The sequence below is a fragment of the Aquarana catesbeiana genome, linkage group LG03 (genome assembly GCF_042186555.1).
Source record: "Aquarana catesbeiana isolate 2022-GZ linkage group LG03, ASM4218655v1, whole genome shotgun sequence".
Taxonomy (NCBI): Eukaryota; Metazoa; Chordata; class Amphibia; order Anura; family Ranidae; genus Aquarana; species Aquarana catesbeiana.
This window is the reverse complement of record NC_133326.1, coordinates 516,804,433-516,876,521: the sequence shown is the minus strand read 5'-3', so window position 1 is coordinate 516,876,521 and position 72,089 is coordinate 516,804,433.

Here is a 72,089-nt window from a genome sequence, read left to right as displayed (position 1 = left end):
CATGGACTGGACTTGGGCTGAAGAATAAACTACAGCACCAAGCACATACAATGCACGAGCTCTACGACGAGTACGTACAGGTAACATGGCTTCAAAACGGTCGGCTGGTCAGAACGCACTAAACAGAACGCACTGAAGAACAGCAAGGCCTGTGAAGAACGACCTGAAAATCAGGAACGAGCGGGCAATAAAACAAAGATTTCTCAATGCCAACTGACCAAACGCACTGAAAAGCAGATACAAACCTCACAAGCACAGACTGAACAACAGTTAAAACGAACTGAAAAATACGAGTCTCACAAGCGCGAATCGTCTCTCACCAAACTTCTACTAACACGAGATAAACACGAGATTAGCAGAAGGAGCCCAAAGGGTGTCGTACGGGCTATTGAACTTCCGTTTTATAGTCTCGTCGGACTTGGTGTACGTCACCGCGTACTAGGCTGTCGTACTTTTGTGTGGTCGTGTGTGTGTAAGTCCGTTCGTAAGAAAGTCTGCCGCAAGTCCGCCGAAGGTACGTCGGAAGTATGTCGGACAGGCTGTCGGACTTTTGTAGACGAAAAGTCCGACCGTGTGTACGCGGCATAACACTTGGTGACGTGGCGAGTCCCATAAGTGCAGTTCAAGCTGGTGAGGTGGCAAGCACAAGTAGTGTCCCGCTGCCACCAAAAAGACAAACACAGGCCCGTCGTGCCCATAATGCTCTTTTTTACTGTATTCTATTCTGCAATGTTTTATTGTTATTGTTATTGTTATTATGTTTTATCATGTTTGTTTTTCAGGTGTGTAATTATTTATACTTTACTGTTTACTGTGCTTTATTGTTAACCATTGTTAACCATTTTTTTGTCTTCAGGTACGCCATTCACGACTTTGAGTGGTTATACCAGAATGATGCTTGCAGGTTTAGGTATCATCTTGGTATCATTCTTTTCAGCCAGCGGTCGGCTTTCATGTAAAAGCAATCCTAGCGGCTAATTAGCCTCTAGACTGCCTTTACAATGCCCCCCCCACCCCCACCGTCTTCCGTGTTTTTCTCTGGCTCTCCTGTCTCAACAGGGAACCTGAGAATGCAGCCGGTGATTCAGCCAGCTGACCATAGAGCTGATCAGAGACCAGAGTGGCTCCAAACATCTCTATGGCCTAAGAAACCGGAAGCTACGAGTATTTCATGACTTAGATTTCGCCGGATGTAAATAGCGCCATTGGGAAATTGGGGAAGCATTTTATCACACCGATCTTGGTGTGGTCAGATGCTTTGAGGGCAGAGGAGAGATCTAGGGTCTAATAGACCACAATTTTTTCAAAAAAGAGTACCTGTCACTACCTATTGCTATCATAGGGGATATTTACATTCCCCGAGATAACAATAAAAATGATTAAAAAAAAAAATATGAAAGGAACAGTTTAAAAGTAAGATTAAAAAAGCAAAAAAATCATAAAGAAAAAAAAAAAAAAAAAAAAAAAAAGCACCCCTGTCGCCCCCTGCTCTCGCGCTAAGGCGAACGCAAGCGGCGGTCTGGCGTCATATGTAAACAGCAATTGCACCATGCATGTGAGGTATCACCGCGAAGGCCAGATCGAGTGCAGTAATTTTTCCAGTAGACCTCCTCTGTAAATCTAAAGTGGTAACCTGTAAAGGCTTTTGAAGGCTTTTAAACATGTATTTATTTTGTTGCCACTGCACGTTTGTGCGCAATTTTAAAGCATGTCATGTTTGGTATCCATGTACTCGGCCTAAGATCATCTTTTTTATTTCATCAAACATTTGGGCAATATAGTGTGTTTTAGTGCATTAAAATTTAAAAAAGTGTGTTTTTTCCCCAAAAAATGCGTTTGAAAAATCGCTGCGCAATTACTGTGTGAAAAAAAAAATGAAACACCCACCATTTTAATCTGTAGGGCATTTGCTTTAAAAAAATATATAATGTTTGGGGGTTCAAAGTAATTTTTTTGCAAAAAAAAAAAACTTTTTCATGTAAACAATAAGTGTCAGAAAGGGCTTTGTATTCAAGTGGTTAGAAGAGTGGGTGATGTGTGACATAAGCTTCTAAATGTTGTGCATAAAATGCCAGGACAGTTCAAAACCCCCCCAAATGACCCCATTTTGGAAAGTAGACACCCCAAGCTATTTGCTGAGAGGCATGTCGAGTCCATGGAATATTTTATATTGCGACACAAGTTGCGGGAAAGAGACAAATTTTTTTTTTTTTTTTTGCACAAAGTTGTCACTAAATGATATATTGCTCAAACATGCCATGGGAATATGTGAAATTACACCCCAAAATACATTCTGCTGCTTCTCCTGAGTACGGGGATACCACATGTGTGAGACTTTTTGGGAGCCTAGCCGCGTACGGGACCCCGAAAACCAAGCACCGCCTTCAGGCTTTCTAAGGGCGTGAATTTTTGATTTCACTCTTCACTGCCTATCACAGTTTCGGAGGCCATGGAATGCCCAGGTGGCACAAAACCCCCCCAAATGACCCCATTTTGGAAAGTAGACACCCCAAGCTATTTGCTGAGAGGTATAGTGAGTATTTTGCAGACCTCACTTTTTGTCACAAAGTTTTGAAAATTGAAAAAAGAAAAAAAAAAATGTTTTTTCTTGTCTTTCTTCATTTTCAAAAACAAATGAGAGCTGCAAAATACTCACCATGCCTCTCAGCAAATAGCTTGGGGTGTCTACTTTCCAAAATGGGGTCATTTGGGGGGGTTTTATGCCACCTGGGCATTCCATGGCCTCCGAAACTGTGATAGGCAGTAAAGAGTGAAATCAAAAATTTTCACCCTTAGAAATCCTGAAGGCAGTGATTGGTTTTCGGGGTCCCGTACGCGGCTAGGCTCCCAAAAAGTCCCACACATGTGGTATCCCCATACTCAGGAGAAGCAGCTAAATGTATTTTGGGGTGCAATTCCACATAGGCCCATGGCCTGTGTGAGCAATATATCATTTAGTGACAACTTTATGAAAAAAAAAAAAAAAGTGTCACTTTCCCGCAACTTGTGTCAAAATATAAAATATTCCATGGACTCAATATGCCTCTCAGCAAATAGCTTGGGGTGTCTACTTTCCAAAATGGGGATATTTAAACCATGGGGGGTATAACACCGGACACGATGGATCCAGGTCATTTCCAATCTGGACAATTCCCTGACCAAGGATCCACCTCTCCAGTGGGCACTATACCTATCTATCCCCAAAAATAAGGTGTTAGCAGGATTCCTGTTATGATGTAACGCATAATGTTTTGATACCGAATGGTATTGGTATCCATTCTTGATGTTTGTAATATGCTCTCCCAACCGGACCTGCATGGGGCGTTTAGTTCGACCTATATATTGCAGCCCACAGGGGCATTGCAATAAATATACCACCCCTTTAGTACTACACGTAACAAAAGGTTCAATTTTATGGACCCTAGATGTACTGAAGGATGTAAAAGACTCAGTTTTCCTCTTTTTACATCTATTCAAAGAGCATATCTGGCACCTTCGACATTGATGGTAGCCAGATAAATTCTGGAAAAAAGAAATCTTTTTAGTGGGCGGGTCCACTACATTAGGGGCAATTTTGTCCCGTAGTGAGGGGACCCCCCTAAATACTATTTGTGGTTTATCAGGTAAAATCGTTTTAATAACCCTATCATTCTCTAGGAGGTGCCAGTGTTTACGCAAGATCCTTGTGATCTGATAATGTTGTGTGGAAAAGCTCGTGATGAACGGTAATGATGGTCCCCCCGAGTTGCTTCTGGGGGCGTCATTTAATAAAGAAACTCTATCTATGGATTCCACCTGTTGTTTAGTTTTAATTAGGAGTTCTTTGTTGTAATTGTTGTCATTGTTGTCATTGTTGTCATTGCTGGGGGGAGCACATTGCAGGGGCTTCTATCGTTAAGGCTTCTTTCTCTAAGTGATTCTTTCTACAAGTAATATGCTCTTCAATCTCTGCACTAAGTTCTGCCTCACCTGATCATTCCTTCTGTCTCTTTACAGGTATGTGTCAGCTCATCCACATCTTCCACCGTTAACTGAAATTGGGATCTGCCTGCTGTCTCTGTGTGTGTGTGTCTCTGGTATGTGTCAGCTCATCCACATCTTCCACCGTTAACTGAAATTGGGATCTGCCTGCTGTCTCTGTGTGTGTGTGTCTCTGGTATGTGTCAGCTCATCCACATCTTCCACCGTTAACTGAAATTGGGATCTGCCTGCTGTCTGTGTGTGTGTGTGTCTCTGGTATGTGTCAGCTCATCCACATCTTCCACCGTTAACTGAAATTGGGATCTGCCTGCTGTCTCTGTGTGTGTGTGTCTCTGGTATGTGTCAGCTCATCCACATCTTCCACCGTTAACTGAAATTGGGATCTGCCTGCTGTCTCTGTGTGTGTGTGTCTCTGGTATGTGTCAGCTCATCCACATCTTCCACCGTTAACTGAAATTGGGATCTGCCTGCTGTCTCTGTGTGTGTGTGTGTCTCTGGTATGTGTCAGCTCATCCACATCTTCCACCGTTAACTGAAATTGGGATCTGCCTGCTGTCTCTGTGTGTGTGTGTGTGTGTCTCTGGTATGTGTCAGCTCATCCACATCTTCCACCGTTAACTGAAATTGGGATCTGCCTGCTGTCTCTGTGTGTGTGTCTCTGGTATGTGGCCTTCTCTATCTGTTGCCCTGTGCGAACAACCATGACATTATTTGTTTTTCTGAACTGTCTTACCTAAGTTTTATGTGTTGATCTTGTCTTGGCCTCTTGCTATTCTGACTTTTGAAGCAAAAAGTTCACTTTGATTGCTAGGCACTCTTATAGTCACTCATGATTAATTAACGAACTTCAACCCCACCCTTATAACAGTATATATTTGAGCATCCTTAAGGGGTCAGCACATTGCTGGGGGGAGCACATTGCAGGGGCTTCTATCGTTAAGGCTTCTTTCTCTAAGTGATTCTTTCTACAAGTAATATGCTCTTCAATCTCTGCACTTCAGCGATTGCACGAAGCAAACAAATACAGCAATCTGCACTGGAAAGCACCTAACAGACTGCAGGTGACCCAGTCTCTCTATTAAGCTCTCCTTCCACTCTGTAACATGCACTCTCTACCACTGCTTCTGACACTCCTGTCCTCTCTCCTCAAACTCTCTTACCTTCACCCCCCCTCTCCACCCACCTGCTTATACATATCACCCTGCCTTCTGTCTTCCCCCTACTACTGCTCTTACCAACTCTCGCTCATTCTACATCCATACACTGATAAAACCTCCAGTACTCTGAGACATGCCCCTTCACATAAATCACAGTCCCACTTTACCTCCCTCACCCTCCTGCTTCTCCTAATCTCTGGTGACATATCCCCAAACCCTGGGCCACCATCATCTGTCTTTGCCCAACGCTCCCACCCCCCTACACCCTCTGGCAGGAGCCGCAACCCACAGAACTTGGTCTATATTCCTCTTTCCAAAACCAGCCCCCCCTTTTCCTGTGCCCTGTGGAATGCACGTTCTGTCTGCAACAAACTCACCGCCCTCCACGACCTCTTCATCACAAATTCCTTTAACCTACTTGCCATTACTGAAACCTGGCTTCATGAATCGGATACTATTTCTCCTGCTTCCCTCTCCCGTGGGGGCCTTCTCTGGACTCACTCCCCCAGACCAAGTGGACGGAAGGGAGGTGGAGTGGGAATCCTTCTAGCCCCATGCAGCACCTATCAGGTTCTTCACCCACCTCCCTCTCTGACACTCTCCTCTTTTGAGGCACACTGCATTCGTCTTTTCTCTCCCATTTCTCTAAGAATTGCTGTCATCTACCGGCCCCCTGGACCGGTATCAGCCTTTCTTGATGACTTCTCTGCCTGGTTACCCTACTTTCTCTCTTCTGAAATCCCCACAATTATTCTTGGGGACTTCAACATCCCTGTCAACACTAACACTACTATTACTTCTAAACTTCTCAGTCTAACCTCATCGCTTGACCTGAAGCAATGGATACAGGCTCCTACCCACTCCAATGGCAACACCCTTGACCTTGCCTTCTCCTATCTGTGCACTCCGTGCAACCTTTCCAACAATCCACTCCCACTCTCTGATCACCACCTTATTAGTTTTGCTCTCTCCTTGTCTTCCACCTCTTCTCCCTCCAACCGCCTAACAGTTACACGCAGAAACCTTCGCCACCTCAACCCTTCTCTTCTCTACTCTGCTACTGATCACCTCTATGACAAAATCTCCCCCCTGTCCTGCCCCAACCTAGCTACTTTCATTTACAACAGCTCACTGTCTTCCTCCCTAGACAAGCTGGCCCCCCTCACTACACGCAGAATTAGGCCCCGACTGCTACAACCCTGGCAAACAGATGACACCAGAAGTCTCAGAAAACGTAGCCGCGCTCTTGAGCGCCTGTGGCACAAGACTAAGACCCAGGAAGACTTCACACAATATAAATCTGCCCTCCTAAAATACTACTCCTGCCTTCACACTGCCAAACAGACCTACTTTATCACACTCATCAACACCTTCTCATCCAGTCCACGTCAACTCTTCTCTACCTTCAACACTCTACTCTGTCCTCCACTGCCTCCACCCACCAACTCACTCACTGCCCAGGAGATTGCCAATCACTTCAAAACTAAGATTGATACAATTCATGAGGAGATCGCCAATGTGCAAAAACCTCCCCCATGCAACACCCCATGTCCACAGATACAATCATTACTTCCCTCATTCAACCCTGCTACTACTACTGAGGTTGCTAAACTTTTATCTAGCACTCATCTAACCACTTGCCCCCTGGATCCTGTTCCCTCGCAAATGCTACGCTCACCCTCTGACTCGATTCTACGCTCTCTAACTCACATTTTCAACCTCTCCCTCTCTTGTGGCATCTTCCCAAACTCTCTAAAACATGCGCTAGTCACCCCCATACTAAAAAAGCCCTCACTGGATCCCACCAATCTCAACAACTTACGTCCCATCTCCTTACTCTCCTTCTCCTCCAAACTTCTTGAAAGACTGGTCTACAACCGATTAAGCGACCATCTGACCATGAATAAACTTCTTGATCCCCTTCAGTCCGGTTTTCGCCCTCAACACTCCACGGAAACTGCTCTCCTTAAACTCTCAAATGACCTACTAATGGCTAAAGCCAATGGACACTATTCTGTACTACTTCTCCTGGATCTCTCTGCTGCCTTTGACACAGTGGACCACCCCCTCCTCCTCAAAAAACTCCACTCCTTTGGTCTCCGTGACCGTACTCTTCGCTGGTTCTCATCCTACCTATCCCACCGCTCCTTCAGTGTCACTTACAACTCTACTTCCTCCTCTCCTCTTCCTTTTTCCGTTGGGGTCCCCCAAGGTTCTGTTCTCGGACCTCTCCTTTTCTCAATCTACACCACCTCCTTGGGTCAGTTGATTGCCTCCCACGGCTTTAAATATCATCTCTACGCTGATGACACCCAAATCTATCTCTCCACCCCCCAGCTCTCTCCATCTGTCTCCTCACGCATTACCAACTTATTAGCAGACATATCAGCCTGGATGTCACATCACTTTCTCAAACTCAACCTATCCAAAACCGAGCTCATGATATTTCCTCCCTCAGGTGCCACTTCCCCTGATCTCCCTGTCAAGATCAACGGCTCAACTATCAACCCATCTCCCCACGCCAAGGTCCTAGGTGTAATCCTGGACTCTGAACTAACCTTTCGACCCCACATTCTATCACTATCCAAAGCTTGCCGCCTCTGTCTTCGCAACATCTCCAAGATACGCCCCTTCCTAACCAATGACACCACAAAGCTTCTAATCCACTCCCTGGTCATCTCCCGCCTTGACTACTGCAACTCCCTCCTCATTGGTTTACCTCTAAATAGGCTATCCCCACTTCAGTCCATCATGAACGCTGCGGCCAGGCTCATCCACCACACAAACCGCTCAGCGTCTGCTACACCCCTCTGCCAATCCCTCCATTGGCTGCCACTCAGTCACCAAATTAAATTCAAGATACTAACTATAACCTACAAAGCCATCCACAACCTGGCCCCTAGCTACATCTCTAACCTAGTCACAAAATACCAACCTAATCGTTCTCTTCGCTCCTCCCAAGATCTCCTGCTCTCAAACTCCCTTGTCACCTCATCCCATGCTCGCCTTCAGGACTTCTCCAGAGCCTCCCCCATCCTCTGGAATGCTCTACCCCAATCCGTCCGATTTTCTCCTACTTTATCCACTTTCAGACGGTCCCTGAAAACTCATCTCTTCAGAGAAGCCTATCTGGCCCCCACCTAACAACTGTACATTTATCTTCTCAATCAGCACATCACCCACAGTTATTACCTCTTGTATCTCTTGACCTTCCCTCTTAGATTGTAAGCTCTAAGGAGCAGGGCCCTCTGATTCCTACTGTATCAAATTGTATTGTATTTGTACTGTCTACCCTCAAGTTGTAAAGCGCTATGTAAACTGTTGGCGCTATATAAATACTGTATAATAATAATAATAATAATAGTAACCTGTTTGTTACAACAAAGAACTCTTAATTAAAACTAAACAACAGGTGGAATCCATAGATAGAGTTTCTTTATTAAATGACGCCCCCAGAAGCAACTCGGGGGGACCATCATTACCGTTCATCACGAGCTTTTCCACACAACATTATCAGATCACAAGGATCTTGCGTAAACACTGGCACCTCCTAGAGAATGATAGGGTTATTAAAACGATTTTACCTGATAAACCACAAATAGTATTTAGGGGGGTCCCCTCACTACGGGACAAAATTGCCCCTAATGTAGTGAACACTGGCACCTCCTAGAGAATGATAGGGTTATTAAAACGATTTTACCTGATAAACCACAAATAGTATTTAGGGGGGTCCCCTCACTACGGGACAAAATTGCCCCTAATGTAGTGGACCCGCCCACTAAAAAGATTTCTTTTTTCCAGAATTTATCTGGCTACCATCAATGTCGAAGGTGCCAGATATGCTCTTTGAATAGATGTAAAAAGAGGAAAACTGAGTCTTTTACATCCTTCAGTACATCTAGGGTCCATAAAATTGAACCTTTTGTTACGTGTAGTACTAAAGGGGTGGTATATTTATTGCAATGCCCCTGTGGGCTGCAATATATAGGTCGAACTAAACGCCCCATGCAGGTCCGGTTGGGAGAGCATATTACAAACATCAAGAATGGATACCAATACCATTCGGTATCAAAACATTATGCGTTACATCATAACAGGAATCCTGCTAACACCTTATTTTTGGGGATAGATAGGTATAGTGCCCACTGGAGAGGTGGATCCTTGGTCAGGGAATTGTCCAGATTGGAAATGACCTGGATCCATCGTGTCCGGTGTTATACCCCCCATGGTTTAAATATTGATACCGATGTGAACGCTTTCATTGACAATGGTTAGACAGTTTACTCTATGGCCTTTACCTGAGATCATGGTGTCCGAAGGTGTTTGGACAATGTAAGGGTGATATTTCCCCCTCCCCATATTTTCTTCCCTGGAGGGTCATCAAACTTCAATCTTTTTTAAGGTTTTTCAAGTTTTTATAGTTTGGGGTCTTTTTGGGGTGCATAGGTAACTAACACACTGATCAGATAGTCTTAAATATCCCCAAGGGTGTATCTGTCCATTAGTAAATTAGATGCATGGACTGTATTCCATTAATCATTTTTTGGACCTTCCTAGCAATTTATTAATATATGCTTTGGTCAACATGAGTTAATTCCCTGTGTGTCATTTATAACTGAAGGAGTGAAGTTGTTTTTTATTCCCCCTTTTTTTTAAGGGTACTCCTTGTTTGTGTAAATCATTTTTTTACCATACTTTATTATCCATAGGTGGAACAGACAGCCACACATTGTCCAATACTCTCAGGGATGATGTGACTCCTATGTGTGCATTACCCTACACCTTAAACTAATGGATTACTCGATGTGAATATTTTCACAGGGATGGTGTGAACCTTATGTTGACATTATCTTACACTGGAAACTATTAGGTTACTGGATGGGAAGATTCTGTTTCTTATTTGTCAAACCACCAGTTCTCTATGTTTACAGGATGGAATATTGGCTTACTAGGCTGATATTTTTCTTTTGTCCCACAAGTAACTACATTTTAACTAGCAACACATGGGTCCCGATTGCCCCTATTAGAAATGGCGGCGGTGGCCTCGGACGCCCTGATCTCAGGAGGGGGCGTTCCCTTGTCTGTGTCTGTTTCCTTTATAGGTGGTGTGTCAGCACGCCGCCCGTACCCCAGGAAGACGACAGCTTTGTCGAAACGGCGTAGGGAGGAGTGGCGTGCTGACGTCACCACCACACCTCACTGAACCCGGAAGGAACGGGCAGCAGCTGAAGCCGGCCGGCACAATTTTAAGCGATCTTTTACTGCATACACTGTAAGTGTTATTCTTTTACATCATTAAAGAGTTTTTTACTGTATTACGCTATGGAGCATTTTCTTTTCTCACATATTTGTGGATTGGGAGCGGATACATCTACACTAGGTTGATCCCCTGGATTGGTGGCCTGTGACATATACCGCAACAGAGACCCAGTGGCTGGGGGACACAGCCACTTGTACGTAAGATCTCTGTGACAGGAGATCTTTGGATCTGGTAAGGGGCCCATTTACTTGAGGTGGAGGATCTCCCAGCATCATCACGCTCCTTAGGGAGACAGTCTTTTTTTTTTTTGCATGCTTTTATCACTGGAAGAACGGGTGTTTTTTTTCTTCTCTCTATTAAATTTTTGCATCTTCAAGGATTTCATTTTTCTATTATATGGACTCACTATAATTGCATTCGATTGTTGAACTCTTGTATCATCACTATTTTATCAGGGTGATCTCCACTTTGCTGATATTGATTTTTTTAAATATTATATTTGGTTTATGCTGAATGTCACTCAGTTGGTTTATCAATTATGACCACGTTTAATTCTTGGAAGCGCAGCCTATCATTTGCATAGTTATTTAGGTGTGGGTTGTCTCACATTAGAGGTTGCAGCTGTCTTTTTGAGTTCTTAGGTTCATTCTGGTTTTTTTATATATATTTCTTTCACATATTTGTATGTTAATTTAACTATAGGGATAGCGCAGTATTTTCCTTTTCGGGTTTACACTATAGTGAAGATAATAGAATCAAGTTAAACAAAATGAACATAGAGTTTAAACATTACTTAGAAATAGTATCAATATAAGTAGCTTAAAATAAATTACAATATGAGAACCTCAATGCATTGTTAATATTTGAAGGTGTAGATGCGGGAGACCCTCCCACCCCCAGGGGCGACAGCCACAAGACCATCCACCCCAGAGGGCGGGTCGGGACCCCACATCAAAGTCATAGCGCCAGCCCTATCACTCCACTGAACAGGAGTGAAGGGCCTCGGTGTGTAATCAAAAGCAGCCAACCTATATAACAGTCAGTGGAGGTGTGTCCCCAGCCTAAAACCACCCATCCCTCTCCCCCCACCCCAAGAGATCTTAAAAGTAATGTCTTACGCCTGGTGAACCCTCCAGTCCATGAGAGCCACCAGGGGGGCAGACCAGTGCCGGAGACCCAACAGGGGACCCCGTATGGGGTGTTCCACGCCCGAGACCGCCATCACACAAGCGGGGCAGTCAACATTCGGGCAACGTTCACCCCTGCCAAGCAGTAATCGACTCAATAGGGCAAAGGTACGGCTGGTGGATGTCCTCCAAGACAAGCTGTTGGGCTCCTCAAGTTGGGTTGGAATTTAAAACAAGAACGGTGAGTAACACACCGGGTAAGCGGCCAAAAAAAAGAAGAAAAACAAGTGAAATGCACATCAAGGGAAGATGGGGATTTTCATCCGTTGTTGGCTTGTTGGAAACGTTGGGCCTGCAAGTCCCGCAGCGCCTGGGATCCAGATTGTGATCTTTGTGATGCTTGAGAAGGTTGACGAGGAGGTCTGGCGGGGCCTGGTCGGGAGTTTGAAGCCTGGGCATCAGGTTGGGATAGAGGGATGTCTAGTTGCAGATCCTGGAGATGTTGCTTTAGGCCTGATGGGGAGGTGGCATGAAACTGGCGACCCTGATGGGAGAAAGAAAGTTTGAAAGGGAACCCCCATCTGTACTTGATCTGATGGGATTGTAGAACTTGGAGGTATGGTTTAAGACCTCGGCGCCTGGCAATGGTGACCGGCGAGAGGTCCGCGAATATTTGGAGGGGGTTGCCTTGGAAAGAGATGTCCCGCTGCTCTCTTGCAAACTGTAAGAGCTTCTCCTTGGTCCTATAATAATGGAATTTGATGATAACATCCCTCGGGGGACCTTCGGAGGGTTTAGGAGCCAGTGACCGGTGGATGCGGTCAAATTCCAGCCTGTCCACCGGAATCTCAGGGGCCAGTTCTTGGAATGTGTCATTTTTTTAGTTTGGCAAGCAAGTTCCTTTACTTTTTTACACTGCACCCCCAGATCAGACAGGCTAGTTTAAGCCCTGCAACACAGAAAGTAAGTAGACACTTCCTAAACAGGAGAAGGATATGATGTGCAAGGAGGGAGGGGGCTATGCTCAGTAATTTACTCTTCCTGGATTAGACAACTTTTCTAGCCAGTTCAGAGGCACATTGCACGTAAGCATTTAAAATACCGTATTTATCGGCGTATAACACGAGTCGGTGTATAACATGAGCCGGTGTATAACACGTACCCTAATTTTAAGAGGGAAGTTTCAGGAAAAAAACATATTTTTAAAATAAACAACTTTGAAGCAAATTAAGGGCCAGTGCCCATCAATGTCCATCCAATGCCTGATTAATAGAATAAAATAGAATAAAAAATGATTTCGCGCTTAAAATCTATCTCCTCCAAGTAAAGTGCATAAGATGATACCAAATATATAAACGTGCAATATCTAAAGGTGCTCCATAGTGCAACAATACATCAAAGTGCTATGTGCATAAAATTAATAAACATTAATCATAATTGATGCAAAGTTCATATTGTGAATCAATATTAAAAGTCTATGTAGTGCTGTTCCACTGGGGTCATATGATAAGGGTGAAAAAGTGAAAGATGGTCTTAGATTTTGCGATCCGGTGACACCGGGCTCTCTGGACTCTCACCTTAAATAAAATTGATAAGGGCATCAAAACCAGATTCTCTGTTCTTGGTAATACAATGATGTAAAAATGGGACTTCTCTGGTGTTGTAGCGGTCTCTCTGCTTAGCAATACCTGTGAGATGTAGGGATAGAAGGGGGGTTGTCCACCTGGGCTCCACCAGTCCGGTGGTGTGAACAGGAAGGGGAGAGAGAAAAGATGCCTCCAATGGTGTAGTAGGTTTAAACAAGTGACTATTTATTAAAAGATAAAGTGGTCTCTTACATATAAACAAGTTAAAAATAGCTTAGAAGTAAAAGAATTGAGGAACGGCGTTTGGGATGCCTCCTTACTGGTTTCCGGTTTCGTCTGTGCTCGGCCACGCCCTGATTAATGTCCTCAATGCAGCCTAAATAAAGTCCTCGATGCAGCCTGATCAATGCATCAATGCAGCCTGATTATTGTCCTCAATGCAGCCCAAATAAAGTCCTCAATGCAGCCTGATTAATGCATCAATGAAACCTGATTATTGTCCTCAATGCAGCCCAAATAAAGTCCTCAATGCAGCCTGATTATTGTCCTCAATGCAGCCTGATTAATACCTTTTTTTAAACTACCGTCATTTGCAGCCTCACCAGCAGCCTGGATAAGGAAATCACCGAGCCGTCATCTCCTCTCCACTCGGCTCTCATGTTACACACACACAGTCCCGCCTCCGCCACCGGCATTGGACCAGCTCCTGTGATAGGCAGAACACTGGTCTAATGCCGGTGGCGGAGGAGGGACTGTGTGTGTGACGTGAAAGCCGAGGAGCCAAGTGGAGAGGAGATGACGGCTCAGTGAGGTACGCTGTCGGCGTATAACACGTACCCCTGCTTTGCCCACGATTTTCAGGGGAAAAAGGTGCGTGTTATATGCCGATAAATGATTTTCTGGGTTTTTTTCTGTAATGTTTTACGGTTGTGACAGGGTCTCTTTAATGATACATGTTCATTCCTCCCAGCAAATTCCCCATCCCCTCCCAACCGTTTAAATTTTTAGCAAAATCCCTTTCAAATCCTTTTTTTTAATTCACTTGAGCCTACCATCCATATTCCCCCCTGCTGGCATATCTTCCAGGAGTAGGGACTCCATTTGGGAGATTTCCTTTACTTCCTGTCCATGTGGCAGAAAGGCATGGGCGGTAATAAAACTATTTTCAGAGGTTCTAAGCCCTCCCTCCTCTACTAAAAATATGTTTTTTGTGCTCCCTTTGGAGAGATCTCCCATCACTTCCTGTCTTTACAGGAAAACAAAAGAAATCTATTCCATAGGCAGATTTTCATTGAGCCTTGAGAAAGTGGCCCTCTGTCAAGGTATGGTGGTGGAAAACATTATATGTGCAGTGTATACGGGCAGCTTTTAGAAATCATGGGGCCCCATACAACCTACCTGACAGACCCCCCCCCCTTCCCAGTTGAAAGTGATTGAGGATATAGATGTATCAGTCCCTTTCTTTGCAGCCTCTGAAGCACAGATTAATGAATAGGAAAACGCTCTGGGGCTTCCTGGTTATTCACAAACTGAAGCATAGTAAACACAGTTTAATACGCTTCAGTGATGAATTGACACAGGAGTGATTGGTACAGATCACTCACTGTGTTCATTCAGGAAAGGAAGTGGCCAATAAAGGACATATTTACAGGCCCCTTCCCCCACTCTCTATCCTGACACATCTCCCTTTGTGCCCGCAGTAGCTGCTGGCAGGAGAGGAGAGGAGGGAAGTGGAAGTGCTGCAGGAGAAAGGGGCAAGCAGGGGGCCCAGAAAGCAGATATAAGGGGCGCATGTCCTAAGAACAATAAACCTGCAGTGCAGTCGGGGGAGAAAGAGAAGCTGGCAGCGCTGCAGGGGGAGGCACAAGAGGAACAGTGGCTGCAATAATACAGTACAGAAAAACAGCGTGGGGTCCCCCCCAAACTCCATACCAGGCCCTTTGGGTCTGGCATAGATTTTAAGGGGAACTCCACACCAAAATGTAAAAAATTTGCGTGGGGTCCCCCCAAAATCCATACCAGACCCTTATCCGAGCAAGCAGCCTGGCAGGCCAGGAAAGGGGGGGGACGAGCAAGCGCCCCCCAAACCATTCCAGGTCGCTTGCCCTCAACATGGGGAGGGTGCTTTGGGGTCCCCCCCAAAGCACCTTGTCCCCATGTTGATGGGGACAAGGGCCTCGTCCCCACAACCCTGGCCCGGTGGTTGTGGGGTCTGCGGGTGGGGGGCTTATCGGAATCTGGATCCCCAGATCCGGGACCCCCCTATGTGAATGAATATGGGGTACATTGTAAAGTGTCAAAAAGCAAAAACCACAATAGACAGTTTTTGACAATTCCCTTATTAAAATTTAAAAAATAAAAATAAAAAGTGTCCCGCAATGTACATCCATCATCTATCACGCCGCCCAATGGACCCGAAAAATAGAAAAAAAAAAAAAAAAACCCACCTCCATGGGAGGCCTCCTGGCGACTGCTGTGTTTTGGCTGTGACAGCTGTTATATAGGCAAACAGTGGTGGTTGATCCAGGCTAACTCCATTCTTTTGTTAAACAGTGAAGTCCATTTACTCCCAGCCACCCATAGGGCAGAGCCTACCACCTTCACAATACAATGGACACAAGTTTTGGGAACATTGTTAGAACCAGAAGACTGGGACCAAATTTGACTACTCACAAAGTCATGTTCTAATAACGTGTATGTGCTGGAGACAAAGTAAAAGCTACTTTCAAACTGGCACTCTATCTTAACTCACCTACCTAAATATAATCCTGAGGCCTCTCCTAAATGTTTTAGAGAATGTGAGGACTTTGATACTTTCCTCCAACACATCTGGAATACATGTCCAATTGTACATATTCTATAGTCCATCACATATCAAATTATATCTACAACTTAACAATAACCTTTATGAGGAAACCCCAGGGAACCACTTCTTAAAAAAAAGCCAAATGGGGGGTCATTTACTATAGCGCTGCAGCACTAATTACAGCGAATTAGCGCTAATTAGCACTAAAACAGTATTCACTATAGCGCTGGTAAAAAAATACTCCCAAAATCGAATTTAGAATGAGCACTGTGTTAAAGAGCATTTTTTGGGGAGTGAAAATTGACGCTATTATAGTCCAATGCAAGTTTTAACCATTGATTCTAATAGTGCAATTGTAACTTCCCCAAATAAATTCTTTTAATGTTGAGATGAAATGTATTTTTCTCTGAAATAAATTTTCATGTGCAACATATTACTTCTACTTCAACTATTTTGTTTTTAAGAATGCTAGAATGTGGAATGTTTTTATGTTTTGGTAAAATATATTTTTCTCTGTCACTTTCACTTGTTACTTTCCATCTCACAACAATCTTTACCTAAACTCGCACAGGTGTCTTTACAAAACACAAACAATAACATTGCTGATGCAAATTTAACATGAGTCACAATTTTTTGTGTTTTTTTATTATTTCCAAATAATCATAATTTGAGCCCAAAAAATGTGATATGTGTACCAACATCAGAAATCAAAATGTAATTCCCAAAAATGTGAGGGTAACATCACTATTCTACACTGACCCACAAAGAACCACCAACTATCACAGAATACATCAAGAAGAATAACTATTGAGTAATGTAATTCCATCACCTGTATGTCCATAGAAATGCAGTATTTATGTGTATGTATGTGTAGGAGATTTTCACATGTGGTGGCTCTGTGGCTTGGAGGTTAGAACTTCTGCTTAGCATCCCTGAGTGTTTGGGTTCAAATCCCAAACATGCTGCTTCATGTAGAGAAGCTGTCTCATCTCCCAGGTCCTAAAACTATGTCTAAATGTAGTATTTATGTTTAGGAGGGTTCCACCACCATTGTAAATCTTGCCTTTGCAGCTAGAACAGCTTCTCGGAAGACTAAGGCTGGCCATACACTATTCAATTTTCCTGTTCAACTTTCCTTTAGATTTACCAAAACCATATAATAGGAGGTCAAACCTAAACACTTTCAATTTGGATGCAATCAGGCAGGCCCTTGTACTACATAGTTGAAGGTAAATCTAAAGAAAATTGAACAGGAAAATTGTATGGTGTATGGCCAGCTTAAGAAGGCTGTCTACAAGGTTTAGTGTGTCTATGGGAATGTTTGACCATTCTTCCATAAGTGCATTTGTGAGGCCAGGCACTGACGTTGGAAGAGAAGGCCTGGCTCGCAGTCTCTGCTCTAATTCAGCCAAAAGGTGTTCTATCGAGTTGGGGTCAGGACTCTGTGCAGGCCAGTCAAGTTCCTCCACCCCAAACTCACTCATCCATGTCTTTATGGATCTTGCTTTGTGCACTGGTGTGCAGTCATGTTGGACCAGGAAGGGGCCATTCCCAAACTGTTCCCACAAAGTTTGGAGCATGAAATGGTCCAAAATGTCTTGGTATGATGCCTTAAGAGTTCCCTTAACCTGGAACTAAGAAGCCAAGCCCAACCCCTGAAAAACAACCCCATATCATAATCCCCCTCCACCAAATGATTTGGACCACTGCACAAAGCAAGGTCCATAAAGACATGGATGAGTGAGTTTGGGGTGGAGGAACTTGACTGGCCTGCACAGAGTCCTGACCTAAACACAACAGAACACCTTGGGGATGAATTAGAGAGAGACTGTAAGCCAGGCCTTCTCGTCCAACATCAATGCTTGACTATACAAATGCACTTTTGGAAGAATGGTCAAACATTCCCATAGACACACTCCTAAACCTTGTGGACAGCATTCCCAGAAGAGTTAAAGCTGTTATAGCTGCAATGGGTGGGCCAAATAAATTTTGAACCCTACGGACTAATGCTGGCCATACACTATACGAAAAATCGGCCGAACACATTTTCGAAAAACGAACATTCGACCGTGACCGCAAACGATCGTGCCATCATGTAATGACCGATAAATTGTTCAGTGGACATGAATAAATCATTTTTTGTTGGTTTTTTTACATATACCTAGTGCAGACAGTTTGGACGGGAAACACATTAACCTTGCAATTTATCGTACGTTCGGCAGAAATTTTCCAAACTTCCCGTTCGTTTTCCACAAAAACGTCACAAACGATTATCGATTTGTGTCCATTAACTTGCCGAAAAACGAACGAAGTGTCTATATGAACGATTTTTCGGCCGATTTTTCGTATAGTGTATGGCCAGCATAAGACTGGGATGCCATTACAGTTCATGTGCGTATAAAGGCAGGAGTCCCAATACTTGGACAATAAATTGTATATTGCTTGTGACACAGCATGGCTTTAGTCTTAGGACTGGTTCACACCATAGAGATGCAGACTACATGTGGGAGGCTGCTTGCTGGCTAAATGGGTAGCAATTCTGTCTAGCAGCAGTAGGGTTGCTGATTCAATTCCCCAACAAGGTAATGCTTGTGTTGAAGTTAATATGGTCTGCCTGTGTGGATCTCTCACCACAATCCAAAGACATGCTGGTATTTTATTTGTCTCTAATGTAAGAAAGTTAGTTTTGGACTTTAGATTAGCAGCTAATTGCAGCCAGGGACTGATGTTAATGTTTGTTAGCACTAATCATGCCCAGGGACTTGGACATTTAAAATTGTAGGGTTTACACTGCACAGGTACATATGCTTAGAAAACTGTTGCTTTGTTTATGTGGATGCAAATGGACTTCGACCTTTGGCCTGTAGTTGGAGATTTGATGCACATAGCCAAGAGCTAACACAGTTGCAAATAGTATTATGTGTTCCTGCTCATCAGGTGCAATCACTTTAGACATACATGAAGAGACAGATTGAAAGATACTGCTGGGCGTGTACTTCTATTGGTCGTCTGTCAGTCTGCTAACAATACAACCTATCTTATATAAAGGGCTGCAGTAGGTGGGTGGTTTGTTTGGCCTGAGAAGGCCAGGTTTTTTGCTGTGATTTTTGGGGGGGGGAGAGAAGGAATGATATTGTGTATATTGACAAACGCCCAACTAGGGCTGTTTGTTTGCTGAAATTCTTGTGCATTTTTTCCATCAAAAGTGGATCTATGTGGCCATGCTATCAACGTTGTGTGTGTATTGTTCCTGTCTGACCATGCAAACATGGTTTGGGAGCATGTGCTGACTTTGTACTCTTTGATCTCATTTCTTAATCATGTACACAGAAATACAGCTTCCAGCAGAACATACTCCCCAATGTATATGTGTGGATTGTGGGCTGGTGGTAGGTATTACATTTTGAATATGTGCTTTTTTTAATATTACAGATTGTATGGTTGAATTTGCATCGTATTCGGACCAAACTCGCACAGGACCCTTTTTTTGGTCCATAGCAGAATCGGATCGCGTGGGTGTTGTCTGAATTTGCAGTTCGCTCTGCGATATGCAAACTGATTTGGGGGGTGTCATTAGCTTTCTAAACTCCCAGCAGTTTGCATATGACAGTGTGAACTGCCTGCGAGTTGTATGCGATGCTGGAACCCGCACTGGATTCGCAGGGTTCCCGCATCGCTCCAGTGTGAACTGGCCCTGACCCTAGGTTCACACCTATGCATTTTTTAGTGCGTTTTGCAGTTTGCAGAAACACTCTACAGTCCATTTAACATGGTTTCCTATGGTACTAGTTCACATTTATGCATTTTGCGGCCAGTGTGTTTTTGGAAATGGTCGGGGACTTTTTTTCACGTGATTTGCGGGCAATAGATTTCAATGGAACCGCACCAGAAACGCAACTGTTGCCTTTGTGATGTGATTTTTTAATGTGTTTTGCAGTTCTTATTTTAACACTGTATATAACTGGTTGCTAACCGGGGGGCCGGGAAGCCAGCCGCCACGTCCTTAACAACCAATTAGTTATCAGCTGTCAGCGGCTTCCCCACTGAAAGTTTAAAAAAAAATAGCCAGCCAAAACAATCGCAAAAAAACTGCACGGGGTCCCCCCCAGGTCTATACTAGTCTCTTCGGGTCTAGTATAGACTGGGAGGGGACCCCCCTCTAGTATGGACCGGGAGGGGACTCCCCCCTCCTGAACCGTACCAGGCCACATGCCCTCAACATGGGGAGAATGCTTTGGGGTCCCCCCCAAAACACCTTGTCCCCATGGTGATGTCTGGAACACTTAAAGGATAAGTTCACTTTTTTGGAAAAAAATAATAAATGCACATTTTTTTTGCAGGTAAAAAGATGTGCATTTATTTGGAGCCTGTAAAGCATTGCACCAGAGATCAGCAAATCGCTGATGCCGTGCAGGTTTCCTGTAGATATGTCAGTGTATCTGGTATCTGTGTGCCCATACATCTTGGAGGAATCAATGAACTACCATAGCACTCCACAGTGAATGAATGATGCAGCGGAGCCCCGCATGGCTGTGCTGATTTAAAAAAATTACAGCTAGTATGGGGAACTTCTCCCTGTACTGCTTTCACGGGGAGGGGGTACCGGCAGCGGCTGCAGCATCGGCAACATGTTACATGTTCCACCCTAAAAACGGGTGGAACATGTAACCTATTGCCATAGGTGAACTTATCTTTTTTTTTTTTTTTTTTTTACTTTAAAATAGTCTTTTTAGTGAAACAAATAAAGAACAAATGTACATATAAAATATATGCAAGGTGAATGTCAAATGCGGTTGACAATTTTGCAAACAGTCATCTCAAAAAGATATCCCATTTTTTAACATTCAATAACATGAGACACACGTAGGTCATTACAGATAAAATAGTTTATATGGTACTTTATACACAATTGATTTTCCCTCCCACAAATCCCCCCGTTAGTGGTGGCCTTAGGGGGCTAATTACATGTAACAGAGGGTCTGCTGATTAACTACTGGTATCTGGGGCCTGTAGCCACCTGTCCCAAATGTTATATTTTGTTGGACAGCCTCTGTGCGTATACATGATTTTTTTTCTAAGGTAGGCTGCCGTTAACTTCCACCAGCCATTGATGAAAGCCAGGTGCGTCGGATCTCATCCATTTCCTGGCAATAACGTTCCGTGCAGAAAACAGTGTTTCGTTTAGGAAGCTTTTAGTGAATTTATCTAGTTCTGGCTCTGGAAAAATACCCAGAATGCACAGTTTGGGGTGCAGTGTAATGCCCCGTACACACGGTCGGACTTTGTTCGGACGTTCCGACAACAAAATCCTAGGATTTTTTTCGATAGATGTTGGCTCAAACTTGTCTTGCATACACACGGTCATACAAAGTTGTCGGAAAATCCGATCGTTCTAAACGCGGTGACGTAAAACACGTACGTCGGGACTATAAACTGGGCAGTGGCCAATAGCTTTCATCTCTTTATTTATTCTGAGCATGCGTGGCACTTTGTCCATCGGATTTGTGTACACACGATCGGAATTTTGTTGTCAGAAAATTTTATATCCTGCTCTCAAACTTTGTGTGTCGGAAAATCCGATGGAAAATGTGTGATGGAGCCCACACACAGTCGGAATTTCCGACAACAAGGTCCTATCACACATTTTCCGTCGGAAAATCCGACCGTGTGTACGGGGCATTAGAGGGGAACCTATTGTATCATACAAAAATCATACCACTTGGTTTCAGAAATCCTGCATTCTGGGACAGCTCCAGATCATATGGTAGAATATTCCTGTTTCTTGGTTGCACATAGGGCAGCTGGCAGATTGGTCTTGTTTGTACCTGGACATTCTAAGTGGTGTGAGGTATGTGCGATGTAATATATATATGGGTCAGGCGGTCAGATAGTTTGAGGGATACCAGTTTACAGTTGTCTAAGGCATCACTTCACTCCCCGTCCTCCGTGTATCCCACGTCTCCCTCCCATCTAGCCTTCAGTGCATTTGCTGATGTAGAGGACAGTGGGAGTAACAGCATATTGTAGAAGATAGATATTAGTTGTTTGGGGTCAGAGCTTTTAATCACTTCCATGAGGAGATTATTGGTCAGCTTGAGATTGCCAGAGGGGAATTGTGCTCTAAAAGCGTGACGAGTTTGTAGGTACCTGAAGAACATTCGATTTGGTAACTCAAACTCGGATTTCAGTCTGTCAAAAGTTCTTAGTTTCACATTATTTGTAAGGTGCGAGAGATAAATCACTCCCCTAGAGCTCTGAATCTAGGATTGAGCGAAACTCGGAGAGCTGAAATCATGTGTGTGTGTGGTATTTTGAGCTTGTCGGATACGACTTACCATACACATCTGTAATGATAAAGTAGTGATTGTCTATCACCCCATCTTTCTGCCCCCCCCCCCTCTCCGCCCACGACAGCCACAAAGGAATCCGTGGCTGAGTGTGATCATTTGGGACAGAGGAAGGGTAGGAATCTAGCCCTGTCAATTTGTCTATATGAAATAGCTGTGACAGTTGTGCAGCTAAATAGTACATGTTAAAGTCTGGTAGGGCCATCCCGCCAAGACCTGTGGGGTTTTATAATTTGCTCCAAGGTAGTTTGTCTGCTGTCTCCCCATATAAACAATTTGAGTACCGCCTCCATAGATTTAAAGTGCCTAAGCACCAAGTACAACAGTGAGTGCCAGACCATGTATAACATTTTGGCCAGGAGTACCATTTTCACTAGATTTATTCGTCCCATCACTCCTATAGGAAGTCGGGCTCACAGTTCAGTTTTATGCTTAAGCATCTCAAAAAGGGGTGTTATGTTTAGCGGGATGTAGTCAGCTGGGGCTCGAGTGATTTGTATTCCTAAGTGTTTAATTCGATCTACTCTCTGAAGAGGTAGACTAGCCTGGGCTTGCGGTGGTGGGAAACTGTCAAGGGATAGTATTTGAGACTTGTCCCAATTAATTCTGAACTCCCGAAAAAGTACCAAAGTGTTCTATCACTGACAGAGCAGTGGGCAAAGATGTAGTGGAAGTGTCCAGATAAAGTAGGGTGTCGTCTGCATAAGTACTAATCTTCTCTGTTTTGGAACCTATTGTCAGTCCCACTATATCTGGATGTGAGCGTATCACTATTGCCAGTGGTTCTGCTGCAAGTGCATATAGTAATGGGCATAGGGGGCAGCCTTGTCTTGTGTCCCTAGTGAGAGGAGACTTTCCCCCAAAAATACAAAAAGGACTGTTAAGACAAATAAAACCTCTTTTACATCCAGGAAGTGTCTGGCGCCCAATAACTTTGTCCACCTTGCACAAACTATGCCTCACAACCCACCACATACAGAAGGATGCCAGTTATCTTTGGCCTGGAAAGTTCTCATTAGACTGGACAAGGCCAGAGAACTTGCTACAGTATTTATCAGTTTATATTTACTAAAATAATTGCATTTTCATGTTCTGTGTACTGTGGGAGACCAGATATAGTGAATGCAGGGTCCTGGTTTAATAAAAATTTAGCCCACATGAAGTCAGATATGCAGTCTCCTGGGCTCTCCTGCATGATTAAAAGACTGCTAAATTGAATGACACTTTCTCCCTACTAACTTCGACCTTTAACAATTGTCCATCATAATTTGATATGAGGTGCCATAATCCTCAGCCGTCACCACCTTACCCCTTCCCCCCCTCTATCTCCATTCGCATCTTTCTACTTTTACTTTTATCAATCCTTGTATCCTCTGAAACGAGTTTAGATGTGGATAGACGCTGAAATGTTGTCAGCAGTTCTTCACACGTTAACACCTACAGTTGCATCGACAGACCCATTTCTCCTCTAGAAGTTGCTACTTATAACCAACAACTACCTATGTATATCAGGATTATATGTATCATTCCAAATTTTGAGGTTGTCTCATGATCAGACTATGGTTATCTTTATTATGTTGCATTTTCGTACCCTAATGCCGCGTACACGCGATCTGACTTTCTGGCATACTTGGTCCGGCAGACTTTCCGACGGACTTTGTCCGCCAGGTGCGCCAGACTTAAAAACAGACGGACTTGCCCACACACGACCGGACTTTCCGGCGGGCTAGGTCCGCCCGTCTTTCCGACGGACTTTTGCCAGAGTTATGGCTGACTTTCAGAATGAACGGACTTGCCCACACACGGACAAGTCCGTTCATTTTGAACGTAACTCAGGTACGACGGGACTAGAAAAGGAAGTAAATCTTGCCGCTTTTATCGGCGAGATTGACACCTTGCGAGCCCCGTCGCGGGGCATACTAGGCCCTTAGGTCTGGTATGGATTATAAAGGGAACCCCTTATGCCGAAAAAAACGGCGTGGGGTCCCCCCTAAAATCCATGCCTGATCCGAGCACACAGCCCGGCCGGTCAGGAAAGGGGGTGGGGACTAGCAAGCGCCCCCCCTCCTGAACCGTACCGGGCCGCATGCCCTCAAACTGGGGGGTGGGTGCTTTGGGGTAGGGGGGTGCCCTGCGGGGCCCCCCCACCCCAAAGCACCTTGTCCCCATGTTGATGAGGACAAGGGCCTCTTCCCAACAATGGCCAGGGTTGTCGGGAAGAGGCCCTTGTCCTCATCAACATGGGGAAAAGGTGCTTTGGGGTGGGGGGGCCCCGCAGGGCGCCCCCTCCCCCAAAGCACCCACCCCCCATGTTGAGGGCATGCGGCCTGGTTCGGTTCAGGAGGGGGGCGCTCGCTCGTCCCCACCCCCTTTCCTGAGCTGCGTGCTCGGATCGGGGTCTGGTATGGATTTTAGGGGGGACCCCACGCCGTTTTTTCGGCGTAGGGGCTTCCCTTTAAAATCCATACCAGACCTAAGGGCCTGGTATGCCCCGCGCTCGCCGCAATAGGAAAATTTGTTTTTCCTATTGCAGCGCAGGGCGCCCCCTCCCCCAAAGCACCCACCCCCCATGTTGGGGGCATGCGGCCTGGTTCGGTTCAGGAGGGGGGCGCTCGCTCGTCCCCACCCCCTTTCCTGAGCTGCGTGCTCGGATCGGGGTCTGGTATGGATTTTAGGGGGGACCCCACGCCGTTTTTTCGGCGTAGGGGCTTCCCTTTAAAATCCATACCAGACCTAAGGGCCTGGTATGCCCCGCGCTCGCCGCAATAGGAAAATTTGTTTTTCCTATTGCAGCGAGCGCAAAATGCAATACCCTGCCCTTGCGTCGTATCTGGTCCGTTGGACCAGCATACAGATGAGCAGGCTTTCCGTCGGACCAGCACACAGATGAGCGGACTTTCCGTCAGAAGCTGAGTCAGACGGAAAGATTTAAAACATGTTTTTAAAAAGTCCGCCGGAGTCTACACACGGTCGGACCAAGTATGCCAGAAAGTCCGCTCGTGTGTACGCGGCATTAGATGTATGGGGGTTTCCCCCGCTTCTTAATCTGTTTCTTTAAAAAAAACTCAATAAAAACTATTGAACATAAAAACAATCGACTTGTCTGTTCATTATAGCCAGAAGCCATGAGATCATTGCATACAGATTATTGATTGGTGATGGGTTGTGCTGTTTGGGAATATTTTTCATTCATGCAAGCAAGTAGTACTCTTTTCTTCTTTTTTTTTTTTTTTCACTTTTTCTGTAATATCAGTGGATTACACACACAGGGGCTGATTTACTAAGAAGAATACGTTGCGCCAGTGCATACCTTAATTGGTGCGCTGGAAAAGTCATTAACCAAACGTGTGAACCAGCGCAATTTGAAGTGCAAAACGATAATAAATATGTAAACTGCAACTTGTGCTTGGGTAACTGCGGTTTTCTCATTGCTAATAGCGCACGCCCAATACAATTGGTTCATTTCATCTCATTGGATGTGTCTTGTTAGGCAATTAGTAGGTGTTCTCTGTTAATTAACCCTTTTGATGCTAATCTCATTCCTATCACTTCTAATATATCTTTGAAATGTGTTTTCTTTCTATTTTTACCCAAATCTTTCAATACATTACAAAGAACAGAGAAGTGTTTCTAAACCCAATAAATAAATTTTTTCAGATCTTGATCTTTAAAGGTGACCATACACTGCAATCAGTTAGATCTTAAATAAATTAGATTTAGTGCAAGAGCCTGATTGATTTCCTATAATTTGAATTATTTGTTCAAGTGCGTCTTCCTATTACCTATTTTGCTGAAATATCGAGTTGTACAGAGATTGGCCTAACAGATTGCATAGTGCATGACCATCTTAAGTGCCATATTTGGAATGTAGATGTGCCATGACCCACTTGTAGTTTCCAAATGATATTTCTTGGGCATTATACAAGGCACATGAGAAACCACCTTTTTTCAAGACATGCTAGAGTGATCAGGAATCTTCAAACTACGGTTCGCCAGCTGCTGCAGAACTACACATCCCATGAGGCATTGCAAAACTCTGACATTCACAGACATGACTAGGCATGATGGGAATTGTAGTTCCTGAACAACTGGAGGGCCGTAGTTTAAAGACCCCTGTGCTAGACCATTATTATGCCTCCAGAATTGGGAGTGTGGCATCTACCCTCTTCTGGTGGACATAAGAACCTACATCTATAGATATATATTTGGAATACAACAAGTAAAGAGGCGCCTCTGGATGCAGACGTTTTTATAGATATAAAATGCTTTAATAAGATATATAGAGATAAACTCACATTGTGGTGATAAAAACAAGCATGATAGTAAGAGTCATGGATGGCGCTCCCAGTCCTGTGCCTGTGAAAAGTCTCTGTGGTGGATATAGTAACAGCTCTTCCTGGTTTTAGTGAGCCGGCTTCAGACAATGGAGGAGCAGCCTCAGAACGAGGCTTGACACACACGAGACAGCTGGCTGCAGGGGGATGGCGTCATCAATAGTGGACGCGTTTCCTGGGCAAGCGCGCTTGGGTGGTAGGCAAGCCGCACCCCTTTCTTAACAGACTGATCTACTAGACATGCTGAAGGATTAAATAAGGATGGGGAGAAGGAGCGGGGCGGAGAAAGGGGAGGGGATGAAGTGGGAAAAAACGAAAGGAATATACAGAGCTCAATGCTATTTAAAGTGATTAGTGATGTGAATGGAGAAATAATAAATGAAAAATAAAAAATAAAATCGGAGACAGAAAATGTGTATGAATGTGCATGAAGAGATGGAGAAAGAAAAAGAACGAAAGGAAACAGAGAGAAAAGGGGGGGGGGGGGGAGGAGGGGGGAGGGGACAGGCTGGAGTGGTGAAGACGACCTGAAGCTGAAGACAGAATGTGAAAGGGGGAAGGGCGGGAGAGAGGGGGGGAGAAAGGGAGGGGGGAGAGGGACAACTGACTAATCTCTAAAAGCAAAAAATAAAAATAATATCCGGACATAAAAAATGCATCTTATTAATACAACTCATTAATAGAGTATATGTGTATGGTGAAACACTAAACAATCAAGATAAATATATATATATACACACATACCATATGCGTGGATAGCACTGGGAGATAAAGCAAGAAATTATATGAGTCAAAAAATAAAAAATAAAAATATATATAGAAACATGACATTACTACTGACTATGCACTGCATAGTAGTAAAATTGGAAAAAATTTATTAGAAAAAATTAGAAAAAATTGTTCAATATGTAAATAAAATATATATATATGAGAAAATATATATACGTGTATATTCATGTACGCACATATGGATTAAATGCACATATAAAATATATATATATATACATATAGAACATGTCACACATTTTCCAAAGGTATATAAAAATGTCAATAGGACTATAAAAAGGGGAAACCAGTGTCTGCGATACTGGGAGGGACCACAAGTCTATGGGATAATGAAGAATAATTAGTTATTTAAATTCTAAGCCTATATTGTTGTGAACTCTCTGCGTTATGAGCGGAAGGACGATGGTAGAGATTTCTATTCCTTCGTTCATACCCCCAGGTGAAAGAACGCCTAACTGGTAAATCCAGAACGTTTCACAGGCGCATAGTTTTTTAAAACGTTCTGCGGCTGGTAGAGATCTAGGGATCTGTTCTATGACCCACACCTGTAACCCTACGGTGGATTTTTGGTGGACTTGGGCAAAGTGTTTGGGCACACTATGTGCCACCTTTAGGGGATCAATTCCACCCTCAATGGATCTTCGGTGTTCACCAAACCTGGTCCTGAGTGCTCATATCGTACGGCCTACATAAAGTAGGCCACAAGGACAGGATAGTCCGTAGATCACAAAATCTGAAGAGCAGTTGTAGAAATCCTTCAGCACATGAGTAACACCCTTGGTGGTGAAGGACATCTGGCCATGGTGAACAAATCTGCAGGTTTTACACAGCGGTTTTTTACACTGGAACATCCCAACCAGTGGGATGAGTACAGGCTGGCTGGGGGGGCAGTGTATAGATCGGATTTTACTAGGGGCTATTTTTGTTTTGATGTTGGGAGCTCTGCGATATGTGACCTTGGGTTTTTCAGAAATGTAGGGTTTTAATAGTGGATCTTGTAGTAGTATGTCCCAATGATCCGCTAGAATTCTTTCCATTTTCTTAAATTGACAATGGAAGGTGGTGGTAAACCATACCGTATGTTGGTCAGGGTCCCAAGATTGTTTCGGAGGTTTACCTTTTAGATAATGCTTGAAGGCTCGATCAGTGAGATCTACAGGATAGCCTTTGTCTATAAATTTGTTTTTGAGCAAAGTACTCTGGTGGACGTAGTCACTTTCTCTGGTGCAGTTCTGTCTTAGTCGGCAGAACTGCCCCTTTGGGATGTTATTAATCCATTGCGGAAGATGACAACTTTTATAGTGCAAAAATAAATTGCCCGCAGTCGGTTTGACATAGTTTTTGGAGATGATGGTGGAAGTGCCTACGTCGGCCCCTAAATCCAGATCGAGAAAGGGCAACGTGTCAGGGCTGGCAACAAAAGTAAAAGATAAGCCATATTGGTTATCATTGCAATATTTTACAAAGTCTTTAATCACATCGACCTCGTCATCCCAAATGAAGACGATATCGTCGATATAACGACCGAATAATACAATGTGACGGGCATATGGGTTATTCTGGAGAATGTGTAGATTCTCCTAATAGCCCATGGCCAAGTTAGCATATGAGGGCGCAAAATTGGCCCCCATCGCTGTTCCCTGTATTTGGACATAGAATTCTTCATCGAATTGGAAATAGTTGTGTGTGAGACAATATGAAGTCGCTTCCAAGATAAATGATGCCTGGCGAGGATTGATGAGGCGGTCTTTTGCTAGAAAGTGCTCGAGTGCTCTTAGGCCGAACGCATGGGGGATCGATGTATACAAGGAGTTCATATCCAGGGAGAGCCATGTGTAAGTAGGCTCCCACCTGTATGCTGAAAGAAGCTCCATCAGGTGAGTCCCATCTCTGATATAGGACTGTAATTTTTGGACGATGGGCTGGAGGAAGTGATCGATATATAAGCTAAGACCCGTAGTGACGCTGTCCATAGCTGCCACTATGGGTCTACCGGGGGGGTTGTCTAGACTTTTGTGGACCTTTGGGAGGTGGTAAAAGTAAGGGATATGATAAAAATCTTTGAGAAGGAAGGACTTCTCAAATTTATTGAGGATATCATTATGGAATGCCTCGGAGACCAAATTATTGACTTGGCATAATCGGAGTTGGGGTCTTTTTTGATTTTCCGATAGGTGGACGTATCGAAGAGCAGCCTTCTGGCCTCTGTGACATAGTCCTCCTTGTCCTGTATGACAATTCCGCCACCTTTGTCCGCCGATTTTATGATCAAATCCTCTGCATCCATTAGCGATTTTAGTGCTTGGATCTCTAAAGGTGACAGATTGTGGGTATTGGTAATGTTGGAAGATTGGCAAAGCTTCTGAAAGTCTGAAAATATGACCCTATAAAAACTTTCGATGTATGGGCCCTTGGCCTGTGAGGGGTAAAAAATGGACTTTGGTTTGAGAGTGGTATGAATGATGGGAGGGGAAGTTGCTGTGTGTTGGGTCAAGAGGCAAAGTAGTTGATCATCAACCATATTATCATCGGATAAAGCATTTTCGATATCATCTACTGAACTTGTATCAAATGAAAAGATATCCGTTAAAAGGGAAGGGGAAGATGGGGGTAAGGTAACCTCGACCTGTGTATTCTTTTTTTCTTTTAGGTGGTAATAACGTTTTAGAGTGAGATTCCGTACATATCTGTTGAGGTCCTTTAAATAACAAAAAGGGATTGGGTTTGTTGAGAGGCGCAAAATTCAGGCCTCTGCTTAAAAGTAAGGTATCAGCATGGGATAAAATATGAGAAGAGAGGTTGAAGATCTTCACAGTTTCCTTATTTTGGGTGTGTTGGGACTTACTCTTGCTGCGTCCCCCTCTGCAGCCTCTCCAATGAGCTTTCTTTTTCTGGAGGCTGCAAGAGGAAGACTGAGCACCAAAAAAGGAGGAGACGAAATAGGTGGAGGAAGAGAAGAATCCATATGGTCACTGGATCGGGGGGGATCGGGGATGGGGGCAACAGTAACTTTTTTTCCTACGGGCAGAATGTTTGTGGTAACTGAAGTACGGGTGTGTTTGGTGGAGTCATGAGTGGACGATGACGTGGGTTGTCTATTTTAGAATAGATTTAAGGCAGAAAGGAGACCAGAATTAGTGGACGCATTATTCAAACCTTTTTTCTTATGATTTGGCTGTTTTTTAACCTGAATGGGGGGGTCAGAATGATGTGAACTTCTCGTGGTTTTCTTATTTCGATACCAGGTGGGTGGGTCCACAGAGAAGCTCATTAGGGGACGTGGGGAATTGAGCTGGGTCAAAGGATGGGAGGGAGGATGAGGGAAAGCTAAAGGAAGTGGGGAAGTAGTACCATCTTCTGAAACAGCTGACCGTTCAGGAATCGGATGCGTTCTCCATTTTTTGTTCCAAGAAAAGACTCTATCATAGTTGTAGTCATCCAAATCACGTCTGAATTTGCCAAGCTTCATACGTAATGGGGAGTCTTCATCTGTTCTGGTGTTTTTCTTCAGGGTATCTAGCCATGAGAGGGGAATGATGGTATTGTGGCTGGTAATATCTTGTATTAATGCAAGAACATCCTGTTTGAGTTTGTTAAACCTGGACGTTCTGTGTAGAATAAGAATACTCATCCACTTGGATGTGCAAAAGGCAGAGACATCGGCCCATTCTTTTTTGTGATCAGTGTCAAGAAAGATACATTCTTTCATAACCCTGAGGCCCCTAGGAGAAATTTTGGTGTCTATATATTTATTCAGAAAGAATTTGTTCCACCATTGTTGATTGGTGGTCTCCATAATTCTTTCTAATTGCTGGAATTTTCCGCATAAGACATGTCGTTGTTTACTAGGGAGGACATGATCTTGCACAAAAATGGATGGTGGAAATAAAAAATATAGGTCATCTAAGATGGCATATTTGTGTTGCTCAATTTCCTGTATGAACTCCATAGTTCAAACAGAGGAAAAAGAGAAAGACAAAAAGCAACCAAAACAGAGACAAAAGAGAGGGGAACAAATATTTATATATATATATATATATATATATAAATATGTAAAATAAAATAAAAATAAAATAAGAAAGGAAGGAAAAAAGGAAATAGGAAAGGAAGGGGAGGGGAGGGGAGGATAATGGTAGTAAAGAGACAGAACGAAACCAAAAATGAGGCTGAGATATATAAGGAGGGGGAGGGGTACAATGGATGTGGTGGTAAAAATAAAGACAATGGTATAGTTAGCAAGCAATAATATAGTATACACATGTAATGATAAGTGGGCTCAGGTGTGCAGCACAGTGGTTTCAGAACAATCACATAAAAAAGCAAGTCTAGGCGCAATTACCTAGAGCTCCCACATATTCAATTCTGTACAATAAAAGCAATCAAAGGACAGTCAAAAACAAAAAATGTAAACAATGACAATCCATTCAATAAGCACAAGCCAATAGTCCATATATTGTTGTGATCAGGATGAGGGGAAAAAACGCCCAGAGAAAGCAAGCAGGGCTGCCATCATAGTAGGAACGAAACCATGGTCCTGAGGCTGAAATACAACAAGTAAAGAGGCGCCTCTGGGTGCAGACATTTTTATAGATATAAAATGCTTTAATAAGATATATAGAGATAAACTCACATTGTGGTGATAAAAACAAGCATGATAGTAAGAGTCATGGATGGCGCTCCCAGTCCTGTGCCTGTGAAAAGTCTCTGTGGTGGATGTAGTAACAGCTCTTCCTGGTTGTAGTGAGCCGGCTTCAGACAACGGAGGAGCGGCCTCAGAACGAGGCTTGACACACACGAGACAACTGGCTGCAGGGGGATGGCGTCATCAATAGTGGACGCGTTTCCTGGGCAAGCGCGCTTGGGTGGTAGGCAAGCCGCACCCCTTTCTCAACAGACTGATCTACTAGACATGCTGAAGGATTAAATAAGGATGGGGAGAAGGAGCGGGGCGGAGAAAGGGGAGGGGATGGGGCGGGAAAAACGAAAGGAATATACAGAGCTCAATGCTATTTAAAGTGATTAGTGATGTGAATGGAGAAATAATAAATGAAAAATAAAAAATAAAATCGGAGACAGAAAATGTGTATGAATGTGCATGAAGAGATGGAGAAAGAATTCTGTCTTCATCTTCAGGTCGTCTTCACCACTCCAGCCTCTCCCCTCCCCCCCTCCCCCCCCCCCCCCCTTTCCTCTCTGTTTCCTTTCGTTCTTTTTCTTTTTCTTTCTCCATCTCTTCATGCACATTCATACACATTTTCTGTCTCCGATTTTATTTTTTATTTTTCATTTATTATTTCTCCATTCACGTCACTAATCACTTTAAATAGCATTGAGCTCTGTATATTCCTTTCGTTTTCCCGCCCCATCCCCTCCCCTTTCTCCGCCCCGCTCCTTCTCCCCATTCTTATTTAATCCTTCAGCATGTCTAGTAGATCAGTCTGTTGAGAAAGGGGCGCGGCTTGCCTACCACCCAAGCGCGCTTGCCCAGGAAACGCGTCCACTATTGATGACGCCATCCCCCTGCAGCCAGCTGTCTCGTGTGTGTCAAGCCTCGTTCTGAGACTGCTCCTCCGTTGTCTGAAACTGGCTCACTAAAACCAGGAAGAGCTGTTACTATATCCACCACAGAGACTTTTCACAGGCACAGGACTGGGAGCGCCATACATGACTCTTACTATCATGCTTGTTTTTATCACCACAACGTGAGTTTATCTCTATATATCTTATTAAAGCATTTTATAGCTATAAAAACATCTGCACCCAGAGGCGCCTCTTTACTTGTTGTATTTCAGCCTCAGGACCATGGTTTCGTTCCTACTATGATGGCAGCCCTGCTTGCTTTCTCTGGGCATTTTTTCCCCTCATCCTGATCACAACAATATATGGACTATTGGCTTGTGCTTATTGAATGGATTGTCATTGTTTACATTTTTTGTTTTTGACTGTCCTTTGATTGCTTTTATTGTACAGATTTGAATATGCGGGAGCTCTAGGTGATTGCACCTAGACTTGCTTAGATATATATTTGGGCAGCACAGTGGTGTAGTGGTTAGCATTTTCACCAAGCAGCAAAAAAGGTCACTGGTTCGAATCCCGCCCACGACACCATCTGCCTGGAGTTTGCATGTTCTCCCTGTGCGGGTTTCCTCCAGTTTCCTCCCACACTTTAAAAACATGCTGGTAGGTAAATCAGATCCTGTCTAAATTGGCCCTAATATGTATGAATGTGTGTTAGGGACCCACACAAACACCACCCCATGCTAAAAAAAAAAAAAAAATTATTTTCTTAATTTGCAAATAAGGATTATCACTTCCTCAGAGAACAATGAGTGGGGCATGATGGTGGGAAGAAATTAGCAGCAGTACAAGCAGCTTCCTGTAGGGGCATGATATCATTCCTGTGTGCTGGCCACAGCTTCAGGGAACCAGATATGCGCCACGGGGACATACCTCCGTGCTCACAGCGGTCGTGCATCTAGCTGCAGGAACCCAATTTTTAGGGAAATTAATAGTAAAGCACATTTTCAGGACTGGACAACCAAGTGTTTCTAGTGAAAGGCAACTGGTGTTTTCTATTAACCACTTCAGCCCATCTGGCTGCCCAAAGATCAGAGCGTTTTTTTGCGATTCGGCACTGCATCGCTTTAACTGACAATTGCGCGGGAGTGCGATGTATCTCCCAAACAAAATTAACGTCCTTTTTTCCTCACAAATAGAGCTTTCTTTTAGTGGTATTTGATTACCTTTGCGGTTTTTATTTTTTGCACTATAAACAAAAAAAAGCATCAATTTTGAAAAAAACGCAATATTGGTTCATTGGTTTGCGCAAAAGTTATAGCATCTACAAAATAGGGGATAGTTTATGGCATTTTTATTAATATTTTTTTTTATTAGTAATGGCTGCCATCTGCGATTTTTATCGTGACTGCGACATTATGGCGGACACATTGGACACTTTTGGTGTGATTTTGAGACCATTCACATTTATACAGCGATCAGTGCGATTAAAAATGCACTGGTTACTGTGTAAACGTGACTGGCAGAGAAGGGGTTAACCACTAGGGGGCACTGCAGGGGTTAAGTGTGTCCTAGGGAGTGATTCTAACTGTGGTGGGGGGATGGGCTACGTGTGACACGACACTGATCACCGCTCCCGAGTGGATTGCAGTGTGGATTTGCCTTTAATAAACCCCAAAATACCTAATAATTTGGGGTGTACACAACAAAGTGCTAGAGTACAATTTGCCTAATGAGGACACTAGTTAAATTGACCTGTGTGTCCCCAAGGAAAGACAGTGGTAGGGTTTTACCCTCACTTCCTGTTTGGCTGTGACAGGAAGCAAAGCCAATTTTCAGAAAAGGGACACAAAGCCCAACTTAAAAAAGACAAGCAGGGGTTCTAACACTCACTTGGTTTCCCTCAAATGCCCACAATTAGAATGGGATGGTCTTGAGCTAGATTTTAGCTCAGTGCTCTAAATCAGTGCTTCTCAACCCTGTCCTCAAGTACCCCCAACAGACCATGTTTGCAGGTTTTCCTTCATCTTGCACAGGTGCTTTAAATCACAGTCAATGGCTTGCTATTTTGGACAGCTATTTTATAAATTCCCAAAACATGTCCTGTTGGGGGGTACTTGAGGACTGAGGCTGAAAACCACTGCGCTAAAAAGGAAAATTGAATAATTACCTATCTGTAATTTTCCTTTCCTGGTGCCTATCCATAATAGCATACACACAATCCATGCATATGCTGCCATGAAGGCACCAGGAAAGTAGCTTTTTTTGTTTTGCCATGCCAATCCGCCTAGTTAAGCTGCAGCTGGGAAATCTGTTGCATGAAAATTAATAAAACCCATAAAACATAAAAATTTGCCACAAATTTTATTGGTCAACAAAACAGGACTTAGAAAAGAGCAAGGAAAGCAAAAAACACATTTATGTTAATTTGAGACACTAACAGAATATGGTTTTGAGGTCTGACCATTTTGCACAGGAAACTAACAGCAGTTAAAAGGACTGCACCCACAAACGGACAGTCTCTTAAGGATTTAAACATTAGTCACAACATCTTGATGAAGGTTTTGCAAAATAATGCAGCACAGACAATTAAATCAAAGTGCAACAACCTACAAACGACACACATTGACAACATCAAAAAATTTTCAGGGGAAAATATCCCCCCCACCCAAAAAAATACAATAAACCAAAGTAAAAAAAAAACTTGCAACAAAATACAAAGAGAAAATACATGTGTTAAAAACGCTATAAGGACAACCAAAATTTACTCTCTTTCTGGCCCGACACACACAATCTTGCCTCTTTTCAGGGCAAGGTATAGAATGCTATCTGCAAGCTTTATATAACATAGGTTTGCGTGCTAATGAGGCAATTGAAAACACATGCACAGTCCATGAAACACACAAAATGCAAGTTCACCCAGTGTAGAGACAGAACTTAAAAGTGGGTACAACTGTTAAGGATGTCCTTAAATTACTAACCCAAAAAACACACTCTCTGAGCATGCCCAAAAACATCCAAGTGCTGTCCCTGAGCATGCCCAGACCAACCCAAATGCATTTCACACACCAAAAGGCACAGGGAAAAATCAAAGTCCCTGAGCATGCCCAGACCAACCCAAATGCAGCTAGCACAAAATAAGCCACCCCCTGTCCACAATTAAGCATATCATCCAGCATGCTACAAAATTAGAGATTGGGACAAACCCCCCCCCCGTCCAGGGGGACAAACAAAGAGCCTAACTTGGGCAAAAGTTATACAACAAATACCATTGCAGTCTATGGGAACTGACTTGTTAATTTGACTAGTCCCGACTTGGCTGGCTTATCTTCTAGTTATTGGCCTTAAAATGGGTATGGGGGCGCAGGTCCCACCCTTAGGGACATATATCAATGTCACCAATTTGGACAACCCCAAAAACGAAACAAGGAAAAGTGCCTTTAAAAATGCAAAATTGCTTAAAAGCTAGTAACTTTGGTGGGGGGGGGGGGGGGCTTACTCTGCCTGTAACGTGGTGCATCTGTAGCATGTATCCAAAATGCTGCTTCAAAGATGTACGACTTTAGAGAAAACTTACAAATCTACATTGCAGCTGCAAGACTTTAACCCACAACCAAAAATAGCCTGCCCCCCCAATACATACAAGGAAATTTGGGTATGTTAAGGCTTAAAATGAAAACCCCCATGTGAAAAATCACACCAAACTAAAAAAAGATTGTGTCCCTCCCACTCACTAAAAAACCCCTAGCCAAACACACAGCAAGCCAGCCCATTAAAAGGGGGGTGGATGCCTGGGGGCAGGAGAGGCTCGGGCACCCCAAACGTCAACCACCTTGTTCCAATATTCTGGGGACAAGGGCCTCTTCCACACAACCCTAGGCTGGGGTTGTGAGGGGCTGCAGACGGGGCTTTACAGAATGTGGAAAGCCCCTTTAAACTACTGGGTACAAGGTGCTTTGTGGTTGGTATTGGGCTGAGCCCAACATGCCCCAAAGGCAGACAGCTATGTTGAGTGCATGTGGCCTTGTATGGTTCAGGAGGGGGTTGGGCGATCGCTCTTCTCGCCCCTTTCCTAACTGGCCCTGTTGTATGCTCAGAAAAAGGATGTGGTTTGGATTGGTGAAGGCAGCTCACAGCCTTTTGAGAATGGAGTGGAGTGTGGTGTTCCCCTTTAAAAGCAAAAGCTAGCCCATGGAAATCCAAGGGGTTAGAGGGTGGGGGGGGACAAGAGCATTGAAGAATGGAGTGTGGCGTTCCCCTTTGAAAGCAAAAGTTAGCTCATGGAAATCCAAGAGGTTAGAGGGGGAGACAAGAGCTTTGGAGAATGGAGTGTGGAGTTCCCCTTTAAAAGCAAGAGCTAGCCCAAGGAAATCATATGCATTAGAGGGGGAAGGTTAAATGCCCTTTTTAGGAGGAGCTAGAGGAGCCAGAGTCTTTTTACATAATTTTAACAAGGTGCATGTCACATATTGGCAACGTAACATGCTAACATGACCTGCGTAAAAAAAAAAAAAAAAAAAAAAGGCACGTTTAGAGCTGCGCCCGTTCAACTCACATAATTGGATTTCGCGTTGCTTGACACTTACTAAGATTTTGGCCGCATTTGAACGAGCGCAAGAGCTGCTTGTGCATGTGCACTGCTTACATTGATCTCACGCAGTTCTAAACGTACTTGCAGGCACAGCAGGCTTTCTCTGAAAAAGTTACATTCACATTCTTTTTTGGGCATATTTGTTACTTGGGCAGTTGTTACTAAACTTCCTCACATCACCACATAATATTGGCACCTCCATCTTATGTTAATATTGAATTGAAGATGCCATGCGCCATGTCCATAGTGGCGCACAGATTGCATTTTCCCGTGCGCCGATATTCTCTGTAGTAAATGGGGGATCTGCACTCTGTTCCCGGCGCACCGTTTCGTAAATCTGAAAATGTGCATTGCGCCTCGCCGTGCGCCTCTACTGATGGCGCACGGCTTTCGTAAATCAGCCCCACAGTTCCCACAACCCTAATGCCCCGTACACACGGTCGGATTTTCCGACGGAAAATGTGCGATCAGAGCGTATTGTCAGACATTCCGACCGTGTGTGGGCTCCATCGGACTTTTTCCATCGGATTTTCCAACACACAAAGTTTGAGAGCAGGCTATAAAATTTTCCGACAACAAAATCCGATCGCATCAATTCCGACCGTGTGTGGCCAGTTCCGACGCACAAAGTGCCACGCATGCTCAGAAGACATTCCGAGATGGAACAGCTCAGTCTGGTAAAATTAGCATTCGGAATGGATACAGCACTTTCGTCACGCTGCAATGTTTTAAATTGTTTAATACAGCGCACTCTCTTCTTCTTTATAATGTAAGAAGAATGAAGTAGTTTTGCTGCTCATATTCACACAGACGTCTCACAAACTTATTTCTTTATTATTTATCAGGATTCCCTCAATACATTTTGATTGGTCACATCTGACCAAATTTCTATTTTGTTGTTTTATTTTTGTTTTGTATTTTATTTTTAAGGCTGTTTTTTTTTTGGGGGGGTTTGTATTTTTTTCAAGGCTGTTTTTATTTTGTGTTTTTTTGTGTTTTACTCCAGAATATTTTTGTGTGTGTGTTGTGTGTCAAGTTACCACAACACCATTATTATCTTGTATTATTTAATCTCAAGGAGATTGTTTGGTGTTGGTGTCTCTTGTTAATTTCACATTGTATATTCGAAATGTACCTGCCTCCTCATAAACAAACTGTCCTTTTTGAAGGAAAACACACATAGGCAAGTATAATTGAAACAAAAAATTCCTTTATTAAGGGCTCACAACCAAAGAGGGAGGCAACGCTGGAGAAACAGCAGAAATTGGCGAAGCCTTTGACCCCCAGGGCAGACATCAATTATTTCCAGGCAAAATTGGTGGCCTGAGGTTTCCATATCTAAGGGAGTGCAGTCTGGTCCAGAAGTCCCAGAGATCCGGAAAGCAGCAGATGACATCTGTGTCCCCAGGCTGTGGTCATACAAAAGACTGCATCTTTTGCCAGACCGGACTGAACCCAGGGTCATCACTCTCTGGTCTTCCTTCCACGCTTCCTTCCACGCTGTGGCTCTGGTGTTGGAGATGTGGCAGCAGGAGGAGGAGGAGGAGGGGGAAGGGCCAACTCACTCAGGTGGGTATTGTGTGTGATTTCGCCACTCACCCCCTTAGTTAGGACTTTATACAGAAGGTCCTCACACAGCTTGCGTTGACCCTCCTGCATGCCCTGCAGTTTGGTGGCAGCCATGCAGGCAAAGGCCTCTTCAGGAGTGGGGGTGGCTCTTAGGGATGCAGAAGCCTCCTGAATGAGCCTGAGTGCTGAATCCTGAACGTGACTTCCCTTCCTCGGTCTTTTGTATGGAAGGCGGAGGGGAGGAACCTGCGATTTGGTCAGGCTCCTACTGGGCCCAGGCTTCTCCTGGCTGCCACTTAGCCCTGCCTCCTCCTGGCTGCCACTAACCCCCGCCTCCTTCTGGCAGCCACATTCCACAGCCTCCTCCTGGCTGCCACATTCCACAGCCTCCTCCTGGCTGAGGTCTTCCTGTGTATGAAAAAGGGACATCGTTTTAGCTTTTTATTCATCAATCACACACAATTTTCACCTCATGATTGTTGCAAATTGAATGTTAACAAATATAAAAGACTATCATTCTGAGCCCAGCATTTTTCATTCTTGTCCCAAGTATTTTTCAAAACTACTGTCTATTGATATGTAAAACACTTTATGAAATCAGCAATTAGTGATCAATAATAACATCTAGTAAACATCATTTCTTTATTGTAGAATAATGCTATACCTGACTCCATCTGGGCTCCTCCACTTCTTCCTGGCTGGAAGTCCCAGGTTGGACATCGGAAGCCTCAGCTGGGGTGGAAGGAAGAGTGGAAGGAAGGGTTGAGAGGGATTCCCTGACTCCAGTCTGGTCTGACAGAAATTGCAGTATCTCATAGTACCACAGTCTGGGGACATAAATGTCATGTGCTGCAGCTCCGGATCTCTGGGAAACCGTGACCTTCTTGTGCTCCCTAAGATAAGTACTCCTCAGGCCACCAATTTTGGCTTTTAAATAGGGGATGGTTGCTGTGGGGACCACCGGCGTCACCAACTCCAGAAGTTTCTCCAGCACTGCCTGTCTCTTTTGTTTATGATTATAAGGTGGGTGTTTGACCTGCCACAGACAGGGCAGCTCCCTGTATTTGTCTATGAACAGGGGGAGGAAGTTGTGGTCATTGAAGCCCTCCATTTTATCTGCAAGACACAACACGAGACAAACCCTAATGTCAGGCAAAACTCTCCTAATCTTGTTACAATATAGGCCTCAATGTAGAAGCAGTAAAGGCCTTTAAATTAGATCTTACCTTCGTTCTCACAATCAGCGCCTCCGCTACTCCTTCCTCCGCTCACAGATCGTACGTACTACGCACGCGTGTTACGCTTTATACACACTGCGCATGCGTGTAACTCCGCCCGCCCCTAACGTTCTTTCTAGCCTATTCCCCGCCCCTTTTTGTTCGGCGCAGTGGGTGAAGAGCACATGGCAGAGACACAGCAGGTGCATGCTAATTACAGCAACGAGGAGGAGGAAAGCCCGCAGCCTGAAACGTCTGGAGCCAGAAGGAGAAGATTTAAGGCCTCAAATATGTCCTTTGGGGAGGTGTTGGAGATGGTCAACATCCTGAAGAAGGCCGACTATGACGGGAAGTATGGACCTTACCCCAACCCCAATGTCAGAAAGGCCAAGATCATGGCGAAAGTGGTCAAGAGTCTGCACCGGAATTTCGGGGTACGGCGATCGAAAGATCAGCTCAGGAAGTGGTGGTCGGACCTAAAATTAACACGAGCAGTACCGAAAGATCCGGAGAGTGCTGCAAAAAAGTAAGTAGTTGTACTGTGTTCCTATTCTTTATTTTTATTACGTTCGTGCTGCTCCATGTGCTTTTCTTAACTGTTGTCCAGTTTAAAATGGCAACTTTCATGTTCATGGGCACATTATTCGTTCGTATCAAACATTGTTCGTTCTGCCTAGAAAACACCATGGTTTTGGCCATATGCATTTGGCCACATTTTTTAGAACCTACTTGTCTGAAAGTAATTTGGTTGGGTAGATGGGTTTGTAACTAGAATGAAATGCAAACTAGATTCTGTGTAAGGAGAGGACACTCAGCATTTTTCACATCTAGACGCTGGAGCACTAGTGTGGGACCCAAGAATACCCTTTTTATTAGGGGGCCCACACAGGTGCTCCAGTGTATACTATAGCGGTGTCTCCATCTGTGAAGCTTGTACAAGACAGGTAAAGTATTCAAGCTTGACAAAGGACAAGAAAAATACTACATCTTGGAACTCTGCCCACAAAAAAAATTGTACCCCATTTCCAAACAATGTTTCATATTTATAGTTCTGCCATCAAATATCTGTGTGCTTAGTATACCATTTTTTTTTTTTACATAGGGGAGAAAAGACTCGGAGGACACCCCTCATCTGAGGAGACCAGAGACCCCCAACCTCTGGAAGAAGGGGAAATCCACCCAAGACAAACAGAGCAGGAGGAGGAAGACGTGGTGGAAATTGGAACCACAACAGGTGAGTGTTTGCGACCACAGGTTCAGGTAAGAGATGGATGCCGGCATATTTATAATACATGTTTATTTTTGGTTTCTATCTTTTTAGGTGATCATGATGTTGTGGATCCTGATCCTTTCACCTCGGAAAGTGCACAGATCCTGATCGGGGAGATCATGGGGTGTAATAGGGACTTGGAAAACATCAAGAAAAACAGCAATGATGTTCTTAAAAAAAATAAGAACATCATTGATGTTTTAGGGAGAGTTTAAAACCCCTCCAAATCCCTTTGTTTTTTGGTGTGCTACAATTTTTTAACATTTTTTGACAAATTGGAGAAAAGCCACATTTTGAAGATGCACACAGTGTGTCAACATGTGCTATCTGCCATCACGGGAGATCAATGGACGCGTTTTGGGGGTGCAACCCCTTCCTCAATAATAAAGTAGCTGAGAGGAAGGGGTTGCACCCCCAAAACATGTCCCTTGATCCCCCATGATGGCAGCTAGCACATGTTGACATTCGGCTATTTGGTGGGTGGGTGACTTCACCCCATCTGAACGCAATATCAAACACAGTTTGTAAATACTCATGTCTGATATTGCCTTCAAGTTCTACCAAATGTGAACTTTGTAAGTTCAAGATTTGTGTCTTTCTTGTTGGTTTTAAACATGCCTGTTTTATCTTAAATGGACATTTCTACTTTTTCTAATGTGACCCCAAAAATTGTTATACAACAAACATGTTGGTTTGTTTTAAAAACCTTTTCTAAATGCACATGTGATTGTGCTGGTATTAAAAAGATTGTTAATCAAGAATGTGTGGATTATTGTCTCAACGCTACAACACATTTGTGGTGCTCTAATTGCTGTTTTCTGTGACAATGGGTGTTATTTCCTAAGGGCAAATCCACTTTGCACTACAAGTGCAGTTTCAAGTGCACTTGTAGTGCAAAGTGTCTTTGCCTTTAGTAAATAACACCCAACAGTGCTTTGTAATGTTACACAATCACGCCATTTTCAGGACTCACCACATTTCTCTCAGGGTCAGCTAAAACAAACACAAGCAGTAAATGTCACCGAAGATTTGATTATTTCTTTTTTTTATTTGAAAAAGGTTTTAGACATTGTCTGGCATATCGATAGCCCCCCTACCCGCAAAGAATTCAAGGTATCTTAGCCGGACATCACGGGCACTCAGGGGAGGCAAGCCAGGACGGCCACTTTCAAGCGCCGTCAGTGTTGGTTCATTTTGAATTCCGGCCTCAGGCCCAACTGAGCCAGCATAGTTGGCAGAATGTTGCCAAATAATGCAACAAATTTAGGCAAGAAATATGCAATTACACAGCACGCCAGGATAATATGATTCAGTTTGTACTCCGTCATGTGTATGGGTGTAAGAAATAGGCGGAACCGGCTGGCCATGATTCCAAACGTGTTCTCCACCACTCTTCTGGCTCTGGCCAGCCGGTAATTAAAAACCCTCTGGTGCGGGGTGAGGGTCCTCATTGGGTCCCCAGCGCAAATGCTTCATCCGCAACGAAGACGAATGGGAGTCCTTCCACATTGTCTTCTGGAGGTGGCAAGTCCAAGCTGCCATTCTGGAGATGCCTGTAGAACTCGGTCTGGGCGATGACTCCACCATCGGACATCCGGCCATTCTTCCCCACGTCCACATACAGGAACTCATAAGTAGCCGACACCACCGCCAACATCACAATACTATTAAACCCCTTGTAGTTGTAATAGTACGGCCCCGAGTTGGGTGGTGGGACGATGTGGACGTGTTTCCCATCAATTGCCCCTCTGCAGTTAGGAAAGTCCCACCGCTGGGCGAAGTGGGAGGCCACAGTCTGCCATTCCTGTGGTGTGGAAGGAAACTGTGGAGTCAAAACAAAACAAAAATTAGTCATTTTGCACATAAACAGGGAAAGCAGATTACACACAAACATTCTTGGCCAACATCAAGATAAAATTTTTTGGAGGGAGTTTTTAAAGACCAAAGTATAAGGTACACCTATCATATCCCCCCCCCCCCCCTCTCATGGGCCATTTCTAACATTATAGGGGGGGGCTCTTGGACAGGTAACCCTCTCCACTTCATTGAGAGATGAATGCCTAAATAATGGGTATTACTTTCGCCAGCCCCTCCTTAGTTACACTATTGACAGCCCACTGGACAGGTAAGAAGTGTCATAAGACAAAGATATAAATACACACTGTACACATTTGAGCACATTTGGAAATTCTAATATTACCTATCAAGATAATAATAGTATACAAAAACTTTAAACAGTACCATTTGAAAGTATTCAGGCAGGCCCTTGAACTACATGCTTTGGGGAATTCATCCATAAATCTGTCCACAAAAGAGGTGGGTATAGTGTGTATGGGCTTGGCAAAGTCAGCAGATAGATGATTGAGGATAGATAGAGAATTGTTATCAGCTGACTTAGCAGCTGGGGGGAGGGAGGGTTCCAACTGATTTGGGGAACCCCCAAAAAAAGCCTCTGGCACTCTGCCTGAATTTAAAGCACAAATCACATTTAAAAACATTTTAGGGGGTGTTTGGGGTAAAGCACTACTATGGAGCTGACAAAATACATTATTAAGTGACTACATGAGGTGAATATAGGGCCAGGAGAGCATGCTGGGGAGGTAAGTGAAGGCAAATATGTATGAAGGACAAAAAAATAATTACATAAAAATCCAGCATGAATGAGGACAAAGGGGACATTCACAGCATATTACAATCATGGTAATTAGGGAATGAGGAAAGAAATACAATATATTATCAAACATTAAATACAATAAAATGTGATATTAAAGGATAAAAATCTTACCTTAATATACTCCTTCTGCAGGACCTGAATGATGGCAGAACAGTTCTCTTGGATAATGATCCCCAGAGCCTGGGGGGGAGATGCCTGTCGAGAACTTGAGGTCTTGCAGGCTTCTCCCCGTCACCAAGTACCACAGGGTGGCGACGAGCCTCTGCTCCGGAGTGATGGCTTGCCTCATGCAGGTATCCTGCCTGCTGATATAGGGGGTCAGCAAAGCCAACAAACGGTGAAATACGGGGTCCGTCATCTGGAGAAAGTTCCTGAAATCATCAGGATTATTCTCACGGATCTCACGGAGCAAAGGCATATGACAGAACTGGTCACGCTGAAGCAACCAATACTTGGTCCATGAACTCCTCCCCACCCTGTTCATGGACTGGGCTTGTGTCAAGGTCAGGACCCCAACACCAAGCCCCCGCACAGCACGAACTCTACGCAACATGGCTAGAAAACGATCGGCTGCTCAGAACGAAGTAACAGAATGCACTGAAGAACAGCAAGGCCTGTGAAGAGCAACCTGAAAAACAGTAACGAACGAACAAGAACACAATGCCTGAGTCACGCGTAGCTTGCTGCACGCACTGAAGAGCAGATACAAACCCACAAGCACAAACTGAACAGCAGAAAACGATCTGAAAACCACGAGTCTGAAAAAGCGCGAATCGTCTCTCACCAAACTTTTACTAACACGAGATTAGCAAAAGGAGCCCAAAGGGTGCCGCGCTTGGTTCTGAACTGGCCTTTTCTAGTCTCGCCGTATGTGGTGTACGTCACCGCGTTCTTGGCGATCATAAATTCCGACAACTTTGTGCGACCGTGTGTACACAAAACAAGTTTGAGCCAACATCCGTCGGAAAAAATCCATGGATTTTGTTGTCGGAATGTCCGATCAATGTCCGATCGTGTGTACGGGGCATAACTCTATTTTCTGAAAGTGTAACAGCCCAAATCTTTCCTTTTCATTTAGAACAGAGTAGGAAAAAGTTAAAATGTTTTTTGGTTTATACTCGTATTGTGTTTGTGGCCCCATTATGGAAAATTTCCCTGTTTCTTTTTAGCCCTGGTTCACATTTATGCATTTTTTTGTGCGTTTTCAGTTTACAGAAACACTATAGTCCATTTAACATGGTTTCTATGGGTCACGTTCACAACTGTCCATTTTATGGAAAGAACCAGGGACTTTTTTTCTGGTTTATGGTTCCATAGACTTCAATGGATCAAAAACGTGTACTGAAAAACGCAAAATGCACCTGGAATACGCAAACTGCAACCTGCATAGGTGTGAACCAGTCCTTAGTGATCATGGGTTCACTGAGATGGGGGGGAGACACACACATAGCAATGAAAAGCTGACCAATGTTCTAGTCTTACCCCACTTTACTTAAAAAAGGTGTTCATTATTGTTTGCGTTCACATTTGACATTTCCCCTCACCTGTTCTAATGACAAAGAAAATCAGGGGAAATGTCTCCACAGGCACAGACAGGGATTCTAATTCGTCAACGCCATTCAAAACTTTTCAGCTCTTTGAAACTGAATTCCATGCAGATATAAAAAAAATCATATAACACGGCTCTATATTTATTAACACTTTTTTTTTTTTTTTTTAATGCAAGCAGTGTAAGTTTCTAAATTCAATCGGTATCAACTTTTTGCAATCCATTGTACAGCAGAGCTGAGGCTGGGGGAGGGAGACGCCGCAAAGGGATCCAATCAGTTGTACTGAAATGCTTGTGTGCTTAATATGATCATGCTGATAGGAGAAGAAAGCTGAGTGACAGAGAGATGAACTAGTCAGTCTGCTACTTTTCCCTTCACTGTTAAAAATCAGGTTTTCTGCCCCATCAGACAGAACTGATGTCAGTAAAAAACAAATCCTTTGGCAGATAAAACAGCACCCATGCATGTGTTTTATCTGCGTAGTTAGCTGTTTACCTGGAGTTCAGCTTTAATAAGGCAGATTATTGGCAAGGTGGAAGGTTATGGGGACAGGTGCAAAGTTCCCCTTTTCCCATGCTTTGGAATTCACTAATTTAATGAAGCAAACATTGTAGAAGAATACAGAGTATTTATTAATGGCAGCACAATATAAATCTGGGGCAAATAGATCGTCCTAGATTTATCAAAGAAGAAAAATCTCGTTAGCTTAATTAGAAATATGCTTTCCTGATGACTTTACGCCCGAGTTTTGCAGCGCTTAGACTTTGATGAATGGCTCCTATGGATTCATAGGTTGTTCCTTCCCCGATAAGCCTCTTATGACTCCGCAAGGCTTTGCAATGCCTAAGGAAGAAATAATTTTCTCTCATTATTTAATTAAGGGATTTTATATGTAAAAAAAAGCCACCAAACAAGAGATAAGGGAAAATCATCCATTTATCATAAATATTGATTATGAGCTGGAGAGGCATAAATCAAATGGATACAGTCACTAATTCAGTGATACATTCCGTGAAGGGGCAGACACGGGATTAATCAAGCAGTAACGAGCGGCGGTGATTAATTGTCTTCCTGTAATGACATCACAGGCGCCTAAAAAGAGATACATCATTAGTATAATTTTCATCATTTCATAATATATATATACGTGGTGCCCCTCCTGAAATGAGGAATATTAGCAGTGATGGAGGAGTTCCATGACCACAATAAAGCACAAGGCCGCAGGTTGAGCATTTTTATGGAGGTCTCAGAACTTTATGGTGAATTCTAACATATTTAAATAATTGTATGTCCGTGATAAAAATAGAGATGAAATGTTATTTGGTGCGTATTAGCTGGGTAATTCAAAGACAGAAGACATAAATTGAAGATTTTAGTGAAAAATGCAGTGAGAATAAAAAATTGTAGGATTTGAAAAAGGAAGGATCCCCAGCAGTAATGTGGTTGTGTCTTGTGTCAGCTTCTCCCTGGCAGTCGTGAGCTAAGTCTCATCCGCTAGGGTTCCAGCGATCACTTCTATGATATTACTTCATATGGACACAGCTTAGAACCCAGTGTCTGAAGAATGGGTAATATCAACAAAAGGTCTTCAATCTGACTGGGCCCTTGATGACAGCTCTAATGTGTGGGAAGAGAAAGATAAACAGCAAAAGTTTATATCTGAAAACACATAATTTAACCACCATTCGCCTACTAGGCACTTTTACCCCCTTCCTGCCCAAGCCAATTTTCAGATTTCAGCTTTGACACACTTTGAATGACAATTGCATGGTCATGCTATTTTGTACCCATAAAAAATTGTAATAATTTTGTTCACACAAATAGAGCTTTCATTTGGTGGTAGTTATTTTTTTCCTAAACAAAAGGAAAAAAACATTTGAAAAACAAAAAAATGTTTTTCCTTCACTGATGTGCGCTGATGAGGCGGCACTAATGGTCACTGATAGGCGACACTGATAGGTGACACTGATGGGCACTGATTAGCAGCACTAATGGGCACTGATTGACAGAACTGGTGGACACTGATTGGCAGCACTGGTGGGCACTGTTGGGATTGCACTGATAATCAGGACACTGAAAATCAGTGCCCTGATTAGAAGTGTAGTAGTTGCTACTACTTTTCTGGTGGTGTACACAATATATACAGTGCACCCATAGTTGTTATTACACTTTTGTTGGTGTACACAGTACCGTGCACCCCTAGTGCACTTGCTACTACTTTTCTGGTGGTGTACACAGTACGCAATACATACAGTGCACCCATAGTTGCTATTAGACTTCTGGTGGTGTACACAATACCGTTCACCCCTAGTGCAGTTCCTACTACTTTTCTGGTGGTGTACACAATACATACAGCGCACTTATAGTTGTTATTACACTTCTGTTGGTGTACACAGTACCATGCATCCATAATGCAGTTGCTACTACTTTTCTGGTGGTGTACACAGTACACAATACATACAGTGCACCCATAGTTGCTATTAGACTTCTGGTGGTGTACACAATACCGTGCACCCCTAGTGCAGTTGCTACTACTTTTCTGGTGGTGTACATAGTACACAATACATACAGTGCACCCATAGTTGCTATTAGACTTCTGGTGGTGTACACAATACCGTGCACCCCTAGTGCAGTTGCTACTACTTTTCTGGTGGTGTACACAGTACACAATACTGTGTAGCGTGGTTTTGGTAAACAAAATTTACAGCATGTCCGGAAGGCCACCAAGGAGAGGCAGACGTTCACAGGCCACTAAAAGAGGGCAAGCAGGCTCTGTGTCTACAGTCGACAGTGCTGGTCATGGACACGGTGCATCCTCAGCACGTGGCCGTGGGGCACGCTTGTCCTTTTTTTCTGCAGCTGGCCATGTTATTGAGCCACAACATGCAGAAGAGTTGTTGGAATGGATAACAAAGCCATCCTCATCCTCCTCATCCTCTGTCACCCAGGCTCAGAGTAGTTTGCCTGCCAATGCAGCTGCCAAAGCAGCCTATTCCATTGGCTCCATGTCAACAGCCTCTCCTTCTCTAGCCGCACCATCATGCACGGAGTAGTCCCCCGAACTATTCAACCACAGTGTCGGGTACATGCTGCAGGAGGATGCGCAGCGATTTGAAGGATCCGATGATGGTACCCAGGTTGAGGAAGGGAGTAACGTGAGCTTAGAGAGAGAGGGTGACCAAGAAGGTCAAGAAACTGGCAGTCATGTTCCCCCCAGCTGCAGCATACTGCCAAGTTTGCTCCAGTGACGAGGAGGGAGGGGATGATGAGGTCACTGACTCTACTTGCGTGCCTGATAGAAAAGAGGAGGAGGAGGAGCGGGAGGCACATCTCCAATGAGGCAAGATGCCCTCCAGGGGGCAGCTTAAAGGCAGCCACCCTATTCCATCACACCACAGAGCTAAGCAGGTGCAGGGCGCTGCTAACTCCCCGCATATTTTGTTCTTTGGTGTTGGCCTTTTTTGACACGTGTGCAGCAGATCGCACCTTTGCTGTTTGCAACATATGTTTGAAGCGTATCAAGCATGGCCAAAACAGAAGCTGCTTGGGCACCACATGCTTGACCAGACATATGACGACCTCCCATGCAGTCCATTGGCAACAGCATTAAAAAGACCCACATCAAAGAACAAGGCGGACCTCTCCTTGCTCCTCATCAGCTGGGATCTCCAACCCCACTATACCTCCAGTCCTCTCAGAAACCTGCACTGAGAGGAATGAAGGTATAGAAATAGGTGTCCCAAGTACTTGCGGCCAATCTGTTAGCGCTACACCAACATCCGATTTTAGCAGACAAATTTCCCTACCCCGGTTGCTAAACCATCAGAAGAAATTTGGTCCCAGCCATCCACATGCTCAGCATCTGAATGCTAGCTTGGCCAGATTGCTAGCACTGCAACTGCTGCCTTTTTAGCTGGTAGACTCTGCTCCCTTTCGTGAATTTGTGGAATGTGCAGTACCTCAGTGGCAGGTTCCCAAACGCCATTTCATTTCACGGAAGGCCATTCCGGCTCTCTACCAGCATGTGGAAGGCAATGTCTTGGCCTTGTTGGACAGGGCGGTCAGCAGTAAGGTGCATATTACCGCTGACTCATGGTCTAGCAGGCATGGACAGGGACGCTACCTTTCTTTCATGGCGCACTGGGTAACTCTGCTGGCAGCTGGGAAAGATGCAGGACAGGGTTCAGTATTGTTGGAGCTTGTTCCGCCACCACGCCTCCAAAATGCTAGTAGTGGTGATTCTGCCACAGCTCTCTCCTCCACCCCCTCCTCTTCTTCTTCCTCTATGGCCTCTTCCTCTGCAGATTTGTCCTCTGAACCAGCGGTGCTCCGTAGGCGTTCAAGGGGCTATGCAAGCACTCAGGCAAAAAGATGCCATGCGGTGCTTAGGTTGGTCTGCTTAGGGGACAGGAGCCACACTAGGGCAGAGATTCTGTCAGCTCTGCAGGGGCAGGCTGAGGTGGTTGATGCCACGCCAGCTTCAGCCAGGAATGGTTGTATGCGACAATGGCACCAACCTCCTCTCCTCCCTCCGACAGGGACACTTGACCCATGTTCCCTGTTTGGCTCAGGTCCTGAATTTGGTGGTGCAGCGGTTCTTGAGCAGGTACCCAGGCTTATAGGATCTCCTGAGGCAGGCCAGGAAAGTCTGTGGTCATTTCCGCAGGTCATATAATGCCAGTGCTCAGCTGGCTGACATTCAAAGAAAATGCAACCTGCCCAAGAACCGCCTCATTTGTGACATGCCCATCAGGTGGAACGCAACGTTGGCAATGCTGCAGCGGCTGCACAAGCAGCAGAGGGTCATAAATGAGTACCTGTGTGAGTTTAGCACAAGGACAGGGTCAAGGGAGCTTGACTTTTTTTTGCCACGCCAATGGATAATGATCAAGGATGCATGCACTGTCCTGTCACCATTTGAGGAGGCCACGAGGACGGTGAGCAGTGACAGTGCATGCATCAGTGATACTGTCCCTCTTGTCTTTCTGTTGGAGCACACTCTTCGTGGAATAATGGACAGGGCACTTGAGGTAGAACAGCGGGAGGAAGAGGAGGACTTCCTTACCTCTCAAGGCCCCCTTTATCCAGATAGTATTCCTGCGGGCCTGCTGATCACACAGGAAGAAGAAGAGGAGGAGGATTGTGTCAGCATGGAGGTGAAGGATAACACTCAGCATCAGCAGCAGTCTTCAAGGGATCGTTTTCAGTCCCCAGAAACCCATGGAGATGTACGTGGCTGGGAGGATGTGGTTGAGGATCATGTGATCCTTAGTGACCCAGAGGACTCAGGATCGAATGCCTCTGCAAACTTACGCTGCATGGCCTCCCTGATCCTGCAAAGCCTGCAAAAGGACCCTAGGATTCGTGGTATCAAGGAGAGGGATCATTACTGGCTGGCAACCCTTCTCGATCCACGTTACAAGGGTAAGGTTGCAGAACTCATCCAGCCTTCGCAGATGGAGCAAAGGATGAAACATCTTCGGCAGGCCTTGCAGAAAGGTTTGTGCAATGCGTTTCCAGAGCCCGGGAGGTTACAATTTCCTGGTGCTGGACAACGTGTTGCTGAGGCTTCGTTCAGTCACAGAAAGAGCCGTGGAGAAGGTGGCCGGCTGACCGATGCCTTCAGACAATTCTTCAGTCCTCAGCACCAAGGTCTGATCGGTTCTAGCAACCATCGCCAGCGTCTGAATTACATGGTGCAGGAATATCTAGGGGCAAGATCAGACTTGGAGACCTTTACAACAAAACATCCACTGGGTTACTGGGTCTTGAGAATGGACCACTGGCCAGAGCTTGCTCAATATTCAATTGAGCTACTGGAGGCTTTGTAACCGATCACAGAGTGCGCCTGTTCACAGACTCTGTTGATCGGCTCACATTCATAAAAATGAATCAGTCTTGGATTACCAGCTACCAAGCACCTGGTGCTGATGTAACCGATTGATTTTTCTATGGATGTGGGATCCCTAGAAGACTGCATATAGAATATATTATGCTGAGTGACTATCCTAATCCTCCTCAATCTTCATGATGATAGCTTCTAAGAATATTTTTGGTTCAGGGCACCACCACCACTACCTAAGGCCCAATTTTTCTGCCCCTGTTTAACAGGGGCACGTAATTACAATTTTTGCTCTATTTCACAGCAGGCCCCGTTCCTGCGCTCGACAAGGGAATCTGTGAGGGGTTACAGTGTTGTGGCACCACCACCACTGCCTAAGGCGCAATGTATCTGCCCCTGTTTAACAGGGGCGCGTAATTACAATTTTTGATCTAATATTTCATAGCAGGGCCCGTTCCTGCGCTCAACAAAAGTATCTGGGAGGCTTTACAGTGTTGTGCCACCACCACCACCACCACTGCCTAATGCCCAATTTTTCTGCCACTGTTTAACAGGGGCATGTAATTAAAATTTTTGATATGTGATATGTGTGCCACCAGCGCACTATTGTATGTGCTTTAATGTGAAATTCAATAATAAAAAATTAAAATAAAATATAAATTAAAAATTAAAAAAACCATGGTTGCTGCAGTCAAAAAACTATTCCTCCAACTTGTGTAAAATGTGTGTATATCTGGTGTTGACTGCGCTACCATCTAAATCAATGATCTACATATATATCAGTGATTTTCATTAACTCTTATGCCCCGTACACACGGTCGGATTTTCCGATGGAAAATGTCCGATCGGAGCGTGTTGTCGGAAATTCCGACCGTGTGTGGGCTCCATCACACATTTTCCATCGGATTTTCCGACACACAAAGTTGGAGAGCAGGAGATAAAATTTTTCGACAACAAAATCCGTTGTCGGAAATTCCGATCGTGTGTACACAAATCCGACGGACAAAGTGCCACGCATGCTCAGAATAAATAAAGAGATGAAAGCTATTGGCCACTGCCCCGTTTATAGTCCCGACGTACGTGTTTTACGCCACCGCGTTCAGAACGATTGGATTTTCCGACAACTTTGTGTGACCGTGTGTATGCAAGACAAGTTTGAGCCAACATCCGTCAGAAAAAATCCTAGGATTTTGTTGTCGGAATGTCCGAACAAAGTCCGACCGTGTGTACGGGGCATTATGCCGCGTACACACGAGCGGACTTTACGGCAGACTTTGCCCGGCGGACGGGATTTCGTCGGACAATTCGATCGTGTGTGGGCTCCAGCGGACTTTGTTTGCTCAAAAGCTGGACGGACTTAGATTTGAAACATGTTTTAAATCTATCCGACGGACTCTTCTTTCTAGCGGACAAACTGGTCGTTTGTGTGCTAGTCCGACGGACTCAAACTGACGCATGCTCTGAAGCAATTACAAGACGGAAGCGCTCGGTCTGGTAAAACTAGCCTTTGTATTGAAGCTAGCACATTCCTCTTCTGTGATCTTTTAATACAGCGCTTTTTTTTTCTTTATAATGCGAGAGGAATGAAGTTGTTTTGGTGCTTTATATTCACACAGAGTTCTCACAAACTACTTTCTTCATGATTTATCCTCATGTCATGACTAATATGATATTTTTAAAAAGCCAGATCTCCATAAATAAAGTATTAAATTAGATTTTGGACTCATCCTTTTTTTTTTTTAGATTTAAACACTATCTATTTTACAGTGTGTGCTAAATTATACAAAATGTTTTTGTTTTTTTTATTTTATTTTTGTAGTTTCGAGTTACCACAATAACCTTAATATTTTGTGTTGTTTTAACGAACCTTAATGAGGTTGGTGTCCCTTGTTAATTAGACATAGGGGGGTTTATTTTCCAAAGGCAAATTCATTTTTCACTACAAGTGCAAACTGTACTTGGAATTGCACAGAAAGAACATTTGGAAGTGCATTCGCTGTGGATCCGAGGGGCACATGCAAGGAACCACAAAAAAAAAAACAAAAACTTTTTCTTGCACATGATTGTATGATAAAATCAGCAGAGCTTCCCCTCGTTTCAGCTCTTCCCCTCAGATTTACAGCGACTGCACTTCCAACAAGTGCACTTGCAGTGCAATTTCTAAAGCGCACTTTTCACTAGTACTTTGCACTTGATTTTCTAAATGATTTAGCCTTTTGGAACAAACACACATAGGGGTTGATTTACTAAAGGGAAAAAGACTGTGCAGTTGCCCTCTACAAGAGCAGTTGCTCCAGAACTTAGTAAATGAGCAGAAGCTCTGCTGACTTCCATCATCCAATCATGTGCAAGCAAAAATGCTGTTTTTTGAATTTTCCTTGCACAGGATTGGGTACTCTTTGCAAAGTCAAGCCTTACCTCATTTACTAAGCTCTGGAGCAATTGCACTTGCAGAGGGCAACTGCACTCTGCAAAGTGCACAGTCTATTTGCTTTTAGTAAATCAACCCTATAGTCTTTTTGACCTATACCTGCCTACTCCCAAACAAAATGTCGTTTTGGAATCAAAACACATAGTCAATAATGTAAGGTAACTAAAAAATACATTTATTTTAAAAAAAAAAATTAGGAAGGCAACACTGGAGACACTTTTGGAATCTGTGAAGCCTTTGGTCACCCAGGACACACATCAAGTTTTAGGACAAGAAAATTGGTCTCTTGCGACTAGGGAGCACAGGGAGCACAGTCAGACTAGACAGAAGCCAGACTAGACAGAAGTCACTTTCGACTCTTCTGTGGAGCCTTCCCTCCACACTTTTCTGCAGCCTTCCTTGGAGGCTGTGCCTCTGGTGGTGTACTTGGGGCAGGAGGAGGAGGAGGAGGAGTGGCTTCATCTGCTAGATAGGTTGTAGCAGTAAGCTGCCCTCTCAAGCCCTTCTGATAGGCCTGCAAAATCAGACCTCACAGAGGAGGCATTGCCCCTTTTCCAGTTCCAGCAATCTGCTGGCCATATATGTCCCATACGCCTCCTCTGCATTGGGTGGTGTGCTTATTATTTGGCTCGCTTCACGAATGAGGGCTAGGGATTCCTCCTCAGTTTGTGTCATTCTTCTGGGCCTTTTGGTGGTAATGCGGAGGGGAGGCACCTGACACTCCGTGCAGCTTCTACTGGGCCCAGCCACAGCCTCCTCCTCTCTCCTACTGGGCAAGGCCTCCTCCTCTCTCCCACTGGGCAAGGCCTCCTCCTGGCTGAGGTCATCCTGTGTCAAAAAAAGGAACATAGTTGTAATTTTGTGTTACGCAATCACACACAATTTTCAGCTCATGACTTGTGTGGTGCATATTCCCCCCTGTTTAGACCACTGATATTTCATCCCAAAAAAAAATTTTACAAAATAAAATAATTTAAAAAAAAAATCTAACAAAACTACTGACACTGTCCACTGCCCTACTGACACCATTAGTACATATACACATGCATATGTATTTGAGCTTTGGGGTGCACACCCTAATGCAAGAGGCTGCGCACACCTATGCAGAAGTATATTTTTGGCCACTACTGTCTAGTGATATGTCTACATATTAATATTTGTGATTAAGTCATTTTTTATGAAGCACTTAAAAGAGACGTTAACATCATTAAGATTTACACAATCACAAATTCCACAAAAAAGGATACCTGGCTGAAGCTTGGTGCATCCACTTCATCAAGGCTGAAAAGGCCCAGTTCTTCCTGGGACTCCTCAGCTGGGGTGGAGGTGGATGGAAGGCTGGAGGGAAGAGTGGGGGGAAGGCTGGAGGGAAGGGTGGGGGGAAGGGTCGAAAGTGATTACCTGGCTTCTGTTTGGTCATCCAGGAATCACATTTTGTGGTAGTACCACAACTTGGGTACATAAACCTGGTTGGCTGCTCCGGATCTGAGTGACTCCTGGATTTTATTGTATTCCCGCTTATACATGTTTCGCAAGATACCAATTTTCTTGTCCACAAACTTGAGGTCTGCCTGGGGGACTCAAGTCTTCACAAATTCTAAAAGTGTGCCCAGTGTTGCCTTCCTTACATCTCTATTGTAATGTAGTGGGTGTTTGACCTCCCACAGATTTTTGTTTTCCTGATATAAATCTATAAATCTGGACAAAAAATCAGCCTCCTTAAAGGGATTCATTTTTGCTGAAAGACAAGACACAACATCAAAACTGTAATGTCAGTCAGAACTCCTAGGATTATTTTTTGAAGAATCTAGGGGACACACACACACACCAAACACATTCACCAAACACACACACACACCCCCACGTTTAATCTAACCTTCGTTCCTGACGCTCGCTTCTTCCGCACGGACATACGTAGGCCATCGTAATAGCTTTATATACACTGCGCATGTGTCATGCTCCGTCTGCGTCGCCCGCCCCTGACGTTCTTTAGTACGATTTGTCCCCGCCCCTTCACTCTTCGTTGCGCAGTGGGAGTATATCGAGAAAGATGGCGGAGAGATTAAGTGGAAGTAGCGCGGAGGAAAGCCCGGAGCCACAACCATCCACATCCAGGAGGAGATATAAGGCCACCAACATGGCTTTTGAAGAGATGGTGGAGATGGTGTCCATATTGAGAAGGGAGGACTACGATGGGAAAAAAGGACCGTACACAAGACCGAATATGCGTAAGGACAAAATAATGTCCTCAGTTGTCACCGCTCTAGAAGCTAAATTTGGCACTAAATGGTCTAAAGAACAATTGAGGAAGCAGTGGTCTGACATCAAAAGTAGGGAGCCAGAACAATATTGGCGAATAAAGCAGCTGCTTAAAAAAAGTAAGTACTTGTTGTGTGTTCCTAGTGAGATACTTAACTTGCATGCTGATCCATATTTTTTTCGTTTATACAGCATCGTTCATGAAGACCGTTCTTTGTAAAATACATATGATACTAAGAAAATGACGTTATTTTTTCGCCAAATACGATGTTACAGGTTTGGACATACATTTAGGTCTTGATAATTTGTCGTATTCCCAAAATTTGGTGATGTGGTGTAGATGTGTTTGAAAATATAATGCTTCTTCAAAAATGATTCAGTGTAATGTAAGGACAGGACACAGCAGCTTTTTCCACATCTGGACTCACGAGCACTAGTGTACTTTGTGACCATAAATACATTTTTGAGGGGTAATACACATAGGAGATCATTGAGGTGTCTGCATCTGTGAAACTTGCCTAAAAATGTGTCTTGTTTATAATTGTTGTTCAGAGGGAATTTAGATCCTGTCATCTAAATTTTTGTGGACAAAAAAAGGCAATTGTCCACAACTCATAACCAATGTTTCATATTAATTTTTAAATTAAAAAATATCACTGTGTTTTAACTATACCTTTTGCTTAATTATCATAGGGGAGAAAAGACTCAGACAACAGTCCAAGGATCCCAGGACCCCCCCAAGTCACCAGCCTGAAGCTGAAGATACCCCAAGCCCCAGCCCAAGAGCACGCCCACCCGACGAGCTAGAGGAAGGAGAGGTGGAGGAAGTGTGCGAGCTTTCAACCCCACCAAGTGAGTGACTGACACCCCAGCTTAAGGTAATCTATTTAGGCGTGCATATTTTAACCCATTTTTTTATCCACACATTTTAGGTGAGGTTCTGGTTGTGGAAGGCCAAGCGGCAGAGCCATTCAGCACAGACAGTACACAAAGACTTATTGGCCAGATAATGTTGTGGAATGGCCAAATAGATGGAATGCGTGACCAAATTGAGAGCATGAAAATGCGGCTGGACACCATGCAACAGGAAATGAAGGACATGATTGATGTTTTGGGCAGAATATAATAACGTTTTGCCTAAAAACATCAATCATGTTCTTCATTTCATTGTCAAGTTTGTTTTTTGTTACAATTTTGAAGTTTTAGCATTCAAAAAAAACAATTTGCAGATGCACACGGTGTGTCATCATGTGCTATCTTTCATCAGGGATATCAATGTACTTGTTTTGTGTTTGCAACCCCTTCATCCAAAAAATGTTATTTTGTGAGAGGAACAAAGGGATTGCACACACAAAACACGTACATTGCTCCCCCATGATGGGAGATAGCACATGTTGACGTGAACCTTTTTTAATACCCAATTTTTAACATCTGCAAATTTTAGCCTTTACAAGGGTGACATCACCAGCACCGCTATTCACACATGTTGAACTTTGTAAGTTCTTTTTTTTATGTATGTTTTGAAAACACTGTTGTTAATTGTAATTTTGTAAACAAGGTCTATTTTTTTTAAATATGCCTTAGATAAAGAACAAAAAAAAATGTTTTTCCAAAAAAAAAAAAAAATTTCCAAAAAAATGCACCTTTCAATGTGCACACAGTAAAATGATTTAACTACTACAATGTGTGTGGCTGATGATTTATCAATAAGATGTTTTGCTAATTTTTGTGTGGTTACAGTGACAAAGGGCCTTATTAAATAAAGGGAAATGTACTTGCCACTACTACAAGTGCACTAGGAGACAGACAAAACTAAATGCAAACAAGTATAAAAACAAGATATTTTCGCCAAAATTTTTTTTCTTTATTTTTTTAAGAAATTAGAGCTATTCTTGAATAGCAATGGCCTGCCGACCATTAAAATAATTGACATATCGGTCACGCACGTGACGTGCGGTTTGGGGGGCCAAGCCAATACGGCCAATTTCCAGGCCTGTGAGAGTTTGGTCAACTCCAGGTCCGGCCTCAGGCCCAATAGAGGTCAGATATGTAGCGGAATGTCTTCTTAAAAAAATTATGGAGTATGCAGCAAGCCAGTATGACATAATTTATTTTATAGTCCACCAGATTTATGGCCGAGAGGAACAAACGGAACCGGCTGGCCAGAATACCCTCCTCTCAGGGGTGAGTGTCCTTTGGGGGAACGGCCTCATCAAGTACTTGCCGAGAGCAAATGCTTCATCAGCGATAAAAACTGAGGGTAGTCCATCCACATTCTGGTCATCAGGTGGCAATCCCAGGCCACCAGTCTGGAGACGCTGGCACAGCTCGGTCTGTGCAAAGACTCCTCCATCAGACATCTGGCCGTTTTTCCCCACGTCCACAAACAGAAAGTCCAAATGTGCCGAGACCACCGCCATCAAAACTACACTATGGAACCCCTTATAGTTATAGAAATAAGACCCCGAATGGGGTTGTGGCACAATGCGGACATGCTTCCCATCAATCGCCCCGACACAGTTGGGAAAGTTCCAACGGTCAGCGAACTGGGAGGCCACAGTCTGCCATTCCTGTGTAATGGAAGGAAACTGTGGAGTGAAACAAAAAAAAATAAGATAAGTACTTTTAAACATAACTTGGATATCAGATTACACAAAAACATTCTTGAACAACAGCAGTCGAACATTATTAATATGTTTTTTTGTTAGTTTAATTATAAAAAACATAAGGCCCACTTATAAGATTACTCACCCCCTCTGATGGCCCATTGATCAATTTTAATGTGGGGGGAGGGGTTCTAAATTGGGTCAAAAACACACCTGACAGTTTCAAACATTTGAGGGGGTGGGGGAGGGGTACTAATTTGGTTAATAAACACACCTGACAGTTTCAAACATTTGAGGGGGTGGGGGAGGTGTACTAATTTGGTTAATAAACACACCTGACAGTTTCAAACATTTGAGGGGGTGGGGGAGGGGTACTAATTAGGTTAATAAACACACCTGACAGTTTCAAACATTTGAGGGGGTGGGGAAGGGGTTCTAATTAAGGTCAAAAACACACCTGACAGTTTCAAACATTTGAGGGGGTGGGGGAGGGGTACTAATTTGGTTAATAAACACACCTGACAGTTTCAAACATTTGAGGGGGTGGAGGAGGGGTTCTAATTAGGGGCAAAAACACACCTGACAGTTTCAAACATTTGAGGGGGTGGAGGAGGGGTACTAATTAGGTTAATAAACACACCTGACAGTTTCAAACATTTGAGGGGGTGGGGGAGGGGTTCTAATTAGGGGCAAAAACACACCTGACAGTTTTAAACATTTGAGGGGGTGGGGGAGGGGTACTAATTAGGTTAATAAACACACCTGACAGTTTCAAACATTTGAGGGGGTGGGGGAGGGGTTCTAATTAGGGTCACAAACACACCTGACAGTTTCAAACATTTGAGGGGGTGGGGGAGGGTCAAACAGTACAATGGAGCTGACAATATACATTGTTCAAGGGAATATAGGCTAGAGATATAAATGGACCCAGGATTGCATGGTGTTGAGGTTATTGAAGGTAAATATGCATGTAGGGCAAAAAAGGATTAATGTAAAAAAACAGGCATGCATGAAGATAAAGGGGACATTCACAGCATATTCCAAGCATGGTAATTAGGTAACGAGGACATTTAGACAATACATTATCAAACATTTAATACATATCATGTAATGTTAAAGGATAAAACTTGCCTTCATATAGTCCTTCTGCAGGACCTGAATAATGGCAGAACAGGTCTCTGGGATATTGATCCCCAGAGCCTGGGGGGAGATGCCTGTCGAGAACTTCAAGTCCTGAACAGTTCTCCCAGTCGCCAAGTAACGTAAAGTGGCAACTAGCCTCTGCTCCGCAGTGATGGCTTGCCTCATGCAGGTATCCTGCCTGCTGATATAGTGGGTCAGCATAGCCAGCAGACGTTCAAAAACGGGATCCGTCATCCGGAGATAATTCCTGAAATCCTCAGGATTATTCTCACGGATCTCACGGAGCAAAGGCATATGCGAGAATTGGTCACGCTGGCGCAACCAATTCTTCATCCATGAACTCCTCCTCGCCCTGTTCATGGACTGGACTCGGGTCAAAGTATTAACCCCAACACCAGGTCCTCACGCAGCACGAACTCGAGAACGAGTACGTCCACTCGACATGGCTTCAAAACGGTCGGCTGGTCAAACAAACAAACTTATAACAAACGCACTGAAGAACAGCAAGGCCTATGAAGAACGACCTGAAAATCAGGAACGAGCGGACCAGAACGGCCTGCTAGGCAGGTTACGAACTGACCAACACGCACTGAAAAGCAGATACAAACCTCACAAGCACAAACTGAACCGCAGAAAATGATCGAAATAAGCTGAAGTGTGAAAAGCGCGAATCGTCTCTAACCAAACTTCTACTAACACGAGATAAACAGGAGATTAGCAGAAGGAGCCCAAAGGGTGCCGTAGTGGGGCTTGAACTTCCTTTTTCTAGTCCTGTCGTACGTGCTGTACGTCACCGCGTTCAAAACCAGCGGACTTTTGGAGTGATCGTGTGTGTCCAAGTCCGTCCGTTTTTAAGTCCGGCTCACCTAGCAGACAAAGTCCGGCGCAAAGTCTGCCGTAAAGTCCGCTCGTGTGTACGCGACATAAATATCACCACTCAAATCTACCATTCTAAAAAGCATATATAAATTGAAATGTATAGAGTCCAGTTTAAATCCACTTGTGCTGATAAAAACGTGGGTCCCTGAATGGGCTCCCCACTGCCGTTGTGCTGTTGTAGTGTTCTAGTTCCTCCTTAGTGCTTAAAGTGACTTTCATTGCCAACACCACCACCGCATAAAAATTGGCCACTCACCAGATAAAAATACATACAAGCCCTCGGTTCATTAAGGGATAACCAATCCGCCTTAAGCTGTCCCCAGTGCCGTTTAGCACGTCAATCCGTCCTCATAGAAAACAAATAGCATTCATAATGCAATATGCTAAAAAACATTTATTTAAGATCAAGTAAAAGCAAAGCCGTCACCAAGCTTATCCAGCAGTTTGAATGGATGGTAAGGGTCGCCGTCTATCTCGTTCGCCGGCGTGTGGAGCAAGCCTCGTCCCCGCTCGTCTTCCAGTTTGCTGCAAATTTTTTGCCTGTTCGCATGTTCTGCTGCAAACTGAACCGGGGGGGGGGGGAGGGGGGTTCGGCTCATCCCTAGTTTTAAACTCTTGATACACAGAGATGAAAAAAATTGTAAAAATCCTCTTACATACATTGTAAGTTGTACCTGTTTATCTGCAGCCCTCTATTCTCTTCAACTGTTCAAAGTGCAGAATTTAGGCTGACGTTACACACTGCAGAGCTCAATAAGAGCTGATTGGAGGAAAGGGACACACACCCCTTCACACAGCACACAGGAACAGAGCTGAGGTTGTCAATCATAGGCTGTGTGCTAGAGCTGGCTATGAGTAAGGCCATTCGTGGTTTAAACCTGTCAGTACTGTTGCATCAGTGACTTTTACCTGGGCAGGGCTGGATTAAGATACGGGCTATTGGAGCTGCAGCTCCAGGCCCCTTACCTTAAGATAGGCCCATTTGCCAAAAACAAACAAAAAACAAACAAAAGAAGATTGAGTTTCGAGGGTTGTGGAGACCCCAATTCGGGGAGGGGGGGGGGTAGGTAGCCAAAGACCTACCCCGCCACTGGTCAAAATTTGGGGCTCCTAGGACCTATGGTTCCGGAAATACAGGGCTCCTTGGTCCAAGCTGTCCAATAAAATACACATGCTCCCTTCCAGCCTAGCCCTCTTAATTACAAGGAAATACATGGGTTCACGGGTATATGGTTTACCCACAATCCCATGTTTTTCTCACATAGTTAAGAGGGAGAATGAGAATCTTCTGCTGCTGATTTTAATCAAGCTAAATCATATATATTATGCTATATGTTATAAGATAATTTATTATTTATCTAGGAACCAGCGAGGACACCCATTCGTGCGGTTAGTAGATTCCCATACTCCATCTGGGAAGTAATTTGAGTGCAGTTATACCTGTCCAGCCCCCCTAAATAGGAGGAAGTGCTGTAAACAGATACCAAAGGCTCCAGTCAGCATATTTGGCTGAAAACTGGAGGTACACCTTGGTGGACACATCCAGTGGATACTTGGGTCTTATATCTTGTCCCCTTGTTACCCAATAAATGTCCTGAAGAAGCAATTTGTGAAACGCGTCAACAAGAACGTATGGAAAACCCTATGAATGCTACTTGGTGATATAATATTACAGTATTATCTATCTATATGGATTTTATCCATATTTCCATGCCTATTGTTTTGGGTACTTGTTGAGCCTGTCAGTCAGGTGATTTTTTCTGTTTTATGTTATTTTAATTAACATATTTGTAATAAAGATTAGTACTTTTTTTAAAAGAAATCACTGTCTCCTGTTGTGCCCATAAAATCTGCCTTTTTTTGACTGAGTTTATTATTTATCTATTTACAGTGAAATTACTGGTTGGAAGTTATAACTTCAAACTTCAGTAATTTGTCAGTTAAGCCACCTGCTTGACTACAGTTTTAGAAAATATAGTAAATTAACTTAGAAACAATATATAATAATTATTTGTATATTACTTACTTATGGTAATTAACCCCTTGCCACCAAGGCCAATTGTGACACTTCTCACCTAAATGTAAAAATCATCATTTTTTTGCTAGAAAATTACTCAGAATCCTCAAACATTATATATATTGTTTTAGCAGACACCCTAGGGAATAAAATGGCGGTTGTTGCAACTTTTTATGTTACACGGTATTTGCGCAGCAATTTTTTTTCATTAACAAAAAAAACACAAGAAACGCTAAAGTTAGCCCGATTTTTTATATACTATGAAAGATGATGTTACGCGGAGTAAATAGATACCTAACATGTCACACTTTACAATTGCGCACACTTGTGGAATGGCGCCAAACTTCAGTACCTAGATATCTCCATAGGCGACGTTTTAAACTTTTTTACAGGTTACATGTTTAGCGTTACAGAGGAGGTCTAGTGCTAGAATTATTGTTCTCGCTCTAACGATCGTGGTGTATGAAACCTGTGTGTATCTGGCTCTGATACTAGCCAGTGCCTCACCAGCCACTGACCTCAACGCAGTGGTGTATTTAGGTTTTGTGCTGCCCTAGGCCTGACTTAACTCACGCCCCCTCATTTAAATATGACCCACCCCTTCCTGTCAAGGCCACACCCCTTCCTATTTAAGACACGCCCTGTAAACCACACCCCTTCCTCTTTCAATTGATGGGCACAGTGGTTGTGTTTGATGGGCACAGTGGCGGCATTTGATGGGAACAGTGGCTGCGTTTTATGGGAACAGTGGCTGTGTTTGATGGCACAGTGGTGGCAATTGATGGGCACAGTGGCTGCGTTTGATGGGCACAGTGGTGGTAATTGATGGTCACAGTGGCCGCGTTTGATGGCACAGTGGTGCATTTGATGGGCACAGTGGCTGCATTTGATGGGCACAGTGGCTGCATTTGATGGCACAGTGGTGGCAATTGATAGGCATAGTGGTGCGTTTGATGTGCACAGTGGCAGCTATTGATGGGCACAGTGGCTGTGTTTGGGGGCACAGTGGCTGCGTTTGGGGGCACAGTAGCTGCATTTGGGGGCACAGTAGCTGCATTTAGGGGCACAGTGGCTGTGTTTGGGGGCACAGTGGCTGTGTTTGGGGGCACAGCTGCGTTTGGGGGCACAGTGGCTGCGTTTGGGGGCACAGTGGCAGGGTTTGATGGGCACAGTGGCTGCGTTTGGGGGCACAGTGGCTGCGTTTGGGGGCACAGTGGATGCGTTTGGGGGCACAGTGGCTGCGTTTGAGGGCACAGTGGTGGCAATTGATGGGCACAGTGGTGGCAATTGATGGGCACAGTGCTGCGTTTGATGGCACAGTGGTGGCAATTAATGCGTCTGATGGCACAAACGCATGCGTTTGATGGCACAGTGGTGGCAATTGATGGGCACAGTGCTGCGTTTGATGGCACAGTGGTGGCAATTGATGGGCACAGTGCTGCGTTTGATGGCACAGTGGTGGCAATTGATGGGCACAGTGCTGCGTTTGATGGCACAGTGGTGGCAATTAATGGGCACAGTGCTGCGTTTGAGGGCACAGTGGTGGCAATTGATGGGCACAGTGCTGCGTTTGATGGCACAGTGGTGGCAATTGATGGGCACAGTGCTGCGTTTGATGGCACAGTGATAGCACAGTGGTGGCAATTGATGGGCACAGTGCTGCGTTTGATGGCACAATGGTGGCAATTGATGGGCACAGTGCTGCGTTTGATGGCACAGTGGTGGCAATTGATGGGCACAGTGCTGCGTTTGATGGCACAGTGATAGCACAGTGGTGGCAATTGATGGGCACAGTGCTGCGTTTGATGGCACAATGGTGGCAATTGATGGGCACAGTGCTGCGTTTGATGGCACAGTGGTGGCAATTGATGGGCACAGTGCTGCGTTTGATGGCACAGTGGTGGCAATTGATGGGCACAGTGCTGCGTTTGATGGCACAGTGATAGCACAGTGGTGGCAATTGATGAGTACAGTGCTGCGTTTGATGGCACAGTGGTGGCAATTGATGGGTACAGTGCTGCGTTTGATGGCACAATGGTGACAATTGATGGGCACAGTGCTGCGTTTGATGGCACAATGGTGGCAATTGATGGGCACAGTGCTGCGTTTGATGGCACAATGGTGGCAATTGATGGGCACAGTGACTGCCTGCATTACTAAAGCTGACTGGGTTTACCAGATAAATTTGCCTCCTGACACACACTCAATTCTTTTATATATATCCAGGACCTGGGCCGGGGATAATTCACTCGTCCTTACCTGAGCCGTTCCCGCCGCTGTCCTCCTCTCTCTCGCTCCTCCTCCTCTGGGCTCTCTGGCAGTGGTTACAGAGAGCCCCGTCCGTCTCCCGAGAACGTGTAATGCCGCGCAGAGGTGGGTAGGCGGAGCATTAGGCTCCGCCTCGCCCTCTGTGATTTAAGCTACCAGTAAGTGGCAGTGCATTGTGCACCACAGGTATTGGCCAGCCAGTGACACTGACGGTCACTCACGGTCCGGTGTATGGGGGCGGCAGTCGCTCCCCCCCCCCGCCAAGTACACGCCCGGCAAGTGCACAACTGCACATGACATAGCAAGGCAAGCTGCGGGACGGGAGGCTGTATATGTGCGGGAGCCGGCCGCGGTAGGCTGTATATGTGCAGGACTTGAGGAGTACGGGTGGGGGGGTTTTGTGCGGGGGGCGGCATGAAGCCGCCGCCCCCCCGCAAAGTGCCGCCCTAGGCCTAGGCCTTGTCGGCCTAGGCCAAGACACAGCTCTGCCTCAACGCACGTCCCTGACCAAAATCTTAAAAATACATTTGGACAGGGCTGTGCGAATGGCGTAGCTGTGATGCTTTACTTCACAGCTGTGACTTTTTTTTTTGTAATTTCTTTAGCTGCAGCATCTTTAACTCAGCCTGCAGAGTTTGACAGGCTGCACCGCCTGTCGAACTCACCTATTGATTTCAATGGGGCCACTTTGCAACTGCAAGCCAAACTCTCTCACAATAGCAGCATAGTCCAACAATGTAAAAATACCATTCAGCAATGTAAAAAAAAAAAAACAGGGAGGCAGCAGTAGCACTGAACGCCTGTCAGCTGCTGCTATACCACAGATCACTTTTCAGAGGGCAGTAAGCATTACTGCAAATGTGAAAGAAACGTGAAACACATCATCCTCTTCACATTTACCGCTAACCAGGTCACTCCCCAGCCACTTCCCAAGTTAGCCACCTCCCATTTCCCAACCTGCAGATGACAGATCCTACTCCAAAATATATCACTCCCAGTTACTCCCCCCACCCGCTGATTGATATCCCTCCATGACCACCTCACACCCCCCTGCTGACAGACCTCTCTCCCCAGCCTGTCCCCACACACCCTCTCACCTGCTGACCTGTGGATGGGGAAATCACTCCCGCAGTGTTATTGTGTTCTGCCAGTGGGGAGCCTTCCCTACCCACACAATACAATGATCAGTGTTGCTAACAATAGCTGGCAGCACTGTTGGTTTGGGAAAAACCTGACAGGCTGGTTGCACTCAAGTCGATTAATAGATTGACTTGTGTACAACCAGCTAGCCCATACATTGATCGACTATGGATGGTCTTTACTTAATTGGCCTAATTTCAATCCATGTATGGCCCGCTTAACCACTACGCAGTCCCTAAACATCCTTCCACAAACCTTTACATTTTTCCTACCCAGATTCCTTCATCCTCCTCAGCTGTACATAGTCATACCCTCCACACTCCTCTCCTGTACATACTGCTCACTGTCATACCCTCCACACTCCTCTCCTATACATAAGGCCCACTGTCATACACTCCACTCCTGTACATACTGCCCACCGTCATACCCTCCGCACTACTCTCCTATACATAGTGCCCGCTGTCATACACTCCTCTCCTGTACATACTGCCCTCTGTCATACCCTCCTCACTTCTCTCCTGTGCATACTACCCACTGTCATACACTTGTCTCCTGTAGAATAGTGACCACTGTCATACCCTCCACATTCCTCTCCTGTGCATACTGCCCACTGTCAGACCCTCCACACTCCTCTCCTGTACATATTGCCTGCTGTCATGCCCTCTACACGCCTCTCCTGTACATACTGCCCACTGTCTTACCCTCCACACTCGTCTCCTGTACATACTGCTCAGTATTATACCCTCCACACTGCTCTTCTGTACATACAGCCCACTTTCATAAACTCCTCTACGCTACCTAGTGCCGGCTGTCATACACTTCTCTCCTGTGCACACTTCCCACTCTCATACCATCCACGATCCTCTCCTGTACATACTGGCCACTGTCATACCCACCACACTCCCCTCCTGTACATACTGCCAACTGTCTTTCTCTCCACACTCCTCTCCTGTAGATACAGCCCCCATCCTACCCTCAACACTCCTCTCCTGTACATACTGCCCACTGTCATCCCCTCCACACTCCTCTCTTGTACATACTGCCCACTGGCACACCCTCCACACTCCTCTCCTGTACATACTGCCCACTGTCATCCCTCCACACTCCTCTGCTGTGCATACTGCCCACTGTCATACCCTGCATACTCATCTCCTGTACATAGTGCCCACTGTTATACCCTCCACATTCCTCTCCCTCACCTGCACATACTTCCCATTTTATACCATCCATACTCCTCCCCTATGCCTCTTACCCACAAAAACAGTTCTTTAAAATTATATTGAATATCCTCAATGTTACCAGCTCTAGAATGGGCACACTTTTGTTAGTTCAACTAAAGAAAATCTTCTCAGTCCTCATATTTGTGTTCTGCCCATTATTAGTACCCATTTAATTTTGTTTTTACTATTGTGATGTATAGAGGAATATAGGAGATGTCAGCTACTCTAAATATACCACTGGTAAAAAAGTGTCCCTGAAAATATTTTGAAATGTTGGCAACTATACATTTGGGTACTGCCCCAGGGTCACCGGGTCAGTAGGGGGCCCCATGAGAGGCTCCTGGGATCCTGTAATATCCTGTAATATTAAAGTGGTAGTTTGCTAACATTACTACTTTTTAGAGGCCCTGATGTAGGTTATGCCATGAGGTACAAGTATGCACAGCATACAGTATATGTAAAAGTCCTCTATCTTACTTTTAACTGAAAAGCATTTTTAAAAGAAATATATTTATATAAAATATATAATATAATTTAATATATTTATACACAGCAAATATATATAATGTATAAATACAGTGGATATAAAAACTCTACACACCCCTGTTAAAATGTCAGGTTTCTGTGATGTAAAAAAATGAGACAAAGATAAATAATTTCAGAACTGTTTCTACCTTTAATGTGACCTATAAACTGTACAACTTAGTTGAACAACAAACTGAAATCTTTTAGGTGGAGGGAAGTAAAACTAAAAAACTAAAATAATATATATACATATATACATAAGTGTGCACACCCTTAAACTAATACTTTGTTGAAGCACCTTTTGATTTTATGATTGCACTCAGTCTTTTTGGGTATGAGTCTATCAGCATGGCAAATTTTGACTTTGCAATATTTGCCCACTCTTCTTTGCAAAAACACTCCAAATCTGTCAGATTGCGAGGGCATCCCCTGTGCACAGCCCTCTTCAGATCACCCCACAGATTTTTAAGAAGATGGTCAGAGAGGGTGAGCACATGGTACAGAAGATGGTCAGAGAGGGTGCGGACACAGTACAGGAGATGTCAGAGTGGGTGCGGACATGGTACAGAAGACGGTCAGAGAGTGTGCGGACATTTTACAGAAAACGGTCAGAGAGGGTGCGGACATGATACAGGAAACAGTCAGAGAGGGTGCGGACATGGTACAGAAGATGGTCAGAGAGGGTGCGGACATGATACAGAAGATGGTTAGAGAGGGCGTGGATATGGTGCAGGAGATGGTCAGAGAGGGTGCGGACATGGTACAGAAGATGGTCAGAGAGTATGCGGACATGATAGAGAAGACAGAGAGTGTGCAGACATGGTACAGGACTTGATGTGCACCTCCAACCTCTAACACAGCTCTGTACCTCCCCCCTCAGCTCTGTACCCCCCAACACACAGAACGCCCAGCATATCACCCCATGGCCACTCACCTGCAACTGTGGTGCCTGCAGCATCTCCACCTGCACCTCTGGCTGTCAGCTGACTAAGAATTAAGAGGGGGGGCAGACGGTAGCTCTGTGGTGTCCAGCTAGCAGGTCTCTCCTGTACAGTGGAGAGTGGAGGGGCCTCTGACCCGAGCAGCTAATCGGCTTCAGTGTACTGTACAGGGAGATAAATGTATGTTGTAAGGAACAGAGGGAAGGAAAGAAGGGGATAGGAATTGGGAAGGGTAGGGAGGGGGAAGGAGAAAGGGGAACCCCTGTATACATTTCTACTAGTATCATGTCAGCATAGAGATATATGTTCTGTTATAGCATCTTATAGTTAGCAACAATAACCAGATCAACATGAATTTTTAAAAAAAGAAAAGAGAAAAGGAAATAAATTGAGAGAAAGAAAAAAGGAAAGAAGAAAAAAGAGAGAGAAAAGAGAGAGAAGAGGTTCAGCCAAAAGCACTTTAAGGTGTAGATAGATAATAAATCCATGGGTCCCAGGTTGCATCAAACTTCTTGGTAGAATTGCGAAGGACACAGGTAAGTCTGTCGTTAACCATGATCCAGTTAAGTTTATTCTTCACGTAATCAAGAGGAACCATCGACTGCTTCCAGTATTTAACAATAGTAATTCTAGCTGCTAGAAATATATATGTTATTCGTTTTGTCGATTTTTTGGGGGGCCTCATCAGATAATTTTTTGAAAAAGCGCTGGTTCCTGGGATCTACATATATTTACCCCATCACAGAAAATACTAGATTAAATATACAAATTCAAAATCTAGTGACCACAGGGCACTGCCACCAAACATGAAACATTGTACCCATCTTACCACACCGCCTGCAGCAGGTGGGCGACACAGATGGGTGTATCTTTGCGACTCTGGTCGGAACCAAATACCAACGTAGAAGTGTTTTATAATTCGCTTCAATTAATGTATTGATTGAGATTTAGATAAAGCATAGACAGGTGTATCAATAATTCTGCGCTACCCAAAAAATAAAATAAATTCAGCAGCTAACACGACCAATAGGACACAGGCAAATAACGATAAAACAAAAATATGTGTAGCGCTAAGAGTTCAATATGGGGACACTAAAATCCAACCAAAAATGTAAAACATCAAAGAAGAGAGAAAAAGTCCTCAATATGTATATAGAACATAATCCACATAGATGTGATGATTTCGTGAGAAAGGCAATTCAAATACGTGACATCCAAGGTGAAAGAATAGAAGAAGCACACCACCACCTAAAATGGAGAGGCTTCCCAGATCTCATGGACCCCAGAGGGCATACACCCAAATGGGTCAAATCAGGCTTGGGTGATGGGTGATGATGGATATTCCTCAGGTATGATGGGGATGGACATCCAGAAATATACCATAGACTCGTATGTCCCTCAGGATAAGGTTGAGGAGTAGATGGTAGTATTATAAAATAATGTCTTGATAAAAACAGCGCTGTACATAAAATGGCGGCAGTGGGGTCCTACCCGACGCGTTTCGTCCTATTAGACATGGTCTGGGGGGTCCCCCCACTGCGGCCAGCAAGATATATATAGAGACAATGATCCTGTTAATGGGGGACCGCTCCACACTGTGTAAACAGTATCACTTCCGGTATCCAGGCAAGATGGCCGCCCGGTGTGCGTTCCACGCCTCTCTATGGAGCCAGATGCCGGCCGGAAGTGAAACCATTGGGGTCAATAGTGAATTGAATAAAGTACCTAGAATTGTCCCATATAAGCTTGTATAAAATATAAATCATGTGTATAACTCAGATCGTATATAAAACTCTCAAAAAGTGTTAAGTGAATAAAAATAAAAATAAAAATGGGCGCTGCGTACATCCTTACTATGAACGCGTACTAAAAAACAAATAACCATGCGCTTACTTTCAATTGCAAGCAGCTAACAATGCAAATAGAAATTTTGCTAATAACTCAAACCAATAAAAAATAGTTAGCGCTAATAATGACAAATAAATGTGAAATAAAGTTAAAATATTGACAAATGCTTGAAACATTCAGTGCATATCAAAATAAATTCATAGATCATTAGATAAAAAGTCCATCTTAGTGTAAACAATTATGATCACCACGTGAAAAAAAGGCTGAAATCCTAACAAAAATGTCCCAAAATTGGAGGAAAGTGTTCCAGAAACCCTAGATCCAAGATCTGTTCCATACCACATGGGTCATCCAAGTTAAACGGCACTATGAGGCACACATATGTTCTTGAAAGCCTTCAAAACAGAATCCAGTGTGGGAAAACATAAAATTGTGCAAATACCACCACCAGAATAAATGGAGGCTTACCAGAGAGTAGGGACGCGCAGTGGCCAAATGAAGTCAGCGGGGAATGTCAACTCCTATGGAGGGCAGTCTCACCTACGCATTGAGGTGACCCCGCCTGAAATTGAGCGATGCGTGCCTAGAAAGTGACACCTCACATTTATAAATGAACACCGTGACATAAATACTATGTAGTGACCCCAAAAGAGTTAGGGTCACTGTTGTGTAATGATGTGTGTATGGCACCTGATATTTATGTGTAAGTGTATAGTGAACGACACCAATAATCTGTAATTAATAGGTAATGTCCATATCAAATAAAAGGACATACCATACATAAATATCCCAAATATGCTAGAGTGTATTGCTATCCCAAGGCCAATTTAGTGTATCAGGGGTGAGCATGGGAAACAAAATTTGCAAATAGAACATATATCCATATGTACCTTTGGGACAGTGGGGTAAATCTACAAATAACCCACAAAGCAGCATGAATACGTATGGTGGAGTGGACCCCCACAACAGCATATGAATAAAATTCCCACATGCATGTTCTAAAACACATATATGTATTGCGTGTACAACTCAAAAGGACAGATCCTTAGATACATATATTTAAAGTAAAATGGAATAAAAACAAGGTGAACTATAAAAAAATATAGAAGAACAAGTATACATAAATACGAAATGCAACAAGAGAGAGCGAATAAGGAAAAAATAAGGAAAAATGAAAAAAAAAAATATGTGTAGTGCA